This window comes from Pinus tabuliformis, chromosome 4_2 (assembly GCF_031772625.1).
Source record: "Pinus tabuliformis cultivar Carrire ecotype Pingquan chromosome 4_2, CPIR1, whole genome shotgun sequence".
Lineage (NCBI taxonomy): Eukaryota > Viridiplantae > Streptophyta > Pinopsida > Pinales > Pinaceae > Pinus > Pinus tabuliformis.
The window spans coordinates 808,943,216-809,015,304 of record NC_142304.1 but is presented as its reverse complement, the minus strand read 5'-3'; the positions used below and the strand labels follow the sequence as shown (position 1 = coordinate 809,015,304).

The 72,089-nt window shown below is 39.9% G+C and overlaps 1 protein-coding gene across 1 annotated transcript; it reads left to right on the top strand.

Moving 5' to 3' along the window:
- The first annotated feature begins 35,484 nt into the window (after window positions 1-35,484).
- On the top strand, window positions 35,485-41,079 carry LOC149172154 (uncharacterized). The gene is made up of 2 exons (XM_089426221.1): window positions 35,485-36,131; window positions 37,149-41,079. Exons 1-2 carry the CDS (start codon window positions 35,485-35,487, stop codon window positions 41,077-41,079), a joined length of 4,578 nt encoding a protein of 1,525 aa, XP_089282347.1.
- Window positions 41,080-72,089: the final 31,010 nt, after the last annotated feature.

Below are 72,089 nucleotides of genomic sequence, written 5' to 3'. Positions count from 1 at the left end.
CAACACATCACCTGTCACATTTGCTTCATGATTGTTCTCTATTTGTCCATCTCCTTCTTTTCCTTTCCGAGATTTACAGCCTTTCTTTAGGTGTCCTTTCTTCCCACATTTCCAACACACTATCTATTTGGATCTTCCTTTTCTTAACTTACTGTGATTTCCCGGGCTCCTTCCTCTTTCCATTTTTCTTCCCCTAGTATCTGTATTCAAAGAATTTCCTGATGTCTCACCAGTGATTTTCCATCACATTTCCTCGCTAAGGTTGGCACCAACAACATCATCAAAATTTCAAGTACTAGATACAGAGATAGAGTTACTAATAACCATAACTAATCCATTCCATCTTTCTGGAAATGAATAGAGAAATAATAGATCCCTATCTTCATCATCAAAATTTACCCCTATAGAACTTAACTGACTCGTAATCATGTTAAATTCATTTAAATGATTAACAACAAATCCTCCTTCTGAAATCTTCATATTAAATAGACATTTCATAAGAAATACCTTATTTTAGGTCAAGGTTTTTTCATATAGTTTGGAAAATTCTGTCATTAAACCTTTCGTTTTCATTTCCTTTGAAATTTTGAATGCCACCGACACTGCCAGACATAACCATATTGTTCCTAGTGATTTTCTGTCAAGAATCTCCCATTCTACATTCGGCATACTTGTCAGATTCTTTTCAATGGTAGGTACATATCTTTTTGAGACAAATAATATTCTATCTGCATCTTCCATAGTTGGTAGTTTTGGTTGTTAAATTTCTTGACCCTAAACCTACCATCTTCCACCACTGCTCCCACTTGAACCAAGAACCCTTCTGTCCTTCGAGTTTATCAACCAAATAAACCTTCGGCTCTAACACCAGTTTTTAGAAAATTATATATTACAGAGCAATGGAACACATAAAATATTGCAGAAACACAAATACATAAACACATAAAATAAGAGGGACACAAATATACTTGGTTCACCCAATTTGTGTTATGCCCACAGAGAAATAGTTATTCCTTTCTTTTATATTATCCAAAAAAATGAAGAGATACAACCTATAACAGATCCACTGTAATTTCCTCTTCACTCTCACACAACCTCCTCTCTCTCTCTCTCTCTCTCTCAATATAATCATACACAAACATAATACAATTCCCTCATATAAACTGAGGGTTTTCTTCTAAGGAAAAAACCCCTAAATTAACATAACTTCTACCGTGAAATCATTTTCCTAATGAACAACCCAGATTGACTATGAAATTACAATATTTTACAAGGGAAATTTTCATCTATTTTTAGCTTCGGGACACTGTCCCTGAACCCCCACCCAGGGGGGGGGGGGGCTCTTTAAAAGTAGTTGTTGCCCCCCCTAGACCCCCTTGGCGGATATCATATGGGTGGCGTTGGCGCCCTATTCAAGAATTGGGATCCAATGTGGTTGAGATCTATGAATCAAGAAGATAATCAATCTCCACACCCAACACTAAGTTAAATGTCGTTTTCGTCATAAAATCCTTCTCTCTACATGGTTTCACTCGATGTAAATCCCTTCTTGAAATATTTTTGCATTGTGGATATAATCTTTTAAACTTTCAAGATTCAATTTTTGATCGGATTCAAGATTTTATTTCAGTTGATTCATCTCCATGCAAAGCTCTTGCCCTTAACTCGGATTTGGACTATGAAGTCTATTATTTCAAAGCCTATCTTTGGCTGAAGGAATCGTATCTATCAAATGTATTTCAGAATAGTCAACTCCTATTTTTTCTTGTGAATATTATATTTCTAATATTTTTCTTCATTGCACCTGAAATCCTCTTGAGCACTTGTGAATGCATGGGATATTTGATGAATCAAATTCTTCTTCACTCATTTTACCCTCACTAGTTTCATGTGTTTGCTATACTAGCATTCCCTTTCACTTCTTTCAATCGTTACAATGCTAGTGCAGTGTGTTTCCAGTTACAAGGAAATTGTTTGTTATATTTATCATGCAAGGAACAAGATTCATCTATTCAAGGCATTCGCAAATACGTTCAAACTGATCTATTTTTGTTATCTTCTATCCGAGAATCTACTGCCAAAAACGGTCCATATGATCATAATATTAACTGTCATTGGTTTTATCATTTTCCCTCCAATATATCTGATGGCAGTTGTTTTGCATCAAATAATCTTTATGGTTTTCCTCACTATTCATATATTTGTCAAGCAAATGAGGCACTTCAACCTCTGCTGATGGTTATGTTAGGCCTTCACTATCTTGGCATGCTTACCAAATATGATTAGATCCATTTTCCCTTAGTAGATTCTCATCTTGACCCTGTGCTTCTAATTGAAAATTCATCCTAAAAGATTGTGGGTTTTCAAGAGGATTGCTTCAAATTTCATGATCCAATCTATAATTTCCTAGACACATCCTACTTCGCAAACCCTTTTGATAATCAAATTTTTATGTATTTTCTTATGCTTACTAAGAAGGATGAAACAAATGAAGGTACATTCACAATACGATTTTTAGGTTTGTCTATTTATAATTTTCATCTAGAAAGTAAGATCACAAGTTGGGTAGAACTAGTGATTATGACACATTTTTTGGCTAACAGGAAACACCTTCAATTTTTTGTGCAAGTTGTTCAAGCTGTTATCTCTTCCTTTGTACATTGTTTTATATTTGTTATTCAAGTTTGGTGTTATGTTTTTGTTCAACGGAGAAGGAGTGAAGGGAATTATTTTTATGCACTCGGTAAGTGGGGAAGCAAGGTAATCTGAACGATGAATCAATAATTCCTAAAGAACTAGACCCTGCACAAATATTTTGTCAAGGCGGAGAAGTTGGAGTTCTACCAGTGTGTCCCCAAGTGTTCTCACTGCGAAAAATACCCTCCAAAATTTCACCTACACTTCAATTTTGGAGCCTACTGAGGATCTTGTGATCCATCCTTCCATAGTCACTACTTGGTCGACTGATGCCTTGTTAAGTCTTTGAGCTCCCTCTTGGATTACAAGTGTTAAAGTCACTTACTCGTACAAGCTCAATCTGCATCAAGTTCATGCGTGCATTATTATATGCAAGCTTGTGCAGGAAAACATAGTCCATCAAGATTGTGTTTGCATGATGATCAACCCATGTCGACAGTCAGTGCGTGCTTCCATTGATAGTCTCTCACTTTTTGTTGTGATTGTACTTTTGTTTTGATGAGTTTTCCAAACTTTCGCTTTTGTGTGCCTTCACTTTTGCAAGTGTCACTTTCATCTTTTCAACTATTTCCTTCACTTTATTTCATCTTAATTAGTGCTATTTTCATGTTATCTTGGCTCTAGAATGTTTTATTTTCACCGTTATTCGTATATCGCGAGTGCTATTCACACTTTTCTATTTATATAGTAAATTTCATCTTTTGGCATGGGAAGTGTTGCTTATCATGTAAAGTGGATTTTTGGCTTATTTCAAAGGGTAGCTTTGGTGTTGATGAGTCCTGCTAGCCATGTCGACATGTTTTACACTCATTCCCAAAGTTTCATGCATTTTCGCACAAGTGTTGTCACTTTCATTGTAAAGTGTATCTTTTGTGTCACACTTGAAGAGGTATGTTGCATTATTGTCACATTGAGGACATCATGTTGTTATTTTTTTTAGTAATCAATGTTGTGTCATTGAATTTTCTGAGTGTGTAATCATGATCTAGTTTCATCTCTGCTTACTTAAGCCTCACTGATCACACACTTAGCCTTATATGAAAAATTTCATTCTCGGGAAACTTGACTTCACTCAGCTTTCCAGAACTACGCATTGCACCGTCTTAACCCTCAAGCCCTAAACTATCCTCTTGGAATTGTTCACTATGTAGTGTCAATTCTCAGTCCCAATATTTGAGCTCCATAACTGTGCAATTCGTGCCTCTAGCCAGACTTCTCGGCACACTACACAGTCTCAAGAATCAAGCCTCAACCTTGAGCTCTTGAACTGTACAATTGTGCAATCACTTGTCCTCTCTCCCTCCAAAGTTGTGCATTGGGAAACTAGGTTGATGCCTTGAACCCCTGAATTGTGCAATCTCCCAACCTCTTCTCTTGTCTAAACTATGCATTGGGAAAATTCAAGCCTCAAGCTTGACCTCTTGAGTTCCTCAACTACACAGTCACTCAACCTAGGCCTTCAGAACTGCACAATGCACAATCTTAAGCCTCAAGCCTACAGTTTGATCCCTTGAGTCCCGTAACTGTGCAGTCCCTCTTCCCAGGCCTCCAGAACTATGAATTGTGTAGTCTCAAGGCTCAAGCCTATAGCCTGAGTCCTTAAGTCCCTCAACTGGGAAATCCTTTGACCATGGCCATCTTGAACTGCACATTACGCAGTCTCAAGCCTTAGTCTCGAACATTGGCCTATGGAATTATGCAATCCCTAAGTTAGTCACTCAACTAGTCACCAGTTCCAGCCCTAACAAGTGATTTCATGAAGCATATTAGGTTAGGTTTTATTGAACTGATGTCATCTTGTCATGAGTGGATTTCAGTCGGAAGTATTCTATTATGTGATGCTAGGATGATGATGAAGGAGATGGAGAAGGAGACCATGCTAGAAGAAACCTAAGGATCTGAGGAGATAAGATGATCATTAGGAATGAAGAAGAAGGAACATTAGATTACAACAAAAGACCAAAGATCAGGACCACATGAAGACTCCATACTGATTTATATCTCTTTGGAGGGTGGATATAGAAAACAAAGAATATCTCTTATGAAGAAGAAGACCATGTTACACCTCTCATGAAGACACAAAGAAAGTAACAAAAAAAAGTGGTTGGACATTTCCATGTCATCAATGTCATGTCATGAGTCATCATGTGCCACAACATTTTGTGGATTATGTAAATTCTATAATGGAGAAATGTAATGCAAATTGAAAGTCCAAGGGACATGTATGGAGTGCCAAAAGTCACATAGGAGTCGAAAATTCATAGAGAAGTCAAACAGTCATAAGGGTAGTCCACGAGTTATACAAGAGGTGAATGGTCACCCCATTTTTTACATATACACCCTCATAGCTCATGCAAAAGGAATTTTGACCTTGGCTTCTCCCCTAAGGAATAAGAGAGACATTATCCCCTAAGGAATAAGAGAGACATAGTTAGGTTTGGTTTTTGTCTCTTAGGTTTGAATCATGACCCCTAGGCCCTGAATCCATGATTGAGTAAGACCAAAGTCCTCTTAAGCCTTGCCTCTTCTCCATTGCAATTCACCTATGCAATTTGGGTTAGTGGAAAAATTTATGAATTGGATAGCACAATGATGATTTTCTTGATTGCCACATCTAATGAATTCTATCAATGGATCTAAACTATTTGGAATGTAGTGATTGATTACATGTTCTTTCCTTCATTCAAGTTAGATTAGTTTTCTTTCTTTATTCTTAAGCTATGGCTTCTATTTCAAGCATTGTTATTTCCATTCCATATACTAGGTTTCCTTTCAATGCAACATTTACATTTTGCTAGCTTAATGTTTACATTTTTTCAAGTAGTATAGTCTTTACATTTCTGCAATTAGGATTAACGTTTACATTTGAGCAAGAATAATTTCCATTTCTTGAAAATAGAGTAACATTTCCATTTCTACAATTAGTTTAGGGTTTGATTTTATGACATTCACTTCATTGCATCAGATCAATGAAAGGACACATTGCATGCTACACATATAGTGTCAACACCTCTTAAGTTTGTACAAAACTCGAGTTGATAGTTTAAGTCGATAGCCTTGAGAATTGCAACAGTCTTATTGCAATACTGGGTATCATCAGATATAAAGAACAAATCATATCACTTATGAATAAGAAGATGATTTTCCACCTCTCATGAAGACACAAAGAAAGAAACAAAAAAAAAGTGGCATGACATTTCCATGTCATCAGTGTCATGTCATGTCATCTCATGAGTCATCATGTGCCAAATCATTTTTTGGATTATGTAAATTCTATAATGGAGAAATGTAATGTAAAGTGGAAGTCCAAGGGACATATATGGAATGTGAAAAGTCACATAGGAGTCGAAAGGTCGTAGAGAAGTCAAACAGTCATGAGGGTAGTCCAAGAGTCACAAGGGAGGTGAATGATCACCCCATTTATTATATATACACCCTCATAGCTCATGCAAAAGGACTTTTCACCTTGGTTTCTCCCCTAAGGAATAAGAGAGACAGAGTTAGTACTTTTGGGGGAGCAAGTAGTGGTTCCAATGCTCCACTATTGGAGCTAGTGATGTTTATTGTATTCATGTATCTTGGAACTTTTACTTAATACTTGAAGCCTAATAGTCAACACGTTTTCATGCATGGATTGTGGATATTTGTAATATTTTTTTGTAAATGTTTATGATTCAAGTTTTCTTTCACCTATACTAAAGTAGTTGAACTATTTTAGTTATTTTAGTGCTTATGACATTGATAATGTGTTGTAATGGTTATAACAATCATTGCATTTGTGTGGATTATTCCTCTTGATGTTAGACGAGTCTTTCCTGTTTGTGTGTGTCTCTACAAGGGTGGTACTATTACCTCTCTTATAGGCTCACTTTACTTTTCCCCTATAGTAGGAGAACCTTGGTACACTTGCAACCGAACATTCACCAGACACATTTAGTTTCTTTTTTAAAGGAACATATTCACTTCTCCCTCTTGCTGATAGCTAAATCCAAGGAAAATTTATAAGAATATATGGTAGTTAGGCTGATACTCCAAATGGGGCTCCTATTCCAAATGGTCTGAGGTGTAATTGGGACTTCGCATCGGGGAGACCCCCTTGGTTGATGAATTTCTAGAACCGTCAATAGGTTGACAAAACAAAGTTGCTCCATGCTTCCTTATACTCCTTAATACAAAACCTTCAGACCTAAAAGAGATGGGAATTTTTGAGTTGAATTATTTTCTTCATAAATAGAGTATACCTCTATTACATTTAGTGGGAACTCATTTTCAGGGTGCCTCTTGGTTCACCTAGGGAAAAATATAGCTAGTTCCCTTTCTTCCTCCTCTTGTTTCTTCTTAATCTACATGGTGTCCATTTGTAAGGAAAAAGTATGTGATATTTTTCTCTTAAAATCCTCTAACATGCTTCATATTTCATGTTTGATAGTTGAGGTAGAGAGTGAAGAATTTACCAAACCTTGACTAGATATACCTCTTTTCCTTATAGCCTTAGAGTGATTCTTGAATACTATCTTCATGTCATCATAATTAAGCTAGTAAATGTCTCCACCAGACAACATGTTGAGGGTTTCCATTGACTCATCTCTGACCCTTCAGAGTAGTACTAGCTTTACTAACTAAGGGTCAAAGGGGAAGTTAGCTCTTCTATAGCTAAGTTGGAACCTTTCTTCATATTCCTCTAAGGACGCATATAGTCCCTAAGTCATGCTATATATTTCTTCTTTAGTGTCCCTGGATATACTATAATATTTTTATTTTTGATTGAAGGCTTGCTGCATTTGAGCCCAAGTGTTGAATAATTGAGGGTCGAAGGAAACAAATTTAGTTGCTACTCATTAGAAGTGAAATCATAGGTTTCGCAAACCAAAACAAATTCAAACATGAATATCAGTGTCCTCAAAGGCTAGGCCATGGAAATGTGGGAGAGCAGTGGGATTGACGTTCTTCATTCTAGCCTCCCCATTGGTTTATCTAATATGAAAGAGCTTAGGCTGCCTGTTTCTAGCCATCTCTTGGATAGGTGATGTAGGTTCTTCCTCCCCTATAAGATCCTTAAAATATCTAGTTTCTCACCTAAAAGGTTCTCCAAATCCTCGATGGTTAGAATAGGAGGTTCATAGTTACCAAGAAGTGTAGGTTGACTATTTGTAGGAATGGAGGTTTTAGGAAAATATTTCCGTAAGTTGTCCTTAACCCTATGAGGCATGGAATACATGCTTTTTTTAAAGATATTTATATATAGACAGAAAAATGATGCAAAAGAATTTGTTTGTTTTTTTTAAGAAATGAAATGAAAAGAGAAAGCAACCCAGAGCATAAATAAAACATACTTTGACACCTCCCCGACAACAATGCCAAAAATCGATGAGCTTAATTTGGTATTACAAAAAGAGTGTTGCAACTCCTAGGGTTGCCAACTTTAATTTATCAATGCAGAGTCCATACAAACTTTATAGGTGGTAATGCTATATCCACAGTAAGCAAGGTCCTACCTAAGATTCTTTGAGGCAATGGATCAAACTAAGAAGTAAAAAGACCATTTTCAAGCTCAAAGAAGGTAATTATTGAATTTAACTTTACAAGAAAGAAAGAAAAATTGTTTGTTCTACTGCATAAGAGAAAATATGATCTATTTGAGAGGAAATGAATGCTTGAAACCCTAGTCTATTGTAGAAAAATAAATGATAGGAAAGATAAACCTAACCTAGTTGCATGAAGTAAATACAATGAAATAAAACCTAAAATATTGTATTAAAAGTATACAACTCAATTGGTAATCCGAGATATGTGAAATTATTGAAACTCATGAGATCTGGGTTCAAATCCCCCTGTTTGCGGCCTACTTTACGGAGAGGAGGACATGTTGTAGACTCCCCGAGGTTTACTTGTAGTTACGTGTCAGAAGGGATGCTTGGTTCCTTTGGGCCATTAAAAGAAAAGTACACCCTATTCTAATTACAAAATCGACAAAATAATTCAAGAAATATCAATGTAAACTACTCATGTGCTATTGAATTCATGATCAAAAAAACTAACCGTAATTGCATAAATAAATCACAATGATGAAAAAAATATTTCTAAGAGGTCTTTGATCTTCCTCAATCTTGATTCTAAGGCCTAGAATAGGTTGTGGAGGGGCAAGAAGAAAAAATTAGGCTTCAGGAGCAATTATGGTAAAGTTCTGGTGGATTTTGTGAAGTGCTACAAGATTTTTATAGGATAATACAAGATGCCCTGTATTGCTACAGGATTGCATATGAAATCATTCCAAGGGTTCTAAAGAGGGTATGAAGGTGGGGTAAGATGGTAGAAGGTTGTATAAGTGTATGGGAGACATTTCCAAGCTCATTTCTCCTTGGAATCCCATCTCGCATAAGGGAAAAATGCCAGATAATAGTCTCTAGTGAATATGTAATGAAATCTCTCTACACGGACAATTTGGAGAAATGGATGACAATGGAAGGAGGGTGATAAGGGAGATGGTGGGTATGCAAATGAAAATGATTTTTCTTTCCCCTATAAGCTAGTGGGTATCACATATGCACAAGAAGGTTATTCAACTAGAAAAACAACAAGATCTAAAGGATTCCAATAATACTAATAGAAAAAAATTAATTTGTAAAGGAAATGATGAGTTGAATTTAAACCAAGATCTAATTATTGCATCAAGAGAAAAACTATATTTTTTTTCTTTCCATTACAAATCCTACAACCACACTTTTCAAGAGAAATGACTGATAAATCTATAAAGGAAAAGGTTTTTCATATAAATAAATATTGTAAAAAGGGACACAACCAAGCTAAGTGCAGAGAAGAAAATGCATAACAAAAATGTACAAGATAGAGAGACTGGAGTGCTTGGGTTTGTACCTAACCCAAGGGGACTCAGTCCTCTTAAAATACACTTAGAATGAAAGAAACAAAATTATTTACATTGATATCAGAAAGTGTTCAAATACATGACATGGAAATGGAAATGACTGTTGAAAACAATGTTAATACTGAGAGGGGTGGGGCGGATGAATTAATACTAAGACTAGTTTAACCTTTATTATAATTTATATCTTCACATTCAAACTTGAAATCCATTATGTGATCAACCATTAAAAAATAATAACAACAACCATATGAATCAACACAAGCGCATACATCATGAGCAACACACACATGGGATAGAAATGTTTAAGGTGAAAACCCTTTTGGGAGAAAAAACCACCGAAGCTTGTTTGTTATTTGATGTAAATATGAACTCCTACTTTATTACATCAATTTTGTTTGTGAGCCACCAATCACTGAAAGTACCAAATCTCTTTGATTGTTTTCTAGCGCCCATTAGCAGGAAGAACCAACTCCCTTCTTTTATAGACACCTGATCATCTTACCAGAAACATCAACTAAAGCACAAACTTTGTTATCACCAAAAAATTGATCATCTAGCCTAATTTACTAGATGGATTGAAGTACATCATGTAAAGCCATTTTTACCATAGTAAAATTGCTTTCACTATGAGAAATTACCTAATAAACCACCTTTATTAAGTAATGTATAGTTAAACCCATGAAGAATAATTAAATAAATCACTATTTGTTTAATTTTCTTCTAGGAATAATTAATTAAATCATTTTTGTATTATTATTCCTTGTTAAATTTGACCCAATCATGAAAAATAAACAGATAAATAATTATTTATCTTATTTTTTGCTAATAATAACTAATTAATCATTAATTAATTACTATTCTTTGTTAAATTTCACTAAATCCCTTAGGAATAATTAAATAAATCATTATTTGTTTATTATTCCTTAACTAATCCCTTGAGATAATAAATAAATCATTTATTTATTTATTATTTCTAAATAAAAGTTTAAATACCTTTTCCCTCCTAAACAAATATAATAAAATATTCCAAGTGGCAATTCCAAGAATGGGATCAATAATATTTTATTATTGCTCATTATTCAAGGATAACTCAATATTTTGTTATAAATAGGAGCATTTTCCATTCATTATTCACTTTTGATTATTTTCATTGCTGCGCTCAATGTTGTAACTCTGATTATTTTCATTGGTGCACACCATACTTTTGTTGGGTTTATGCATTATAGAGGAGAGAGACTCTACAGAAGCTGAAAACGTTTGAGGATAGCCAAGAACCCATCCCATAGAGGGGGACTGGTAACATTTATTTGTTCTCTTCACAATTGTTATTATAAAATTATTCTTTACATATCGGGTTTCCATTGGATGTTTGGGGTTATTACTCTTTATTTCACTATTTAACTATGATCGTAGCATAGATCAAAATTTTGGAAGGTTTTGTTTCTATCAATAGTTGTAGATCTACAATGTGTAGCAGTCATTTCTATTATTGAGATGTTTGTCATCCACAATCTTAAGTGGGTTCCTTTTGTACATCATTGAGAAGAAAACACTACAACAAATTGGCGACTTCGCTCGGTTTTATACTTCAGATCCAGAAACCTAGGTGACATTTGGTTTTCAGCTTAGGGTTTCTTCTTTTTTCAATTCTCTTAATGTTTCCTAGTGTTTTAACCCTAGATCTGATAAATTTTTGACTTTCGTAAAATTTTTGGTCATTTTTGCAGGTCACAGGAACTAGTCATGGCAAAGGCGACATTTTTTTTTCCGAAATTTGCAGACCAAGATTCTCAGCACAAAAATCATAGTTTTCAACCCAAAAGGTGTGATGTGGGCTCCAAAGTGTAGATTTCAGCCCAAAAGGTGTGATCTGGGCTCCAAAATGCAGATTTCAGCCCAAAAGGTGCAATTTGGGCTCCAAAACGCAGATTTTAGCCCAAAAAGTGCAATTTCATCAAAAAACAGGTCAGAACATGCGATTTTTGGGTTTAGGGTTTTTCTCATATTTGTTTCTGGGCTTTGCTAAGAGCTATATGCTGGGTTTCTGACCTTTTTCTCATCCTGCTTAGGCTTTGATCCATTCTATTTTACTCGTCGAAGTCGAATTTAGCCTCCCCTAGGACTTCTAGTACACTTCCACCTTTCTAGGAGGAGTTTAGCTGAGTGAGAAGTCTGAGTTTCTGAAGAACTTTCAGCCACATTTTCTAGATCTATAACCTTTTTTTTCAGATCTGATAAGATAGGTTGCTACCATCCATAGTTTGACATTCAAACTTGTTTGGTAATTCCCTTAGGGTCCCATCGGTTTCCCTAGATGTTTCGCCCATCTCCCTATCTTTTTGCAACGATCTTCCCCTCTGTTTTTTTGTTGTTTCTGCACTACTTTCCAATAGCTTAGAGTCACTTGATCCCAATCACACCAACATTTAGATCTCTTGACAGTTTCAGTGTGCTTTCCATTGGTTTAGCCACCAAGAAGTACAGTGTTTGCAAACCCATTTTGGGTGGGGTTTAGTTAATCCTTTTGCTTTTTATTTTATGTTATTTATTTTAGTTTATTTGCAGCAATTTTTTTTTCTTTTTTACAAACATGATATGGGCTTAATCAATTAACACACTTGCACACACAATCACACCTTAAGTGAAGGGTACTTGGTTTACACCGCCAAGCCAAGACTTAACATAATAAATTTATCTCACTGCATCAGAGACATAGGATATATTGTTGATCTCCCTTCATGATTTTCGTGTTCTATGTGTCCTTCCATCATTGCGCCACCAAGGCATGTGTCACAGAGACTATTAGGCATTCACCCCTAGTTTCCACTTGGGCGTATTACCCCTCCTCATCGGGTTCGAGTTCATAGCCCTCTAAGTCCCCATATTGACTCTTCTCTTGGTCCTTTTGATTCCTCATCTAATTACGAGCCTCCTTCACCACATATCATAACCATGTCTAGACCCACATTTGGTGCAGGAACCCAAAATAGTGGTGGCTCCGGTGCTATACCGATGGTCACATTAGGTGGAACAGTCTTAGGAACCATTATGGCAACCCCCATGCTCCCCTTTATGGTTGGGTTAAGTATACCGGATCTTAACCAGTTAGTAAACGACCCCATACACCATGATTTTGGTTGGCCCTGTATGTCAACTAAGCTTCCCTCAGACATCCCAAAGTTTGAGGGTATTGCTAGAGAGTATCCTACCAACCATGTTCGATCCTTCCACATGTGGTGTTCATCCAACTCCATAACCGATGACTCCATTCGTCTTCGGCTCTTCCAACGCATTCTCCAGTCTGCTTTGGGATATGATCTAATTTATGCTCAATTCGGTTATGTCTATACTGTCATTCCAGATATCCCTCATCCTGGAAGTTCCGATGCACTGGGGGCATCTCACACTGTCGATGGTATTGTTGGATCCCTTTCACACTCTTCGCCATATGCTTAGCAGAGTTATGGCTATCCGCAGGGGGGCACTAGTTCCTCCAACATTTATGCCCCTCTTTCTAGCAACGTGTTTCCAGGTCCCCGACCCGTCTATCAAACTGTTGCTCCTTCTTATGCATAGTCAAGTGCTCCAACCCCTCAAGAATTAGTGTTGCAGCCTCCCATGCATCCTAAGCCCTAGTAGCCACCACCCCCTCAAGGTAAGGTGTTTTCTCAGCAGAGTGCTACCAATCCCCCAAATTCGAAGAAAAAGAATAAGGGAAAAGGTAACAAGGGTAACCAGGGTAACCAAGGTAACCAGCCTAGAACTTAGGGGAACTAGCCTAACACTAACAACCAGCAACAGGGCGGCCAACCCAAGCATAACAAGGATATTTGTACGAACAAGCCTTGTGCATGTTGTGGTGTACATGGCCACTATACACATGAGCGTCCTCTTTTACCCCAAATGCGCCAAATGTGGAAAGCCCAAGCAGCTTCTCGAGGTCAACAATCGCCTCAGATTCCTGCGCCACCTCAATTGGCCATGCTCACAGATCCTTTCTCTCAGCAAGGATTTGTTGTTGCTCAACCCCATCCAGGTCAACCAGCCCACCTCCCCCAACCTTTTGGTCCCGGTGACTACCAGATCCTTATGATGAACTTTGAAGAGGTTAACCCCTCCCATATCAACCTACAAACTCAGTCGCTTCAATATGACAAGCCCTCAACTTCGTTAGTTGCCGAGTCCAAAACCAAAGTGTCTGCTGAGCCTCTTATGGCCAAAATGGTCCTTTACAAATTCCTCAACCCAAATTTGATGCCATTCCCAAGATCCCAAAGGGACCATTATGCCATAATGTGACTTCTAACCGAGCTGCCCATACATACAATATAGTAGACAACTTGGCACAATCACCTACCGCCATGTCGACATTGGAAGTCCTCCAGTCCTGCCCTTCCCAAAAGAAGGCTCTACTAACTACCTTGGGTGCAGTGCATCCTTTCAACAATTGTTTGATTGTATTCTCGGTTGATACATCAGAGCACACCCCATTACCTTCATCTGTTGCTTTCCAGATACCAGTTAAAGTCCATAATGCCATCATCTCCAGACACATTATTGACGAAGGTGAATCCACCTATGTGATGTCCATTGCTATTTTGAAACAACTCAAGTAACCTGAGTTGTCTACCTCCACCATAACCTTTCGTGATTGGGATGGACACTTCTCCCAGCCCCTTGGCATGTACCGCAACTGTTCAGTGACCCTTGCAGGCAAGACTGTCCATGTTGATATCGAAGTCATTGATGCCACTTTGGATTACAACATCCTATTAGGTTGTAGTTACACTTATGCCATGTTAGTTGTCGCTTATGAGGTGTTCAACAAGATGTGCTTCCCCCATGAATGGAAGATCGTTACAATTGATCGGTTGACTTACTACGAGCTGACATTCATGACCTCCCCCGAGTCCATCATTTTGTCGATGTTTGACAACCAGTCTTCAAATCCTTGCACCAGTGTCTCGCCCGAAGTCTATAAGGATTCCTCATTATTGGGTGCCTTCCTTGGTCCTCCCCCTCCCATTTCTAAACCTACTTCCATGAGTGTTTGCACGTTACAAGCGTCACGGGCTACGCTTAAGCACTCCAGTACACCTGATCAATGACCAACTACTTAGTATCATGTTGTTGCTCTTCCAGTTGAACCCTCTGGACCCACTCCCTGAGGACCTCCTCCATTTGTGGGTGCCTCTCCTATGTTCCCTCTAGAAACTGTTCCTCCAGGTCTTAACCATCAAGGAGCTTTTTCGCCGAGACATTATCCTGCTAGCCACATACCTTTATTATTCCCCCCTCTGGGAATTTTTTCTGTACCTATCATGGCTTCGCTGGTCCTTCCTAACATGATTCTCGGGATCCCAATATGGTACATTGATCCCCCTGCAAACACTATGTCTGGTCAGGCAAGACCATATCATGCTTTGACCCCGGTTCAATATGTCCCCTGACCCGTGCCACTGCTTCAGTTCCATCACAACCTCAATAGGAACCAACTCCTATTGTGAAAGCATCTGGCCAGGGGGACAAAGCCAAAATGAAAGATTTGAAGGACAAGGCTCCCCAAGATCCTCTAACCCTTAAGGCTCCGAAGCTGACACCCCCATGCGCTTTGTGTGAAGTCGTTGGGCATGCTACCAAAAATTGTCCTGAACTTCCTCAACTTAAACCTTTGGTTCATGAAGCGTTCCCTGAGTTGAATATTCTGGAAGTCCATGTTAACATACTGGTCCCACCTAAGAAACTCAAAATGCTTTGCACAAACCACCCTTGTGCCCTGTGTGATATTCATGGTCACTATTCCCATTGTTTCCCTCGTCTCAATGAGTTTCACGATTTCCTTGGGGCAATTCGTGAATACGAGGCCACTCGTAGTAGAGCCTATACTCCTCTACCTATGGATTCTGGTACCACCAATCAACCAGAATAGGGAAACTCTAGCCCCACTATTGTGATCCCTCCCCCCGATGTCAAGATGACAGACACCACAGGCCCCATGATTTACCTGTCGTCATCCTTGAGTTCCTCATCGGAAAACCTTATTGAGGTTGTTGCATGCATTTCTATCGACCCTCCTTTGACAAAACCCTAGGTCTCAACATCAGTAAACCCTCCATCTACCAGTCCTTCGTCTACCATTCAAGACGATGCGTATGTGAACCTTCTCTCTCAAGTTGACACACCAAGTAATACCGCCACATCATGTAGCCAGTCTTCCTCCCGTCTGCCCATCTCCTAGCCTGATGAGGACACCATGGAAGATATTTCTACCCCTGATTACCCCTACCCTTAAGTAAGGGGGAATTTCTTTAGAGGATTTTGAAGGCCATTTCCTTCTTAATTCTCCTAATGTGCTCTACCTCAAGAAATGTTTCTCACAACACATCCCTTTGATTTTTGTGTCTTTATTTATTCCATGTAGTTTAGGGAGATCGCATCATCTCATTCGTTGTCTTTTGCACCTTTCAGATGAATCCATCATTCACACCGTATATCAGTCATGCCAATGGTGCAAGTCACTTCTCCTGGAATCTAGCCTCGGTAGCCTAGGCCATTTTTACCCCCTTGCATACATTAGTCCTTTCAAACGGTGTGTGCATTGGATCTACCACCAATAATCAAGCCGAATATGATGTAGTGATAGGCTTGTTAGTCGATGCTCTCGCTCATCGCATCCTTTATCTTCATCTTCGTTTAGATTCCTTGAGGACTTCATGAATGAAAGTAATGGTTTCAAATTCACATACCAATAGCTTCACTCATGGCTTCACTCATAGATAACCAAGTCCTATTTAGAAAATATCTATGAGTGAAGCTATCGGTATGTGAATTTGAAACCATTACTTTCATTCATGTTCCTAGAGCCCAAAATCACTATGTAGATACCATTGCAAACAACATTCTAGATTGTCATTTATCACATGTATACCAAAGAAGACAACCATAAACAAAACAAATGGCGAACCATCATCGTCATATAAAATGCATAATCGTATTATGTATCATAAAAGTGTTTGGATCCATAGCCCTAAATACAACTGACATGCCCATAGCATGTTACAAAAATCACAATCAAAGGGACCCACATGTCCCTACATCTAGTCACTTCCTAATGGATCCCGCACCAAAGGTTCTACACCACCTGCACGTAGATCACGTACTGCTTGACCTGCCATCGCCACGCGCCACACTGCACGATACGTCTCCACTCTAAGGGAAGACTGATACACTCATCTATGTCTCGGTCCTCTAAGTCGTGCCATCCACGCTCTGAAACCCCAGTCAAAAGTACATCAAACCTACGATGCAAGTCAACAAGCAACACAATATCCTCTAGACCCTGCTGTGATGATGATGTCCCCCGATCTGCAGCCCCAGGCACTGCGACTCGACCCGCGTATCATGTTGGCTTCACCGGTGCTATGTTTGCATACAACATATTTCACACTTAGTACCATATACATGTGACATAAATATAAAATGCACCATAAAACATGGAAACTTAACACTTACCGTCTGGTCCCCATGCTCGCCTAGGTGGAAGTGGCAAGTCAGGATGCCCCTCATAGTTCATCTCATTATAAGGGTAGTTGTCAATGTAAAGGGGCATCTGGTCCCAGTGTGGGAAAAACTCGAGTCAGAACACCCATATGACTCCCCCTCCTCCTCCTCTTTGTAGTATCTTCCCCCAGCAGTGCATCCTGGGCTCCTGTGGGCCCCCATATTGGATTTGTACATGAGGACGGATAGTGGGTATCTTCTCAAAGAAGAACACACACAATACTATACCAAACGTGCAATCACGATTAACTTGTCTCTTACAAAGGCTCAACTGTCATTTCATCAACGACAACATAATCTAGGTCCACCCATAGTAGGTCCCAGCCAAAACACTCTCAACTAACATCATCTTCCCTCGAGTGATGTGGTGGAACACTTGGCTGCCCAAGACCCATAGCACAACTGTGGTAACAACCTGCGTCTCTAGCCTCTCTAGATCCATAAGCGGGATAGTCGTGCCCTTGACACGAACACCTTGTCAACAATGGCGCTCCATGAACTCAACAATGTTCCTCCCACGAGGTAACACCAGATGAATATCCCCCACCACTCCGAGGGGAGGCAGTCCGGTAAAAAGGTAAATATCCTGTAATGTGAGCTTGATCTTGTGTCCTTACACGGAAAAGACCTCCTGGTCTGGATCCAAATAGCTCACAATTCTCGATAGCAAGGGATCACATGCCCTCATCAATGGGTTCTCTACCAACTTGAGAACCCCATAAAGAGCTAATGCCCCCCAAATTGCCTGATCCCCCTAGATCTCAGATCAAAGAGTATCCAAATCCCATTCACGCCAGTTGGTTTTTAGCTCTGCCATTTCTTCAAAACACCACATGTCTTGTCAGTTTAGAAAAGAAAACAACCGGCTACACTAATCAACCGGCATCCCCCAACAGGCCAGCAGACCAACCCTTCCTCCAGCCACAAATGGCAGTTCTTTGCCCAGAAAGTGAGAGCGTGCAGGTTTCTAGTTATTTCCTGTGAGCCAGATCACACTTCTGGACCCAAAAAGTGTGATGCAATCGTGAGCAAGGGTTAGGGTCTCTCAGGGAGCTGCTAGGTGCCAAAAATTAGTAAATAAGCCATTGAAATTGAAGAGATGAGTAAGGCCACCTTGTTGAAAGTTGCAGATCCTGATTTCGATGGCCGGTTTGTTTGCTACAATCTCCACAAGATTTAGGGCCTTTTCCTCCTCTCCAAGTTCACCACAACTCACTCAGCAAATGAATCCAAATTGGAAGGAAAACGTCCTTTCGTAGAAAAATCCCTAATTTTTCTATTGCCCATTGCGAATAGATCGTATCTCAGTTTGACGAAATGTCAGTACCGTTGGATAGCTCTCACCGAGTTCTAAAATGTGTCTTCCTCATTTTTTTGATGATTTGACACTTCACCTGGAAACCATATTTCCAAGAAGGTCACTTCGTCGTCTCTCAAAATCGAATTTCGTCATAAAGAGACACTTGTAATTTTAGGTGCACATCCTCTTAATACTTGTCATACCATATGTCGATTTTCCTCCTGAGTAACCATCATTTAATCATGTTTTCATGGTCCCCATCGGGCCTCATCTGTGTGGCAGCATCATCGAGTCACCCTTGTTCAGAGCATCCATAGTGAGTCACCCTTGCATTCTTCGAGTCTATTTCATGTCCCATCATATCATGTCAAAATATTCCATCCATATTTGCATACCTTTCATCCTATGTTTCCCATTTTGGCCTCAAGTCATACTGTCCCCATCCCCTTTGGAGTTGAGTGAGTTGTTTCCAGGTCAACCATGCACTTTATGCTCTGACAAGGGAAGTCGTCTGTTTGTCCCTCAGGCCCATTTCTCCATTATCCCTGGTGTCAATCCATCGGTCACATTACTATTTTCCCTCATGCTTTAGTTGAGGATCCTCATTGCCTCATCTATCGTGGTCCCTATTCTATCGACATCAGCTCATTCATTCCAGAAGAATGGCCTAGAGGGCAGTGTATCTTGGTTCCAGCTTCCATTCTTGTTCAGTGCCATGGATCAAGCAGAGGGTCCCATTATTTCCCTTTGACTTGATTGTTTTATGTTCGTGATCCATACACTTGATGGTCTAGTGATGTAGCAGACTATACCAGTGATTCCCGGTTGTGTGTGAGATGTTTTCAGACTTCATGACGGGGTGGCCCTTCAGGTAACCCCCCACATGCCTGGATGCATACCTCCTATGTTATAGCCTCAAATGCAGCTCCACACATTTGATGGGTTCGGATCCTAACGATCATAGTGTCCATAGCATGCATGTCCCCTTTAGATGATCTGTTCAGTATTGCAGAGCCCTTCCCTATTCAGCAGAGCTTCTCCAGTTGTTCTACCCTCCCTCCCACCTATTTCTTGAGGGAAGGGGCTTTGTATCTCATGTACTTAGATATTATTATATTCAGTCCTGGCTCATGTTTTTACCAAGCTCCTCCCAGGGCCCACTTAGTAAAATAATCAACCGCAAGGATGATATACGCATGCCCCCCCGGCCGAGTGAGGGTTACATGTTATAAAATCGATACCCCATTTAGCAAAAGGACCAACGTCAATTATAGGGTGGAGAGGAGCAGGTGGTGCGCGCATCTTGCGATCAAACACTTGACAGTTGTGGCATTTCCGGACCGCAATGATACAATCCTTAAACATAGACGGCCAGAAATAGCCAGCACGCAACACCTTCTGAGCTGTGGCATACCCAGACATACGACCGCCACATGCTCCAGAATGACAGTCATTCAGAAGCCTTTCTGCCTCTTCATGAGTTAAGCAACGACGAAAAACCAAGTCCGTCCCACGACGATAAAGAGTGTCTCCAATAATTCTGTACTGTTGGGACTGGAATCGAATTTTCTGGCGTTTCGACTTTGAAGCTTCGGGCCGAAAGGATTGGGTGTGGAGATAGACGATTATATCCCCATACCACGGATCTAAAGCGATGATAAGAAACAAAGATTCGTCTGCAATGGGTTCCTCTGCCACAGTTTCTGTGTCAGCACGTGGGAAGTCACACATCAATTCCGCAAAAACTAAGGATTTCTTAGACTTGGACTTCTCGAACTCCAAATTGAACTCCTGCAGGATAACAATCCATTTGGAGTACTTGCCCCCTAGCAATTGTTTAGTCAAAATATAGATCATAGGGTTGCAATCCGAAATCACTGTAGTTTTACGGAGAAGAATGTAATGACGAAAACGCTGGACATCCTGAACAGCTGCCAGGGCCAATTTCTCCACATGCGAATATTTTAGCTCAGTGGGATTTAACGTCCTACTAAGATAATATATCACATGTTCCGTTCTGAATTCGTCTTCCTGAACTAAGACCATTCCAATGGTGGAGTGGGAGGCGACGAGATACAAAAAGTAGTCCTGGTTGTAGTTGGGAGGATGCAGCAACGGTGCATGGGTCAACGCGTGCTTAAGTGCATCAAAAGATTTCTAAGCTATCTCATCCCAAGAAAATTGAGTGTTTTGTTTCAACAACCGGGTGAAACCCTTTGTAACCTCGGCGTAGTTAGGAATGAATCGACGTAAAAAGTTTGCTTTCCCCTGCAAAATTTGGAGTTGGCGCAAACTCGAAGGAGGAGGAAATTTGATGATGGCTTCGACCTTCGAGGGATCGACGCGGATACCGGTTTTTGAAACGACAAATCCTAGCAATCGTCCCACTTCTATGCAGAAGACACATTTGTGTGGGTTCAACCGAATTCGATAATGCCGACACCTCATAAAAATAGCGCGTAAGTGGACAAGGTGATCAGCTCGATGTAAAGAATGAGCAGGCAAATCATCGAGATACGGTTGCACAATGTGCTTGATGTCGTGAAACGCGTAAGACATTGCCCGTTGGAAAGTGGCTCCGTCATTCTTATGTCCAAAAGGTAATTTGCAGTAAGCAAATGTCCCCCAAGGACAAATGAAAGCCGTTTTTGGTTGTTCGGCAGGTAGAATATTGATTTGGTTGTAACCGGAAAAACCGTCCATAAAGGAAAATATTTCACTGTCGGAAAAATCATCAATTATTTGATTGATATAGGGCGTGGGATAGGTTTCTTTTGGACAAGCACGATTTATATCCCTATAGTCGATACATATTCTTATTGTTCCTTGTTTCTTGTTGACCGGAACAATATTCGATACCCAATCCGTTAACGGGATCGGATAAATGAAACCTGCTTTCAACAACTTCTCGACTTCTGCTTTAATCGCAGCCGCTTTCCTAGGGTGTATCTGACGCAGACGTTGCCGAACGGGTTTAGCGTCCGGGTAAGTCTTGATTTCATGAAAAACAATGGAGGGATCAATTCCTGGCATTTCCTCATAGGACCAGGCAAACACGTCGCGGAATTCTTGAAATAGGACCTTGTATGTTTGAATTTCGTTATCTGTACACGAGGCACCTATATGAATGTTTTCAATAACTCCAGTTTTGACTGAAATGTCAATGGCAATAGTTTGGGAAATGTTTCCCAAATTCAACTCTGAATCAGGATGTTTCGTGGGATTCTGAGCGTCCTTGACATATTCAGCTGTAAAAATTGATGAAAAATCATTTTCAAAGTCATCACTCTCAGGTAAAAACGAAGATCTATGATGAAGATCTTCCCATGGTAGATCGTCTACACTTAGGATTTCGCGAAGTTGTTCGTCAGATGACACGACTTCAAGAAACGTTATCCGTTCTGAGGTTGATGTGAAAAGTGATTCCTCACGGACCACATTCATTTGGTCAAATTGGGTTGAACTGGAGTCGGAAAAAGACTGCACGGCCTCATAAGCAATTTCATATGGACTCAAAGGCATTGCATTACCGAATGAGTCTATCTCAGATTCAGATGGGACAATCCAAGGATCATCGTAAATAATAGTGTCTGAAGTAATCATATGAATGGATGCGAATGAAGGGTCTGCATTGATCGAAGGAAAAGGAAAAGTTCCCAGTAAACCGGAATCTTTAACTAATCCTACACCAACATCCTTGTAAGGGATAGTCGTTTTACCGACATGCCGTATACTCTTTGAAGAAGCTGGGACGGATGAAAAGTAAGCCAGCTAGTCTATCGTCACGATCTTACCATTATGTGGAAACTTTATAACTCTGAAGACCGATGACACGACCGCTATCATAGCGTAAGACCAACTGCGACCCAAAACAAGGTTGTAGTCTAGAGGGGCATCAACCACCTCCACATCCAGACTAACGGTTTTGCCTTCAACCCCTATAGGCAAATCCTGTAGAATGCCAAACGAATGGAACCCACGGCCATCAAAGGTCTTAAGAATCGTCGGGGATTGGTTCAGTGAAGGAGAACCAAGCGATCTCCAACACTGAATCGACATAATACACGTAGAAGCTCCTTCATCAATTACAGTCCGATGAATAGGTCTGTTTTTGACTATCACTGGAATCTACAAAGCCATCTGATGAGGGAGACGCGGTGTACTATTTTCTAGATCAAAGATTATCAGGTTCGGGTCCTGAATATCAACAGCTCCTATAGCCGACAAGAGTAATTTCTGTTGTGCTGGGCATGATTGCAGCACTTCCAAAGCCGACATTGCTGAGGGTGAAATAGCTAAATCCTCAACAATGTTATAATTCTGAGCTGCTCTCGCATGTGGATTGAAAGCAGACTTTCGAAGTATACCCTTGGCGGGTGGTTTGATTACCAATTCTGGGTTCGGTTTCTCGATCTGTAGTGGATTGGAACCGGGAGCTGAGGTTGATGGATTAGAATGAGAAGATTATGCTTCTTTGCCATCAACAGGATTCTTACTACCATAATCTTGCGATCGAGTCGCAATCCGTACATGAGACATCATCAATATGGGTTCTTCACTGGCATTCGAGGAAGAACCTATCATTTTACTCTCCTTCTTCGGAAATGGATCTTTCAAAACAACAGGAGTTGGGGAACCTTTAACGATTTTCACAACCTCTGCCCGATGAGGGCAATCTCTTCTGAAATGATCTTCTTCACAAATCAAACAAGGATAGCGAGGTTTGCGCTTTTCGTCGTTAGATTCTGACTTCTCTTTTTTCTCCTTTGGAGCCTTGTCTGCTTTATCCTTCTTCTTGCCTTTCTTCTTACCACCGTTTTTTGATTTAGCCGTAGATGACTCTACAACGTGAATGTCGGCGGTAATTTCAGGAGAAGACTCTCCTGTCAGGGAGTCTGGTAAGTTTATTATTGGAGAAGAATTCTTCGAGGATTTCTTCTTACTTTTAGTATTCACCATACCAATCATGCCATCAGCAGCATGAGACCCCGAAGGAGCAGCGACGATTTGATTCGACTTAGGAAGATCTGGGATCTTCTCGTGCAACGTACCCGACTGAGTGTAAACTAAGTCAAGGTACTGGGCTTGAGCAATGACTTGCTCCTCAGTAACTACTCCGGCCTTAGCCACATCTTCAGTAATCTTCGGTAATAATGATTTTACAAACCATTCAGCTAGGATTTGGTCCGGGATAAAAACTTTCACTAAACGTCTTCGACGTCTCCATTCATGAATATGATCGGAAATATAAGTGGAGGTCGACTGTTTTAATGAAGTTAATAGCTCAGTACCATTATCGTATCTGCCGGAAACTGGAAATGAGTTAGGAACGAGGTAGCTAACTAGCTAAAATTGTAAAAAGAGGCCCGTGGTAACTCAATGTACCACTTGGCCGCGAGACCAATGAGCGTACGCTGGAAAAGACGTAAGCGGATCAAATCATCCGAGATAGAATTTGAAGCACACCAGAGGTGGTAAGTCATCACGTGATTGGACGGATACTCTCTAGACTTACCTTCGAACTTGGGTATATCACTGGGCAACTTATTTGGCATTGGCGGCCTTTACGAAAGATATTGAATTGGATCGTTCGTTAGGCGCGTCAAGTCGGGTAAATCCAAAGTTGCGATAAACGGTAATTGCCGGTTAGGATCTCTAAAACTCTGGGTCACAATACCAGTTCCAGGACGAGGATATCCAGGATAACTAGAAACAGGAATCGCATTTGGGATATTATATCCTGGAAAACCAGGATGAACTGGACCGTACTGGGGTTGCAGAGGTTGTTGATAAGTATACCCAGGATACGATTGATACTGGTAAACCAGTTGTTGGACAGCAGGACCGAATTGGTACTGTCCCTGGTACTGTTGATAGGTAAATTGAGGTTGACTTGTTACAACAGTACTTAAACCAGGCTGCCCTACAGGCATCTGGACCGTGGTTTGAATCGTAGATCCGGACAACGGTAAAGATGTCTGAGGAGTGGTTGCAGAGACAGTAGAAACCGGAGTTGTTGATACTCCAGAAGTAAGGGCGGTAGATGTTGCGGTAGTTGCAGCAGCCGTTTGAGATGGAGTACTAGGTGCAATTGGCGGCTGAGTAACTACCGAAGTTACAGAAGTTTGAACATTTGACTAGACGGGTTGCGGTTGCTGGAGTGAACCAGAAACTACGGGTTGTCCAGTTTGAGGTAACAACTGTATACTTGGCTGCAACACCTGTTGACCTTGTGATGGATCCCACACTATCATTCCGGGGTATTGACCCGTAACAGGTTGAGGATAGGATTGATAACTGAAAGGTACAGTTCCCATACCTTGAACATATGATTGACCTTGAGGTGGTTGATAACCTTGACTCGAGTATTGACCTTGAGGTTGATAACCTTGGGGTAAATACTGATACTGGGGTTGACCTTGACCTTGAGGTTGATACCCTTGAGGTTGATACCCTTGGGGTTGATACCCTTGAGGTAAATATTGATACTGAGGTTGACCCTGGGGTACATATTGAGGCTGGGGTTGACCTTGAGGCATGTATTGTACTATGGGTACATACTGGCCTTGAGGTTTCCCCCAAGACACAATTTGCATACCTTGAGGTTGTCCCCCAGGCGTTAATTGAGGCTGCCCCCCGGGCGGTAATTGACCACCTTGAGGTTGAGAAACGGGAACTGAACCTGACATCATGTAAATGTCCCCTACACCCAACGGTTTATTACCATTGTTTCCAGCTAATAACCCATGATCAATGGGTTGAGGAGATGCCCCCGCAAAGGTACCAGAAAGTGACTGATACCCGGTAGGAACAGAAGGACCGCCGTGTAAAAAATATTCAGGAGATTGAGTGAACACGGACGACTGACCAGACATATTTACAGGAGTATAAATACCTCCAGGTGGAAAAGGAGTACGAGGTGGAGAAAAACCTACCCCTGAGTTGTCTAAATAATTGGTTAACGAAAGGTACCAAGTAGTACTTCTAGGAGGACTGTAAAAGATAGATTCACGCTCCCTTAGATCAATAGTAGGTTGATCTTCAAGGATAGATACGCCTAATTCTTCCTCTGGAGAAAGTTCTTCAATAGCTATCAAACTAGTAGGAAGATTTTCGGTGATGACTCTTTCTACCCTAGGTGAATCTGGTACACTAGAAGTTGGAGTAACAGGTTCAGATATTTCAGGTTCTTCGCCTATATCACTAGTAGATGAAAAACTACCAGCAAGCTCAGAAACTGCAACAGCTTCAGGATTATAACCTGTTTCTAGACTTTGGTAATCTTGATGGACTACCAACGAAGACTCTCCTTCTTCAGGTGAACCTACTCTACTGCCAATAGGAGGAGTTATAAGGACCTTTAAACCTTCGTAATGACTCAGAACGTCTTGAGGAGGTTCACCCCGAAGTCTACAGGATTTCCTCAACAATTCGGCCACAGAAACAACCTCAGGAGACTTGCCCCGAAGTCTACGGGACTGTCTCGGTAATTCCGCCACAGTTGAAAACTTTTAACTACTGCACACGCAAACAAAGTAAAATCTCAAAGAAAACCACCTAAAGTCTCTAAAGAACCAAACAAATTTGAATCACACGCCTAAAGAATCTAGGGCGTCAAACCAAGCACAAACAGTAACCTTTCAGACCAAAAACGCTAGTTGGAGATGAAACCCAACATCGCCGGATTTAGTACAGAAGTGGCGGGTGGAACAGTTACCCTGGCAACCTGCTTAATGAATAGACAGGCACAAGTTCCTCCACTTTAGCCGTCTCGAGTGAAGTGAACCCCCCAGAAAATCCAAGTGAGTCTAGCCGACGTCTGCTCCAGGTATAGTGGGATCTTCCCTCCACCGTCACCTCGGTAGAATCCTAAAAATAATGGTCACTAAGGTTACCAATCGCAACAAATGCACCTGGGGGAACAGTCTACACTCCGACAGCATGCAAGGGCAGAGTATCAAGCTCAATCCCCTTGCCGGCTCCTTGACAATAATCCAAGGTTTACCGACAAGTGACCCCTGGCTCCTCGACAATGGTTAATCCGAGGTTTACCGTTTGTAATACGTGCGTGTCTGGCGTCGTTCCCAACGAGGGAGGATTGATCCCCTCACTGGTTCGGACATGAGATCGTGCTTCTCCTTTAAGAGGAGCTTTCCTAGAGTACAAATGAAACAATTGGATTTATTCTGTCACAAGATAAGCTACTTGTTTGGTTTTGTTGTCTTGGAGAGTTAATTACTCTCCTACTCCAAGACACTAGCCTGATCTAAATTGGTGTTTCAGAGCCCTAGTAAATAAAAGTTACTAAGTTGATTTTACTTTAAGCGTTAATTTTATGGTTTTTCTTAAAGACAAAAGGTAGTGGAGATGAAACTGGTGGTGTGTGACTCGACTCGCAACCACTACAAAGATGCACCTAAGATGATTTACACTACTTTTCTTTTTCAATGAATCTCCTAACTAAGAGAGTTGGAAAATGCAAATTTTATAGAAAACAACTTTCTTAGCAAAGACAATCAAAGAAACAATTCTCTTTATCTTTTCAAAACACAAAACTCATGACCACTAATTACTCTACGAAATTTCCTTTTTCTCCCAAAAGTCTACAAATTCTACCAAAGCAAACTTTTTCCAAAAGAATTTTTGTGTTTTTTCTATATTAATAAAGCATGTAAAAACTATTTATCAAATGAAATTTAACAAATCTAAGACAATCAAATCAAATTCACTCAAAAGCAAATCAAAAGTAAATTTACCTAAAAGCAAAAAATAATGAGGACAAAAGCCTACAAGGATAATTCCCGGATGTTTTACTTAGTCAAAATGCAACTAAGGATCAGTTCATGCAGAATCATAAACTAACCAAAAAACAAAATCGAAATCTTTTTGTTCTTTTTTCTCAAGAATGGAATTCAAGGCTTTAACAAACAAACTTTTCGAGATTCGCAAAGAGAAGACACAAAGGTAGGTCTCTCACAAGGGTGACTTCTACGATAGGCCCGACTCCTAAGAGGACTGAACAAAACCAAGGAGATCCAAAGTTTGACAACCTCTAATGCCAAAGTCACTACAGGACCAGTTAAAAAATCAAACCCTAAGGCAAAATCCCTATGAATTCCACCAAAACCCTCGACACTAACGGGACAAGTTCAGGTGAAGATCTCTGACAGTAAACTAATGGATCTGGGCAATAAAAACAAAGTAAGAACAAAATCTAAAGAGCAAAAAGAGAAGAAATGATTTTTTCTCAAATTTGACAGGGGTACGCAGGTGATCTGTTGACACAGGCGCGAGTACGCCCTGTGCACAAAGACGCAGTGCGTACAAGTACGCACTGTGTCAAACTCAGAGACTGCGTACTGCTGGCAAAGCTAAGAAAAATAAAAATCTAAATTGACTCTAAGCTAACCCACCCAAATACACAGTTAGACAGCCAAAAATCAGAAAACAAGCGATTTTTCTCAGACCAAAATATCAAATCAAAAAGAGCTCAAACACATTCATGGAGTCCCCAGGTGTTGTGCAAGCTCCTCCCAGGGTCCACAAGAGTTCTCCCTTACTCTGATCAGCTCACCCACCTCCCAATGGAAACAAGCAAAGATGGTAATCTCTCCTCACAAGCTTCTACAAGGAAGTCCTAATTCCAGCAGCATCTACCCTTAGGAATGTTCAGCTTTCAACCTCCCCTCCCTTTGGCCCAATGCCTGTATTTATAGTGCTCTAGAGGAAGTTATTCAGGTCCACCATCAATGGGATAAGCCCCTCTTTGGATGGGATAGCTCCCCTCTTGATGGGATAAGTTCCTCTTTGGTAGGGATACATGAACCATCTGGAGGCGGTTCATACACGTCAAACAAGCTTCTAGAAGAGTCTAGAAATGACCACAAGTAACTTTTTTGGAGTGAAACTTGCGCCTTTTGACCTTTACAGGAGTACGCACCCACCCCTTTACATACAGAGCATACAAGCACACAGGTATTGTGAACTTGGGTTGCGTACACGCAGGTAAGGCTGAGAGAAACTGCGTACCCAGAGATATATAGATTTTTAATGACTTTCTCTCTTTCTTGAAGTTTGACATGAAGAGCAGAGGCATAAGACTTGCCAAGGAGGATAGTATGACAGTGGATGGAGCCATACTAATTGAAAATAGTCATGGTGACATTTTTTAGTGTAACACACCTATTTCTTGAGGGAAGGGGCTTTGTATCTCATGTACTTAGATATTATTATATTCAGTCCTGGCTCATGTTTTTACCAGGAGCATTATGTATATGGAACACATTGTATTATTTTATGGCTCTATTATGCCAGCATGTCATGTACCATTTAGCATGTACTTTATTGCTCAGTTTCATATTTCTCGATGAACCATTGTTTTTGTATTAAGTTATCTCGGCGGGTATGGGTATGAATCCCCCACCTCATTGAGGTCCCATACCACAACATAAAAACATACTTGCATTAGTCTCACCCCCCTTTTCACTATCCTCTCTTAGATTCAACTTCATTATACTCTCTCTCTCTCTCTCTCCTTGACTCCCCTATGTTGTCTAAGTGATTGTGTCTTTACAACGTACTTTGGTCATATGTTTTGGTCCTAACACTCATACGTTGGGGGCAATCTATTATCACCAAAAAATTGATCATATAGCCTAATTTACTAGATGGGTCGAATTACACCATGTAAAGCCAGTTTTACCATAGTAAAATTACTTTCACTTTGAGGAATTACCTAATAAACCACCTTTATTAAGTAATTTATAGTTAAACCCATCAAGAGTAATTAAATAAATCACTATTTATTTGATTTTCTTCTAGGAATAATTAATTAAATCATTGTTGTATTATTAGTCCTTGTTAAATTTGACCCAATCATGAAAAATAAACAGATAAATCATTATTTATCTCATTTTTCGCTAATAATAACTAATTAATCATTAATTAATTACTATTATTGTTAAATTTGACTAAATCCCTTAGGAATAATTAAATAAATCATTATTTGTTTATTATTTCTAAACTAATCCCTTGAGATAATGAATAAATCATTTATTTATTAATTATTTTTAAATAAAAGTTTAAATACTTTTTCCCTCCTAAACAAATATAATAAAATATTGCAAGTGGTAATTCCAAGAATGAGATCAATAATATTTTATTATTGCTCATTATTCGAGGATAACTCAATATTTTGTTATAAATAGGAGGGTTTTCCATTCATTATTCACTTTTGATTATTTTCATTGTTGCACTCACTGTTGTAACTCTGATTATTTTCATTGTCGCACACCATATTTTTGTTGGGTTTATGCATTATAGAGGAGAGAGACATTACAAAAGCTAAAAATGTTTGAGGATAGCCAAGAACCCATCCCATAGAGGGGGATTGGTAACATTTATATGTTCTCTTCACAGGTGTTATTATAAAATTATTCTTTACATATATGGTTTCCATTGGATATTTGGGGTTATTACTCTTTATTTCATTGTTTAACTATGATCATAGCATAGATCATAATTTTGGCAGGTTTTGTTTCTATCAATAGTTGCATATCTACAATGTTTAGCAGTCATTTCTATTGTTGAGATTGTTTGTCATCCACAATCTTAAGTGGGTTCTTTTCGTAGATCATTGAGAAGAAAACACTACAACAAACTTCATGGATTTGTTGCAAGCACCAATTTGCAACTCCTTGGATTTGTGCTAGCACTAACTTGTAGGAGGAACCAACCCATATGCTCTACTTAGAAATCCATTGAGATGGAAGCACCAACTCCCTACATATAGGATCCAACCCACACTCAATAAGGAACTAATGTTCTATGTAATTGGAATCCACTCTGCTTGATTTTAGCTCTTTATTCTTCTTTGCATTCTCCTCTCTACTCAAACCACACAACATTTTGGTTTATGCTCACTCTAGAACAACATACACCTCATGGCCCTATTCTCTCAGCGACATATACTCAACTATTGGTACCTTCTTTCCACAAGTGTTCTCAAACTCTCACAGTAGCACATGCACACTCTTGGCCTCTCTTTGTAGCGTAAGCACATTCTTAGTCTCTTTTTGCTGCATAGGCACTCTCAGCCTCTCACAACAACACCCACCCACAGATCTCTCCACTCAGCTCTCTAAAAAATGTTGCATTCATCCAACTTGCTCAATGGAAATCCTAGGTTATGTTCCTCTGCTACATAGGGAATGATGTGGTCTCTACTAACATCCGCACTGCCCAAGGGCATGCACCATTACGGCTACCCATGCTGCATAGGAAAATTCTCCCCGTTTAATCTTACAACTACAACACGGCTCTCCATTTTGTTGATCCATCAAATTGCTTGGCCACAACAACTTAATTGATCTCTGAGAATGGGATTCATTTAGTCAACCACTACAACCAAATTAAATCACAGAATGGGCACCTAAGAATTTATCCTTGCTAAGAATAAATTATTAGTCAAAACTATATGCTTCAGCAAGGCTCTCCATACTCATTAATTTGATCATAGTGCTTGGATTGTACTTCAGGGATGTCTCTTCTAGTCTGTGATCAAAGATTTTGTATTCGATGTTAGAAAAATATTATATATGATAGAGAAATGAAAGACATATAATATGCGGAAAAACACAAACACATAAAACCAGAGAGATACAGATATACGTGGTTCACCCAGTTTGGGCTACGTACACCCCGAACAACCAGTCCTTCCTTTCTATTATCCAGCAAAATGAAGAGACACAACCTACAACAGATCTGCTGTAATATCCTCTGTTTTCTCTCATAGTCTCACCTCTCCGTTTCTCACTCGGAGAATACACATCTATTACATAGCCTCAATACAATGCCCTCATACAAAGAGAGGGGTTGCCTTCTAGGGCAAAAAACCCTAAACTAAACATAAGTTCTACTGTCAGATCATCCGCCTAAGGAACGGCCTAGATTGACTAGCAATTACTATACTTTTACAAGGCAATTTTACATTTGTTTTTAGCTTCGGGGGCGTTGCTCCCGAAACCCCAGCCGGGGGACCGCTGGCCCCTGGACCCCCTAGCTGGGGGGCATCAGCCCCCCCGAACCTCGGCGAGGGGGACTTGCGGCCCCCGGACCCCCCAGCCAGGGGGGATCGGCCTCCCCGAACCCCCGCGTGGGGGAAAAGTCCCCCCTGCACCCCCTCCGCGTGGAGGGGTGCACAAACTTTTTGGGGTATACATCTGGCTGAAACAAAGACCTCTAAATAATCATGCTCCACACCCAACATTCGACCATCTCTTTCAGGCACATGGGAGTCAAGGGAAAACCTGCAGCACACCTATCAGATCCCATAAATGTAGCATGCCAATAGAGCTCATAATTTTGTTGGTATATTGTACCTGAGCCTTTGTTCTTCATTTAATTCTTCTTAGCATGCAAGTAAGAATAGAGATGGCCTACTTTTGCTCATGACATGCTCGATTAATTATTCTGCACAATCGTGGTCCTTGTTGTCTCCACCCAGAGATTCTTGGTAGTCCAACTCTGACTGGGCTTTGGATATTGCATAACTCCTAGTTATAGTGCATTTTGCTAGATAACTATCGACCCATTCAAGCCTTCTTCTCTAAGTTGTAGCAAACTCCAACTATGAAAGAAGTTTCAAACTTGGCCCATGATGCCAAAGAGCTTCCGACTCATCCATCCCTTGAACCTTATGCCTGTGGTGCCATTTATTTTTTTATTAACACACGACCCATGGTCACCAAAACACACAAAATTACTACTTAAAATTTCAATGGACCCCACTCATAACATATGCCGCTACCAAGTTGGAGCCCTGATGCCTAGATGCCTTGGTCTCTTTTTAATAACACTCCTTAAGATCTTACAGGATTGTGGGCTTCTGGCCTAGCCCACTTGTGTGTACCACTGACAATGCCAATTCCTCTTCCTTTAAGGTTTTATTGGAGGTTCTGAGATTGAACCACTCCATGAGCCTATTCTCTTTAAATGGTTCCACTTGTCAGTCTCTGCTACGCCACTCTGTACTCTACCTGCCGGCCCCACTATAATTCTTGGTTCTCAATTGCAATTACTTCCATGCTTTCAACCTTTTGGGAAATATCTATTATAGGCTCCGTCGATTGATGATCCATCAGTTGTTTTTCCATCCGTTGTTTGGGATTCCAGGATTCCAACCTTCCATACATTATTCCTACTAGCCCAAATTGAGACTACCTCGTGTCACTTATAAATAGAGTTATGGACTTCCCTACTTATGATTCGATGCTTTGTTAACGAACTCCCCTTATTAATACAATTCTAGGCTTTCAGGCTTCGAGGGATTGCTACTTTGACTTTGGAGATTTTGAATTTTATTTTCAATAAATTTCCATCCAGGAGGCCATTTATGGACTTCCACATATTATTGGAAATTTGTTTTTGAGAATAATACAACTATTCCATCTCCAGGAGAATTTGAGCTAACAACATGGGGCAAAATCTCTTCCAAAATCAGGGACTCCCAACCATCATAGTCATTAACATAGCCATCATGTTATGGCTTCTTCAATAAGCCTACTACGATGATGAGTCTCTACAAGATACTGAAGCAACCATGGGACCGCTTGCTGAGCTTGACACATCAAACACATCAATGCTAGCCCAGTTTCCATCATAGCTAGGTTAGTGGACATCAATGCTAACCTAGTTCACAACATTGCCAACACATCTGCTGCCACCAAATAGTTTGGGTGGCACCAATGTCAACACATTTTTTTGCACTATCCCTCAGTCAATGCCAGCTATTCAACACATATCCCCTATGGTTGTTGACATCAATGCCAACACACTCACTGCCACTAGCCACCACTGGCCATCCAGAAAATGTCAATTGTCCAACAATCTTCCCCCTTGGCACTGATGGTAACACCTCATCACTTCTCCACATTGATGGCGAACCCTCATGTTTCTCCCACACTTTTCCTAGCATGATTCACCAATGGATTTCTCTCCTCTGCATGGGCCATCATAACTTACTCTCTAATAATATTCTCTCCCCCTTTGACATAAATGGAAAAGGGCTACAAGTTGCTTCCTCTTCCCTTTGCAATCACTAAATGTCAATGATAGAGGGTTTGACTACTGATGTGAATTCTTCTTTGCAGACTTCTCTTTTAAGGAGTTGATATATCTAATGAGGCCCTTGAAATATGAAATCCAATATCAGTTGCACCCCTCATGGGCAAAGAGACCTACAAAGCTAAACATAGAAAAACAAGTCTTGGTGCCTTTCTTGTAGCTGTTGTTGCTCTATAAACTAGACATATGTGATATGCTCCCCCTGAACATATACTGCCTCTTCTTTGAATTTCTCAAGTTCTTAATTATTTATGCTACTGGTTGAATCCTCTCTCTGCCAATGCATCTTTTGTACCAAATAATCAGAAAATGGTACCAATTAAAATTGCTCATGGTATTGTTGTTGCATGCAAATAACAACCAATAGTGATGCATTTCGTCTTGCTCTTCACCGATGTCGTTGTTGCTGCTGAGACTTCACTCTGATACCATGAGACTGCGCTCACTTTACTTGAGCATACTAACAATTAATGCTTATCCCCCTAAGATCATACCTCTACAAAAACAGACTGCTTCTTAAATAATACCAATTGCACCAAGAAATTGATATAAATTGGATATTATAACAAGCAAACTTCCAACATGTCCATTCACATGAAAGTCTATTCCATCTGAAACTAAGACTGCCAATTGACATAGCAATACCAATTGACTACTAAGGGACATGTAAAGCTTGCACCAATTGTGTTTATGAACATAAGAGTGCTAGGAATAATCAAATTCACAATTTAGATGAAATAAGGGTTTTTCATCCAAGATGAAAACCTTTCATTCGGTCAACAATCTTTCTTTCTGAGGCTGAGAATTGTTTCTTGCTACTGCTTCCTAAAGCAACTCCCCCTGAGTTAATTCTCTCTCTATTCTGATCACTTCTCATTTGCTTCCTTGCTTCTCCGTAGGGATTAATCCTGTGGACCTAACTTAACTGTGGGCCTCTTGTCATTCCACAGCTCTACTACAACTCATGCTCTTCTCACAAAACAAATTTTTATTGTGTACTCCCCTTGAAACCAAGATGATCGCATTCTCCTCTCTCTCTCTCAATGCTGATACATTTGAAATATACAAATTCATTATTGTAATCAGCAAGGGGACTCGACCATACCTTAAAAATTATGATGCACTTTTGATTATTCTTTTCTCAATGCTTTCATTTGACATTCTACCCCACTTTAGTAGAATTTCCTCCTTCTTCTTGCATTCCTTCAATGGAAGAGTCCTGATAGAGGTATTACCTTTTGGATTCTTCTTTACCCAGGTTTGGGCTTTGTCTTGGTTGTGCATGAATGGAGGGAACTCCTCCTTTTCTTTTTTCTTTACCCAAAGCGTCTTGCAGCCTCTCAACTTTATTTGCAAGGATGGATTAACTGGGCTATTGCTACTTTTTCTTTCGAGAAGCCCACACTCATTGTAACTAGTACTCGTAAGGGGTTCAACCACTGGAATATGAGAATCATCCCTTTTAGTCTTAATTTTTCTCTGGTTCTTCTTCAAAGAAAAAAAAGCTCCTCAATGATTTCTTCCTCCATTTTCTAGCATGCCCCCTCTGCACAAAGCACTGAAGACATACTTGCAATCCTCTTCGCTTCTATTCCTTCTCATCCTTAATGGCCGACTTGCTTCATTTTGCTGCATCATCTAAGAAGCAAGCTCTGTTATATTATATCCGTAGTTCATATCCTTGTGCCCAACTTTTCCATAGTTGTAACAATCGACATGGTATAGGAGTGGGACAAAAAGATTGCTATACTTGGAAGCATTCTGTTGTGTAAAATAACAACCCCCCATTTTTTACATTATTATCTTCATAATAATAATGGGGGACCCTCTGTTAGGAGTCGGACTCTAAAAAACGCTCTGCGGTGAAACCTAGCACGCGCAGCCTGCCGCCTTCGGCCTTCTGGTCTACGCTCACCCCCTGATGGCTTCTCCGGAGACTCCGCCGGAGGAGTCCACCCAACAACAGGCCTTCTCAGCTCTTGTCAGCTCTCTGCCGCCTCAACGAGATCGCCCATCACTCTCCAAATTTGTTAAAAAATTAGAAGGACTTCAGGAGGTTTCCCTTCCTCCTTCTGTGCCCAGATTGGCTGCTCTAGCTCTGGACGAGAAAGGTTTGATCGGACAATTCACTGGTCTTTGGCCCTCACCTCAAACTGTTCAGAGGTGGGTGGAAAGAAACTGGTTGGACAAAACACAAGGAAAAATTGCCATTAGATTCTGCGGGAAAGGCTACTTTACCTTTCACTTCAAGACAAAGAATGACAAGGATCTGATATTTCGCAACGGACCTTATTTTATGGACTCCAGAGGTCTGTACCTAAACAAGTGGACTCCAGACTTCGACCCAGAGCTCGACATTCCTAATGCAGTTCCTGTTTGGGTTCGTCTCCCACATCTCCCATTACACTGCTGGGGAGATGACTCTGTAAGAGCCATTGGAAACGCAGTCGGAAAATATATTGACAGAAGCGAACCAAGAGACAACATGCAAGCCTGCGCTCGTATCTGCGTCGAGGTCGATCTGGGCAAAGGACTTCCAGAAGCTATCAAGATCAAAGTCGATGAATGGTCACACATACAACAGCTCGACTATGAACAGATCCCCTTCAAATGTAAGGTATGTCATGAGTATGGTCATTTTGCCAATCGCTGCACTAAGATTATTAATGTGGATAATAATACTCAAGATCAGCAATGGGAAGTGGTAAAAAAAAAAAAAATCTGCCCCTAGCCCCTCTTTACCCAATGAACCTGGTCCCTCATCTCTTAAAACCTCTGCCCATATCCAGTCTCCTCCGCCTCCCCCTCCTCATCTATCTCACTCCCCCGTTCTTGAAAATCCCCTTCATTCTCCTCCATCCACCAACCCTTTCCATGTTCTTTCCCTCCCTGAAGATGACCCTTCCCCCTCGATCCCTTTCCCCTCGATCCCCTCTGCCCAACCCTCCTCCCCTCCTGAACAGTCCTCCTCCCCTCATATGCGTGCCCACCCCCCTCTCTTAACTGACCCTCTCCCTCCTAGAATTACCCGTAGCAACTCTAAGGATCAGGGTTCCTCCTTTGATGGACAAAAGAAGCCGGGAAGAAAGACTACAAAGCAGCACAGGGATGAAAACGTGCAAAAAGACATAGCACTTGGCCTGCAGCATCCAATAGAATCCTACATTCAGGCCACAAAAGATCAAGAAGTAGCCAGCAAAGACAAGGGAGGCAGAGCACCTTCTCGAAACATTGGTTTGAAATGATCAAAATACTCTCATGGAACAGCAGGGGACTTGGGCACCCCGCTAAAATCAATGCTCTAACAGACCTTATAGTGCAGGAGAAACCATCCATCATTTTACTTCAGGAAACGAAACAAAGAGAAACAGAAATCAGCAAAATCATTGGAAAGTATAAAAATTACAGAGGAAGCATATGTGAAGCGCGAGGAGCTTCGGGAGGAATTACTACAATATGGAATCAGAATGACTGGCAATGTGAATCTGAGATAGTCGATCAGCATTGGATAAAATCAGTCCTGAGAAACAATAACAGCCATCAGTAGATTGTCATCTTCAACGTATATGTCCCCAATCACTACAGGGATAAAGGAAATTGCTGGGAAACTCTTAGCAATCACATTCTGGAAGGAGACAGCAACAATACCATCGTAGGCGGTGACTTCAACTTAATCCTCCATGCAAATGAAAAGCGAGGGGGGAACTTTCTGCCAGACCCATTCAGGAACCAAATGGAAAATGTAATGCACATTGGTGACCTGATAGACATAACTCCAAAAAATCGCAAGTTCACATGGAACAATCGAAGACTGGGCAGTCACAATATCATGGAGAGATTGGATAGATTCTTGGTGAACATTTCTCTTTTGTCAACCTTTTCATCTGTCAATTCCGCCATTTTGCCTTTCGCTGCCTCAGACCACTATCCAATTACCCTCGATTTGATCACTCACTGCGCCCTTGGTCCGCTGCCTTTTAAATTTAATCAGATTTGGAGCGATCAACAAGCTGCCCGAAATATCATTCAGCTCACCTGGAGGCAGCATATTGAAGGATCCCCAGGCTACATATGGGAGAGCAAACTGAAGAACGTGCAAAGAGCGCTTAGACAATGGGCCAAATCGTATTACAAGGAGCCAGAACAGGAAAAGCATGAGCTAAAGTTACAAATCGCTGAACTCCAGAGCACAATTGAGCAAAATGATTACTGCCACAGTAAAAAACTTCAAGAAGAAGAGCTGTACAATAAACTGAGCAAAATTAAAAGGCAGGAGGAGGAAAAATGGCGCACCAAATCAAGACAAGTATGGTTGGAAAGCGGGGATAAGAACACTTCATTCTTCCATAAGCAAGCCACCGCTAGACAAGTCAGAAATACCATCACTGCTATCTCGGACAGCGCAGGGACACACCATGTGGAACAAGTAGATATTAAAGAAGCAGCTACAGAGCACTTCAAGGACCTGTTAACTGAGGTGCCAGAGGAAGAAACTTATGAAGACTTACTACAGCATTTGCATCCTAAAGTCACAGATGATCTAAACAAAATGTTGACAGCTGAAATAAAAGAGGAAGAAATCGTTGAAGCAATCTGGACCCTTCATCCCAACAAGGCACCTGGTCCAGATGGGTTCCCTATTAGCTTTTATAGGGATTACTGGGAGCTGATAAAGAAAGACCTCATAAAATACATCAAGTGGATTCAAAAAAAAGGTAAAATAGGTGGATACACAAATGCTACCCATTTGGCCCTTATTCCGAAGGAGAACCGGCCATCCAATTTTTCTCGCTTCAGGCCCATATCCTTATGCAACTCATCATATAAAATCTTCACTAAAATCATAGCCTCTCGGCTTAAACCTCTTCTACCGATGCTGATCTCAGACAACCAAGGAGGCTTTATAGCAAATAGACAAATTTCAGATTCTATTCTTTTAGTTCAAGAGGCCATACATTCAAGTCATGCAAGGAATGAGAAAGGCTTCATTCTAAAACTAGACCTAGCCAATGCCTTTGACAGGGTAAGGCATTCTTTTTTATTTGCAGTACTCCAAAGGATGGGTTTCTCATCTCTCCTTATTAATGTCATCAGATGCTGTATCTCTGGGCCTTGGATCGCCCCCCTCATTAACGGAAGACCTGGTCCTTCCTTCCAATCCTCAAGAGGATTAAGGCAAGGTTGCCCCTTATCCCCTTATCTCTTCATCCTTATGGCAGAATCATTTAGCAGTGCCCTTGATCAAAAGAGGCAGTCAGGCCTCATTACGGGCATCAAGTTTGAAGATGGCATCAAAAATATAAATCATTCTCAATTTGCAGATGATACCCTATTGCTAGGGGGGGCGACCACCATCATTGCAAGAAGATTTAAGTCCCTGCTTGACAAGTTCATGAGATATTCAGGAGGTAAAATAAATTACCTTAAGAGATGCGTTTATGGTTGGAATGTCTCGGCCCAAATGATACATAATATCGCTAACACTTTTGGTGTCCCTTGCAAGTTAGATTGGGATAGCTTCAGTTATTTGGGAATGCCGGTAACCATAGGGAAAGCAAAGACTGGAGTCTGGGATTTAACGCTGGATAAAATGAAAAGGAAACTTCAGAGATGGGGAACTCAGTGGCTCAATCCAGCTGGGCGACAGGTTCTCCTAAAATCATGGCTCTCTTCCCTCCCTTTATACCAGTTCTCTCTTGCCCATGCTCCAGCTTCATTCCATCGAAAAATGGATAGCATTCTCAGATTCTTTCTCTGGCAAGGAGGCAAGAATGAAAAGAAAAAGTTCAACTTAGTAAACTGGAAACAGATTATACAAAGTCCTGAGAATGGATGTCTGGGCATCAGGTCCCCATCTCTTATGAATTTAGCATTCGGTGGGAAGTTGATCTGGAGACTTATGGACAATCAATCAGCATGGTGGAAAAATGTCCTAGAATCAAAATATCTCAGCCAGCTAAGATCGCAAATCCTCAATGCTGAAATCCCTAATAGACACTGTACAAAGATATGGAAATTCTGCAAAAAAGCCATAGTCTTCATGGCGCAAAATGTCTCTAAAGTGCCAAAAGGAGGTGAAACGGTGAATATAGGTTCGGACAAAATCATGGGGAACCCTCCCATAAATAGCCTCCCAGATACCGATCCTATTCTTCATTATCTTCATAGCAAAGGCATATCCAAACTGAGTCAAACCTCCCAATGGGATGATTCAGCTAATGCCTGGGTTCAATGGGAATTCCCACCCATACCCCATCATCTCAAAGACAGTTTTGGCTCTCTCTGTAGCAGCTTACACAGTATAGCTCCCACCATCAAAGGCGCAAAGGACGAGTTTCGCTGGGATCCTTCAGGAACAAATTACTCCATCAAAGCAGGTTACAGCTACCTGAGCAGCAAGGAATTTTCCACCGCAGTCTGGGCTCAGAGGAAGATTCTAAAAAGAGCTGAAGCAATTCCAAAGATCAAATTCTTTATGTGGACTCTTCTCCATGGAAAAATCTTAACTGTTGAGAACCTCAGGAAGAGAGGCATCTTCGGTCCCTCCAGGTGCCCCAACTGTCAATCAGCGGAGGAATCCCTACAACATTTGTTTATATCTTGTCCCTTTGCTGCCTATTGCTGGAACAATATCGCTCCTCCCGCCCCCTCCATTTGGAACCCCCATCACTCTATTGTTGACATCTTAAAAAACTGGAGAAGAAGCTATCCCTGGCACACAGCGAACCAAAAACCAGCTAGAAGAGTGTGGAACGCCATCCCGTTTGCTCTTCTGTGGCGCATCTGGATCGCCCGGAACAGCTTGATCTTCCGAGACAAAGCCACCACAACTAGACACGTAATTCTTAAAGCCACCAGTCTAGCATCGGAAACAATCGCAGTCAAGCTAACTCAGAGAATCGATCCCAACAGTTTATGGACAGAGGAGAGGAACTTTATTTCGAATTTGATAGACAGGTCCAGCATCATACCAGCAACAAAGATGCGTAAATTCATTGGCAAATCTGACAATCTAGAATGGAAAATCCGCCTTACAAAAGATGAGTTCGGTAAATGGCTTCATTCAAAGAATACTCATTCATTATTTTTTGACGGAGCTTCCAAATCAAATCCGGGAGCCGCGGGCGCAGGGGGCATCATTCTGGATCCTTCAGGTGTAATGGTGTCCTCTTTTGAATGGGGTCTGGGAAGATTGAGTAACAATCGAGCTGAAGCTCTGGGACTGTTTCAAGGCCTCTTGCAGCTTCAGAACCAAGGGATCAATAAAGCCCTTGTCTTCGGCGACTCGGCTATAATAGTCAGCTTAATGAACAGCAACAGACAAGCATCCAATCTCTTCCTCCATCAAATCATAAGCCGCTGTAAAAATATGCTGTCTCAGAATTTGAAGTGCCAATTTTTTCATGTCCTTCGATCCAGCAACCAGGAAGCGGACAAGAGAGCTAGCCATGCCTGTTCACGGGAAAAAGGAAGCCTCTTATGCAATCAAGCGAGCCTGATCCAATTCATCCCTTGATCCACATGACAGCGCCAAAAGCCAAGGAGTCTTCTATCCATATGACTGTGATTCTAATATCAAGGAGTTTGATCAAACCTCTTTCTTGCAGCAATTCCTATCTAAATGTACTTTTCAGCAGAACTTGTGATTCTTACAGCCAACCAGAGGCCTCAGCTGACTGACTAATCAGATCTAACATTATTATCTAAATGTACAACAAAACTAGTCTTCTATTGTCCCAATTTATAAGAATCTATACTTGCTCTAGGACCTTACAAGCAAGTAGTAAAGGTACTCATGTGTACTGCTACAATGAAATCCAGAAACAAGTTACTTCTGTAACTCCATCTACTGTAAAATCGGAGCTTAGACTCCTCCATCTTTTTTGAATATAACAAGCATCCGATTTTGTAAAAAAAAATAAAATAATAATAATGGGGGACCCTCTATGTAAATTTTAGTCATATCACTCTTTTAATGCTCTGGTTTGGTTAACTTTGAGGGATTTTTACTTTCTTTTGATTTGTGTTCTCATTATTTCATTGAGTGTGGTTTATCGTCAACTTCCCAAAAACTCTGATTTTGCTAAGTTTAGACTTACAGTTTGCAAATAGCATTTATTCAAAGTTTCAACGATTTTCATTGCCTAAACTTAAAAATGTATAAAATGTATTTTACTTTATAAATATAATTAATTTTATAATTTGTAATTATTATTACTTATTTAACATTAATTAATTAAATCAATTGAAATTTATTTAATTATTTTGTAAATATTAACTTTTAATTATTTAATTAAATTTTAAATTAATTACTAATTAATTATTTACTTAATTTAATTATTGTTTAATTTCTCTACAAAAACCACAAGACTTGTTTATAAATAAAAAATATAATTAAAATATACATGCTCGAAGCCTCAACTTAAATTCCAATTTCTATTTCTTCGGTTACAGGGCTTCTGGGCTTCCATAATTAACTGTAGTTTTTTTATAATATAATATAGGAAGAAGGTTCCACTCCCACGTGGACCTCCCCTCCTCTCCTCACCATGTAGGGTTCCCATTTTAATTTCCTTACAGACTCACCTCCCTTCCGGGCTCCTCCCGCGATGTGGGTCCTCCCATCTCCCCCCCCCCTCCTTGTAACTCCATTCCCTCTTACTTTATTAACTTTACGAAAAAGTCAAGGCTCATTAATGAAGGCCAACGAAAAAGTCACTTTTGTTTTTTTGTTTATTCAAAATGTTTTTTTTTTTACTTATTTTAATTAAATGTATATTTTAATTTTATGTAATTGAATTAATTTATATTTTTAATTGAATTAATTTATTTTCTTTTGTAAATATTAATAATTTTATTAATAATTAGTTTTATTAAAATAGTTTAAAATTAGAATTTTATTTAATGTTATATTAATAATTTGTACATATTAATAAAAAAATGTTTAAATTTTGCTCAGCTTGTATTTTCTAGTAAATCAAGAGTTTTGACACTTTTACTCTGGAGAGGTCTATCTTGAATTTTAGTTGGCCAAATGAGGCTTATGACAGCTAGTTAGAAAACTTAAAACAATGGAGAATATTTTGGGAGTGGTTGCATGACTAGATTTGGACATTAACTGTGCCTAAAAATTAGCAGAAAATGGAGCTCTAAATTTGCACCAAAAACCAATTTATAAATTTGTTTTGGAAAATTTGGTTGGTTGAAACTTTTGTTGTTGCAAATTCATTTGAAGGCAACCTTCTTGGGCTATAGAATTCTTTACAAAGATCAATAGGAAGTTCATTTTTTTTTTGTTAATTGCATTTTAGTTGGAGAGTTTATTTTCCCAATTTTTGGCACTTTGATTTTCATGTGAAAAATTAATTCATTTTATTTTAATTTTGATTGGTTTTTGCAAGAAATCTATTAAAGAGGATGAAGCTAAAGCATCTTGGAGCAATTAGATTGATCCAACAAAGGAGAAGGAGAGGAATTGCAACACAAAATTTGATGGATCTAAACTACCTTCAACAACTCTCCATTTTTGGATTTCTTTTGTAAATTATAAATAATGTTTTGAGGAATGAGGAAAGGGTTCCAGATCTAAAACTATAGGGATAATTCTCTATAAAAAGAAGGTTTTTTTTGCACTATTGTAGAAGGCATAATTTTATAGAGGATTAGACATTCTTGGACCAATTGTAAGGAAATTTACAGAGACGTATTTCAACTCAGAAAATTTCATGCTATCATGAAATTTTTCTGAGAAATATTGTACTCAAAGGGCTTGAATCAGATCTATGATTTTTGTACACTTTTGTCAGAAATAGAGGTTGATTGATGGTCTGCATTTAATTGAAGTTTGATGCAATTTTGATCCAGATAAGTATGTGGTTTTTGGGTTCTGCACTACTGTGAATTTTTAATTACATGCTTATTTAATCAATGGAAATCTATCTTTTCTTGTTGGATCTTATTGCTATCAAATTGAATAATGAATCCAAATAGATTTGCTTGTCCTTACTGTTAACTATTTAGCAAATCGATTACAAGTATGTCTTTGTTTTAAATCATGATTGTTTTATGAGAACTATTTCTTTAATGTAGTCATGTCATTGATTTTGGATTCATTTCATTTGAATTTGGATGTATGTGCTCAACAATATGATGAATATTCATCAGACAACTGACTCTATGTATTAGTTTGAATTAGCATTGGGTCTTGGAACTATTTCCTTGGCTCATTGACTTCATTTTTATTCTAAATTCAAAAAGTTGGCCCAAATTTAATTACTTTGCTCTCGGTTGGGAATATATCTATATCTTCCTAATCAAGATAGATTTAGTATTTATTTTATGTTGCTTTCATCCTAGAATAGATTTGTATTTGGATTTAATAAATGCATTTTCAAAAGTCCTCTTATGCAGGGGAAAAACTCTAGTGTGGTTTGGTCGAGCCTCAGTTTAAGCTTGAGGATTGCTTTCTTGCAAGTGCATTGCAAGAGGGTTAATCTAATTTCTCTCTTCATGTTGATTGTCAACTAAAAACATCATAAGTCATTAGAGAGAGAGAGGGAGAGGGGGTAACTTGACCCAATAGAACCAGTCAGAGCCATCATTTAAATGGATAAGAGTATGAATTGGGACACTGACCAGATGGCCTTCCCAAATGTTTATCATTTTTGGCCATCAACACATTCTTATCAAGGCCTCTGCTACTGCCAACATGCTTTCTCTTGTTGCTACTCCACAAACTATTTTCTTGCATGCCATCTACAATCCATGGCTTTATGTCCAAAATTATTGCAAGAAAAACAATAACCATGAAAAGGCTTTAGATAACAGAAAATACATTTTCTTTGAGGGAGTTGACCTTGAGGGGGAAAGGACCTCTGCTAGTTCTTCATGTGCCTTCCATGGTTGTTTGAATTTCTACCTCGAGAAATTTTTTGTTGTTGCTACCCCTTATGGGTGTTCATCCTTTCTTCGTGATGTTGCTACTCAATATCATGTTGTTGCTCCTTCTCTTGTTGTTGTTGATGCTTTCCATTCTATTGTTGTTTTTTCTTATCTTGTTGTTGCTTCTTTCCTTTCTATTATTGTTGTCCAACAACTTCTTTTCCTTTGTTGTTATTGGAATCTCCAACTTCCATTACATGGGTGGTTGACCCTTCAGCCTTTGCCTTTTTGGGGCTTGGTTCTTCTTTGAAACCCAAACTAGTGTTGATGAGAGGGGATCTCTGTTTAACAAACATCTCATTCAAAGCCTTTCTACTCTCCTCAAGCTTCTGATACTGAGACGACTCTTTAGTTTTCCTTTCTAGTTCATGTCTCAATGAGACTACTCCAACTTGTAGTCTCTCACAAAGAGATTTTATATCATTTTGTTGACTGGTCAACATACCATTCATTTTGCTAGCCTCTTCTTGTTGAGCATTTGAATCTACAATTGTTTTTCTCAAATTATCATTCTTAAGCTCATACTTGAGATTTTCTTCTGAAAGCTCCTTGACCTCTTTTAGGGTAGAGATCAACTTTCTTTTTAAATAGATATTTTCATCTATATCCTTTTCTTTGCTATCAATGATGCTAGCTGAGCCACCACAAATATCTAAATTCCTCTATGTTCCCATGGAATATTCCAGAGGCTTGAGGAGTATTCCTTCTTCATTGCTGTTAGGGATATTCTTATATTCTCTTAGGGATGAGCACACATGGGATCTCTCTTCTTCCTCTGAGGATCCCTCATTTTCTGTTGCTACTAAATTACGTCTATATACCACACTATTAGATACATTAAATATGCTTCCATTCTAGCTTTCTAGAGTACATACTCTGTTCCATTTAAAAAAGGGACTCCTTCTTGTGTAATCTAGGTTTGAATAGTCATTCTTTCCTTTTGATCACCTTCAACTGGTTAAGTTGTTCTTGAAGGGAACTTGCTCTGATGCCAATTTTGGAAACAATGTTAATACTAAGAGGGGGGTGGGTGAATCAGTATTAAGGTTAATTTAAATTTTATGACAATTTATCACTTCACATTCAAACATGGCATTCATCATGTGAGAAACCATTACAAATCGTAACAACAACCATATGGATCAACACAAGCACACACATCATGAGCATCACACACATGAGACACGTAGGTTTAATGTGGAAACCCTTTTGGGAGGAAAACTACCAAGGTTTGTTTGTTATTTGATGTAAATATGATGTCCTACTATATTACATCAATTTTGTTTGTCAGCCACCATTCACAGGAAGCATCAACTCCTTTTGATTGTTTGCTAGCACCCATTAGCAGGAAGCAACAACTCCCTTATTTTCTAGACACCTGATCAACTTACCCGAAGCACCAATTGAAGCACAAACTTCATGGATTTGTTGCAAGTTGTTGGGCACATCCTAACTTGGTCCAAGTTTTGGGTCAAAGACTCCACATTTTGAGGAGCGGAGCGCATGGAGCTGATGAAGTTATATTCATCACGCGGTTTTTTAGGGGCTTTATGGCGGGTCAAAGCCCCTTATTTTGTAACAGGTTTTGGGTATTAGTCATTGTTTTGTTGGATCCATGGTATGTGGACCATGGTTTTTGTCATGATGTAATGTATATAAGGAGATGTAATAATTTGTAATCGAATCATGTCATCATAAGTGAATTGAATCTCTGTATTTGCATCTGTAGTCTATAGTTTTGGGGAAGGCTCCACAGCTGAGTGTATGGAGGCCTGGAAGAGTCTGCAAACTGAGTGCGTAGACCACATGTAGTTGGGTGCACGGGTTAAGAAATAGCATGTATTGAAGATCATTATCAATAAAGAAGAAGTTTTGGCGAAGTATTGTGTATCTTTCTGTGTTCATTCTTTGTTTTTATTATCGTTTTGCATTCTTTTTACTGAATTGCGTGAAAGAATACATGTTATACCGATTTTTGTTATTTGATGTGATAAGGGTAATTCTGTAAAGATAATCATCAACGTGAAGTTATTTATGTATGCAAAGTTGTAGGAAGGTAGAAAACATAAGAAAGTACATAGACACAACAACAGGCATATCCATGTGGTTGTGGAAACCTAGTTTTGCAGCCTCCCATAACTGCTTCTGGTAAGACTGCGATCTGCTTGCAGTTCGTTACCGAAAGGGCCAGTGGTTGAGGGTTTTGTTGGTTTGAAACACACTTTGAAACTAGGTCAAGCCCCCTCAAACCAACAAATGGTTCCATTGCCGAGACCGACATCTTCTTAAGGGATATGTTTTGGCGCCTGTTGAAGAAAGAAATCTAGGAGTGGGTTGAACAGAAAGAAAGATAATTTGTGGAAAAAGAGAATAGAAACCCTTGATTATCAACTGAAGACTGGTTACAAAAGTATATTGTTGAAGAGAAATATGTGATATTATTTGGTTCATTCCACATTGAATTGTACGAGTGGGTATCTAAGTTGGTCGAGCATAATACTTGTTTCAAGAACAACGAACTTAAGGAGTGGAATCCTAAATTAATATGACACCCTAAGAACATCAGTAAATGTATCTATAGGGTTGTTGATTTTTGGATTGACAAAATTTTGGGAGGATTTATCACTGAGTTTGTGATATGCACGATCGTTTCCTATAGTAAAGTTGGATGAAGATTTTTCAAAGGACCATGAGGTAAGTTATTAAGATCTTATAATCTTTGGATTAAGATGTTATTGTGCAAAAAAGGGATTTGGCGAATGAAATTAGATTAATGTTTGAGAGAAGAGGAAATAAACCTGAACCAGGTCTACGCAATGTGGAAAATGATACAAAACATATTTGAATAATTTACTGAAACTGACTATAGTCCCCTATTAGGAGGATCTAAGAGTGAAGAAGAAAGAAGTAACCCTACAACCCTGTGATATTCCCCCACCCATCCTGAAGGCACATCGAAGTCAAGAGGTTAGAAGAATCAGGGCATCTTTTGGATTCCCCATCCATCCACCCCCCCTCACATCCCATCCCCCTCCCTAATTCCCCTACACCTCGACCCCCTCCCCCTCCACCTAGCCCCCCGAAAAGAAACATGGTTGACAGCATTAAGTTGCCTATTTTTAAAGAATTGGGATTAGAGGACCTTGATCAATTTTGGTTTGTAGCTGATGCAATATGGAGAGAAAGATAGATCACTAATGATGGTGTAAAGAAAGAGCAACTCGTCATGTCATTGCGAGAAAGAGTGTTGAACTAGTATGTGAAATACTCTGTGACTAACCTGACTACTTCATTGGATGAAATTAAGAAAGAATTGGTGTCATAATTCAAGAAGCCAAAATCAGAATCATAGTGCATCACAAAGCTAAGAGAAATCAAACAGACAATGACTGAATCTCTTTGGTACTTGGACCAGTGATTCAAGGTGTTGATGGGTCAAGTAGGCTTTGAAATACCCCCACAACAACACAAATAATGGTTCATAGTCACACTATTGCCACATATTAGGTTTCCATTAACACAACAGAAGATCGCGACTCAAGATGAAGCATTGGAGATTGCGATGAAGCTAGAAGCTTTGCCGATTGGGGATACTCATGTGGGAGTACAACAGATATAGAGTCAGCGAGCCAATATGACCTTGGAATTGTAGGACCTCAAGAAAGGTAAGGAGACTATATCAGAAGTATGGTGCACAAAATGCAAGGTAGAGGGTCATTATAAGGATCAATTCCCAATGTTTAGAGATTATATTGCAAGTGGAGCTCATAATCTAGTAAATCCAGGTCTGTGCTACAAGATTTGTAGAATAAGAGGCCAACGTCACTCTGAAGACTACTACTTGTTACATAAGTATGCACAGACCCCAAAGAACTTGTTTTGTAATTTATGTAGATCAGTAGGCCATGAGGAGAAAAATTTCTGAAGTTATGACTTAATGATGGAGCACATTGCTAATAGTTATAGACTGCAAGTTGAAGGACATACACACGAGGAGCAACAACAACACCCTGGGTGAGGAGGATTTCAAGGAAGAAGAGAAGGAGCTGGTCGGGGACATGGTAGGTCGGACACTTCGCAAGAGTATATCAAAACCTAACGACAACCTACAGTTACTGTAAGTCTTTTGATCATGTGATATAAGAATTCCCCATCCTTATTGGAAATATGCAGGAGAAAATAAACTAGCACCCTACAAAAAATATCCAAATGATGATATCTGAGCCAAGGGAAGATCAACCATGCATCGGTATTGTAATAAGAAGCAAAGCTACAACTTGAAATGATAAAGCCAATGAGAAAAAGGAAGTTGAACCGACATGGGTAAGAAAAACTACTGAAAAATCTCTAGCATTTGATATTATGAAGGAAAAGAAAGTATTCATGGAGGCAAGATGAAGCTTTATGAATGATAGAGCCCCAAACTCTAACACGTATCCGACTTAGAAAGATAGCTGTGAGATAATGCTGGTTGCGGCACAAGATGTGGATCAGAATATTTTGAAGTCTTTTCTATAGACTTGCATGAAGTTATTAAGAAATCAGAAGGCTGTAGAGGGATTGCAGGAATTGATAGATTCTTGTGCTCCTAAAGAGGTACCATAGAGTGAGATGCACACAGTGAATAATCAACATAGACACAAGAAGTTGGTGGGAAATGAAATGAGGCTTACAATGCAGATTGGGGAACACGACATGGATCAGGTTATCTTGGATCTAGATCTGATGCCAATGTCTTGCCGAAGAAAACTTGGGAATTGATGGGTAAGCCGAAGTTGCAATGGTCAACTATCCAGCTGAAGATGGCGAATCAATAGAAGATCACCCCTCTAGGAATATTGTCAAGAATCACAGTAGACATTGATGGAGTGTGCACTACCACTGACTTCGAAGTGATTGAGATTGTGGATGATAGTAAACCCTACACCACATTTCTTGGATTGGATTGGGCATTTGATAACATGGATATAATTAAATTGAAGAAAAGGCAAATGATATTTGAAAGCAATAATATGAGAGTTATTGTGCCATTAGATCCATCAGAGGGAGTGAGATATACTGAACCTGTTATAGAAGAATATAGCACAGATGAAATCAACAACATTTATCAGATAAAACAAAATAAGAAGAATGGATCAACCCTACCACGGATGGAAAACTGACTTGGGAGCAAGATAGTTCCTGCACTTTAGATTCAAAAGAGGAATTGGAAAATTGGCAGAACATGTTGCATGAAGTGTCTACAAGGCGATGTGCAAGGATCACTAAAGTAGTGCGTTGTATGACAGATGATGTACGTGACTTACCTTTATATGATTGTTTGGGTGATGTAAATACTTTATTTATAGATAATGAAAGACCAGTACCAAAATGTCAGAGACTGTTAGCTCTGGATCAAACATTGAGGGCTACTCCTGCTAGATGGTGGGGTACTCATAAGAAGAATATAGGAGATTCGAAAAAATGTAGGAGGTTGATGTGGGTAGGATATAAAAAAATAGAAATAGATCTCACAGATAAGTATGATGGCCAAAATGATCCTAGAGCCCACATACAACACTGTATGACATCTTGGGGAGAAATTTTGTGAGAAGAATAGGTGCATGGCTTCATCCATACCTTGGAGACAATCCCTCAAAATTGGTATCTATAAATTAAGCTTCGACATGGTGCTGCTAGCTAGACATAGATGGTTGATGGATTCATAATGACATTCAAATTTGATGATGACTGTCCACATATAGTTGCAGCCTTGAATATAGTTAAGAAGAATATTTTTTAAAATGAAGTTTGAGTTTTCTAGCAACCTAATTGGGCTGTGTAGATCCGTAATGTAATGGAATGCTATAATCTCATAGCAAAAGAGGATGAAGATCCTCGCAACATTGACATTAAAGAGCCAGAAGGTCATCACAAAGTAAATGGACCTGAGATAGAGATGCTTGATATAATGAATCCATTGAAGATGAGGAAGGTGAATATAGGATCAGAGACTGAACCAAAGTACGCAACAATAGGATATTACTGGGATGAAGACATAGTCAACAAGATAATAGATCTCTTGCATGAATATCAATATTTGTTCCCTTCTAAGTTTTCAAATATGAAAGGCATATTAGGAGATTTGGGAGTCATGAGGATTCCTCCGAAGCTGGATGCGAAGCTTGTCAAGCATATACCTTATAGACTGAATCCACAATAGAAGGAGAGGGTGAAAGAAGAATTAGACAAAATGTTAAAAGTTGGGATAATTGAACCTGTTGAGTAGTCTGAATGGGTAAGTCCCATGGCGGTTTAGGAAAAGAAGGCAAAAGGGAAAATCAGAATTTGTGTCGACTTAAGGAAAATTAAATCATGCATGTCTACATGAAACCTTCCCTACACCATTTACATATGAAGTATTGGACAATGTAGGAGGATAGGAGGCTTATTCTTTCACATATGGCTTTTCAGGATACCATAAGATCAGAATTGTACTAGAGGATAGACATAAAATGACTTTTGCGATAGAGTGGGGCTCTTATCAGTACACGGTGATGCCTTTTGGATTAAATAATGTGCTTGCTATATTTTCCATAGTTGGAATTGTGGCTTTCAAATAATATAAACACAAGTTTTTGGAAGTATACTTCAACGATTGGACAGTCTTCGGTCTATTAAAGAAGCATGTGGCAAGCTTAAGGTTGATGTTGGATACATGTAGGCAACACCAGATCTCATTGAACTTGAAGAAGTGCATCTTTTGTGCACCATTTGGTATATTGTTGGGACATGTAGTCTATAAACAAGGATTAATGATGGATGCTATGAATATTTTAGTTATTGTGAACTTGCCAGCACCAAAAATAGTAAGACAACTACGCAATACATTGGGACATACTGGCTACTACATGAAGTTTATAAAGGGGTATGGGCAGTACTTGCACCGATGGAGAAATTTCTGAAGAAATATGTGACTTTTCAATGGAGCAAAGAATGCTAGAAGGGCTTGGATGTACTGAAAGAGAATATGGTAACTACGCCTATTCTAGTTTTCCTGGACTCGAAAAAGGAGTTCCGTGTACATGTTGATTCATCTTGCATTCCATTGGTTGTAGTGCTAGCGTAGCCAGGAGCAGGGGGAATTTAACATCCTATAGCATTTGCAAGCAGGAAGTTGTCAAACATGGAAAAGAACTATAGCATGATAGAAAGAGAGGGATTAGCTATGGTGTATGCATTACAAAAGTTCAAGAACTACTTGTTGGGAGTGCATTTCAAAATGTTCACTGATCACTCCTGTTGGGAATGAGTCCCCTGGAGTCAATTTTGGGGTTAAAAACCCAAGTTTTGGGGCTAAAGGCCTAAGTTTTGTATAAAGAATGTAAAGTCTTCACATTTTGTGGTCACGAAGTGCAAAGATGTAAACAGTCAAAAAGGGTTTCTGCCCTTAGTTTAAATAGTTTGTGTCGGCTTAATGAGATCCGTCTTTGGTCCGCGGGCCATGGGAATGTATAAAAAGGGAGTCTTAGAAGAGTCTAAGGAAGTTACGGGCAGAGTTCTAAGTAAGTTTAGGGGTCTGTGAGAGATAAGAGTGAAGAGTCTTAGCGTAGGTAGAGGCTCTTCAGCTGAGTGTGTAGAGGCCTAGGTTAGAAGTTGTAGCTGAGTGCGCGGACCCCTGTAGCTGTTTGCACAGGGCAGTTAGAGTATGTACTGGAGATCTGAACCATCAATAAAGAGAGTTATTTTGGAGAAATCTATGTATGGACCATTTTACTTCCATTATGAATGTTTACGATTATGTTATGTTGAATAATGGATTTATGATTTAATGTTATATTGATGCGCGGTTCAATGTATTTTACTTTGTCATATGAACGCAAGTAAGAATATTTGTTTATGTGAAGATAATCATAGTACAACTTGAAGTTAACTAATACTTAAGTTAATCTGGGTAGACACAAAAGTAAGGGTAATTACAGAGGCGCGTAAGTGTTTGAATTAACTAGTTAGGGTCTGCGAAGGATGATTGGAGGCTTTGCCGAAGGTTTTAAATCCAGATAAGAGAAGTATTTTGATAAGCCCTAAAGGGCTTATAGGTCTGCACGAAGGAAGGGTTAGGGTATAAAACCAATATCACAAACATCTCAGGGTGCAAAAACGTGGTTCCTGCATTCCCCATACTGCTTCGGGTGAGACTTCAGTTCACGCTCCACAGATTGATGCCGAAAGGGCTAGTAGTGTAGGGATTTTCTTGGCTAACTTAACACTTAACCTGGGTTAGGGCCCATTAAGCCAACAACTGTTTCTGTTAACAAGACCAGGATCTACATGAGATATGTGTGATGTCGCATCATTGGAATCCAACTAAGAAAGAGATTGAAGAGTGATTGGATAGAAATATCCATGAATTCGCGGCACAGGAAACAGGAATCCGCAATTGATGAAAGAACAGTGGTTGGACAGATATCTGTACACAAAGATACACAAAATCTTCTTATGTTCCTTCCTAGTTGAATTATACAAGTAGATCACAAAGTTGGTAGACGACTAAGGGAGGTGGAGGCTTGACGGTTCGCTTGTCTGCGCCTAGGAGTTAGTGCGGAGATTGGAAGCCTCCAAAGATAAAATCACGCGCCCTGTTGATCATTGGCTCGATCGTATCATAGGAGGATTTTTGACAGAGTTCGCGGTCGATACTTCTGTTAGTTACAATGAAGTAGAGTGGCACTTCTTCAAAGGACTGCGAGGTAAGTATCAAAGGTCTTTAAATACTTGGATTAAGATGTTATTGTTTGAAAAGTGGGTTATGCAGTTACCTTGATGTTTGGGGCTACACGAAGTGGAAGGACTTTCAGGAATAGACGAAAAAAAGGCCCTGAATATAACTCACTAATTGAACCTCCTCTGAGTGACGACGAGGGAGCCACAAAGTGTTATTCAATTAATAAGATAGGGGTTCCCGCGAATACCTCACCCACCTACACCACCTCCATCTTCACCTCCACAGCATACGCCTTCACCTACACCACCGGCACCTCCACCACAATTCAATATGGCGAACTCTGTAAAGCTACCTGTGTTCAAGGGCGTGGGAAATGAAGATCCAGACTAGTTTTGGTTCATCGTGAAGGTTGTATGGGAAGCTTAGGGTATCACAGATGATCAAATGAAGAAAGAAACGTTGGTTAGTACTTTGCAGGACGCGCAGTAACGTGGTACATCAATCACTGCACGGATAACCTGATGTCCGCGTTGGAAGATATCCAAACTGCGTTGAATAAGGAATTCAGTAGACCTAAGTTTGAAGCGCAATCAATTGTGGGATTCAAAGAGATCATGTTGAAGCTTGGTGAGGCACCCTAGGATTTGAATCAGAGATTGAAGTGTACGATCCACGAGGCTAACATGAATCTGACTGATGGGCAGCACCGCGAATGGTTTGTGGCTTCACTCCTGCCTCATCTAAGGGTTGCGCTATTACAACAGAAGATTGGGACCCAAGCGGAAGCTTTGGAAATCGCAATGAGATTGCATGAGACGCCAATGCAAGATGCTAATATGGAGGTTCATCAAATTCATGCGTAGTTGTAGAAACTTTTCCTTGAAATGCAAAGTCTGAAGAAAGATAGAATAGCTCAACCCGAGGCGCTCGAAGAAGTTTGGTGCCTAAAGTGCAAAAGCCAAGGGCATGACAAAGATCACTATCCAGTTTTCACAAATTATGTTGCAGTAGGGGGACCAATGCCTCTGAGGCCAGAAGCTGTAGCAGGGCCAAGTACAGGGCCCACACTATGGTGTGTTATTTGTCAGGTAGCTGGGAAACATGCCAAAGAAAATTGCCATTTGTTGCAGAAATTCATACAGACACTACAACAACTCTCAGTGGGTCATGATGAGCACAATTTCTAGAGTCACGAACTAATGATGGATAGGACACCTGCATATAGGGTGCATGTAGAAATGTAGCCTTTGGACCAAGGTGTTGGAGAAGCGCGAGGCAAGTATCAGGGGCGCGAACGAGATTGAGGTGGAGGAGGACCTAGTAGAGGTTGAGGGAATGCTATTTGTTACAATTGCGGGGGACTAGGACACTACGCGCGAGACTGCCTAAATTCGACACATCTATCATGCCACTATTGTACTTAGTTTGACCATGCAACGAAGGATTGCCTAATATTGTTGGCTAAGATACACGAAAAGGGGGCACAACCTCAGCAACCAACTCAGAACCTGCGGATGATGATGGATGAGCCTTGTGAGGAAGATCCTAAGGTAAATATTGTGCTGCGGAGTGGGGCAATGATTGATGAAGATAAGGGGAAGAAACCTAAAGAAGGTAGCTCCGCAAAGTTCCAGAAAAGGAGATCGGGTTTGATCTAGAACTCACAAAAGAAACATTTATGGAAGAAAATAAAAGTTTCATTGAGGCCTCTACCTCAGGGAGTCAGGAGAAGCCAGCTGAAGAAATGGACCCACCCATGATTACCACATTTATGGAGACATGCATGAAACTGCTATGTGATAGAAAGGCTGTGAAGGGACTGTAGGCACTGATCAATAGGTGCGCTGGGAAGGAAACGCTACTGACAGACCGTGCGTAGTCAGAAAGATTGGCAGGTATAAGATGAGAATGGGGCGTAAGATGAGGCTTACTGCGTAGATAGGTGAATATGAGATGGATCAAGCTATTTTAGATTTGGGGTCGAACGTGAAGGTTTTGTCGAAACAAACATGAGAGAGAATGGGGAGACCTATGCTACAATGGTCTCCGATTCAGTTAAGGATGGTGAACCAGCAAAAGATCATCCCCATGGGATGACTGCAAGGAGTAACAATGGATATTGAAGGCGCGAGCGCGTTGGCTGAATTTGAAGTGATAGAGATTGTGGATGACAACAACCCCTACCCTGCACTCCTTGGGATTGATTGGGCTACTCACATGAATGGGGTGATTAATCTGAAGAAGTGAAAGATGATATTTGAGAAGAAATTGCTCCAGGTAGTAGTGCCCTTGGACCCTGAAAAAGGACCGCCCTATACTCAACCAGTTCGTGATTATGAAAGTGATGACTATTTGGACTAGATTTACAAGATACGACGTGAGATCAGGATTGGGTGAATCTGATAGCAGATGGACGTATTGCATGGGACTGCGAAAGTTCTTGAACATCAAATTTGGTTGAAGAATTGGAGCACTAGTAGAACCAATTACATGAAGTCTCTATGCTGCGTTGTAATATGATGACCAAATCGCTACGTTGTGTATCTTCAGAGGTGAGAAGTCTACCATATTATGATGAGTTGATTGATGTTGATGCATTTTTCGATGCCTTTGAAAGGGAAGTGCCAGATAAGTATCGCTTCTAGGCCTTGGATTGTGCTACGCCCACAAGATGGTGGGGTACGGACAAAGATAGATTTGATGATTGGCGCGAATATAGGAGAATGATGAGAGTACGCTTTGGACATTTGAAGGTGTGATTAACAGAAAAATATGATGGGAGGAACAATCCGCGCAATCACTTGGCCAAATGAACTAAAGTTTATGGAGCAAAGCCCCAACCTGAATTGGTGCATCTATTCTGCCATACTTTAGATGTGATACTGATGAATTGGTACTTGGAGATGGAGCTCCGCCATGGCACTGAAGGATGGGATGTTTTGTGCCAGGGGTTCTTAATGACGTTCATATTTGAGGATGGATTTGAATGTATTGATGAAGCGCTAGAGGAGGTCAAAATAGTGATCTTTAGGATACCACAGGATCCTTTAGATCTGATTCAACCTGATTGTAACACTCAGCTGAGCCACATGCTGGAGTGCTATAATATGACTGCCGAAGAAGAATATGAGGATTCGAGGAAGATTAATATCCCATAGACTGAAGGTCACTGGGAAGTTGAAGGACCACAACTAGAGAACCCATACATAATTGAGTTGCTCAAAACTAGACAGGTGAACATTGGCACGGAGGAAGAGCCGAAGTTTGCAAAGATTGGGGACTACTGGGATGACGTGACAGTCGATAAGGTCGCTGAACTACTCCACAAATATCAGGATCTGTTCCCCATGAATTTTTTGGATTTGAAAGGGATAATAGGTGACTTGGGTGTCATGAAGATCACTCTAAAACTGGACGCAAATCTAGTTAAGAAAATAACTTACTGCGTCAATCCGAAGTATAAAGAAAGGGCCCGGTTGGAGTTGGATAAAATGATTGCAACAAGTATCATTGAACCAGTCGAGGAGTCTGATTGGGCAAGCCCAATGGTAGTTCAGGACAAGAAACAAAAGGATGAGATACATATATTTGTAGATCTTAGGAAGTTGAATGATGCATGTGTGCATGATCCCTTCCCAACTTCATTCACCAATGAGGTGCTGGATAATGTTGGTGGCCAAGAAGCATATTTGTTTATTGATGGGTTCTTAGGGTACCATTAGATCAAGATCGTGCCAGAGTATAGAAGTAATACGACCTTCGAGACTGAATGGGGGTGCTTCCAGTATACTCTGATGCCTTTTGGGCTGAAAAACACGTCAACAATCTTCTCGCGCGTTGTCATCGCAGCATTCAAATATTTCATTCACAAATTTCTGGAGGTATACTTTGACGATTGGAAAATGTTTGGATTAGTAAAGTGCCATGTAGCAAGTCTTCACTTGATTCTAGATATATGCTAGAGGTACCAGATCGCACTGAATCTGAAGAAATGTTTGTTTTGCATCCCTTTTCGGATCTTGTTGGGTCATGTGGTATGTAGGCAAGGCTTGATGGTAGACCTCACGAAGATCATGTTTAATAAAATATTGGAGAGCGAGCTAACAAAGGTTTGCAATGCTCAAAGAGATGACTGGGATGTGCACATACCCGTGGTGCTATGGGCTTATAGAACGACTTGCAAGAAGTTGACTGGACAAATGCCGTTCAGGCTAGTTTATGGTGTGGAAGTTGTAATGCCGATGGAGTACATTGTACCTAGTCTGCACATAGCGACATTCATAGGAGTGGGGGATCATGGAGCCCTAGAGTAGAGGCATGTGCAACTAACAGAGCTTGACTGAGATAGATTTCTAGATGGACTCCATCAATAAGTTCAAAAGGAGCGCGAAAAGGCATGGCATGATCAGCACATCAAACTGCGCATCTTCAAGGTAAATGATTTAGTTTTATTATATGACAACAAGTTTGATAAATTTCTAGGAAAATTTAGGATGCATTGGCTGGGGCCATATGTAATCAAGGAGATTACCGATGGTGGAGCAATTTAGTTGGTAAAATTAAATGGAGAATCCTTACTAGGAAAGGTGAATGGCAGATGATTGACGCCATACATACGCGATCCAGCTAGATGAATACATGATGTAAGCACAATCTTCATGCTCCAGGAAACTAAAAGGAGACGTGGGACTATAAACTACACTACCTAGGTTGTGGAGCTACGTGATTGGGCAACTGCGCAGAATGAAAGAATGTCATAGTGTTAGCAGAAACGCGTGGGGAGATGTGCTATTGACAAAGGGACTACGCAGGACAGCTTGAAAGTGACCGTTATGGTCACTGTTCATGATTTGAAGATGAAGGAAAACTGGCTAGTTTGCAAGCAACATAGTAGAAAATCCAAGTAGAAAGTGCGAGGCCAGTGACGGAGTAATTGGTCGAGCAGGTGAAGCAGGCAACAACACAGTGCACTGCTGAAGTCACAGTGGTATAGGTGGAGCTGGAAGGTCTTCGTGACAAGATCTCTGTGCCAGCAGAGTGACTTGAGGGTGATTCACCAGATTTGTGTTGGGGGTTATTGAGAACGGGTCCCCTGAGGTCAATTTTGGGGTTAAAAGCCTAAGTTTTGGGGTTCAAGGCCTAAGTTTTGTATAAAGAATGTAAAGTCTCTGCATTTTGTGTTCATGGAGTACGAATATGTAAACAGTCAAAAAGGGTTTATGCCCTTAGTTTAGATAGTTTGTGTTGGATTGATGAGATCCACCCTTGGTTTGTGGGCCATGGGAATGTATAAAAAGGGAGTCTTAGAAGAGTCTGAGGAAGTTAGGGGTAGAGTTCTAAGTAAGTTTTGGGGGTCTGTGAGAACTAAGAGTGAAGAGTCTTAGCATAGATAGAGGCTCTGTAGCTGAGTGCATAGAGGCCTGGGGTAGAAGTCCGTAGTTGAGTGCACGGACCCCTACAGCTGTGTGCATAGGGCAGTTAGAGTCTGTACTGGAGATCTAAACCATCAATAAAGAGAGTTATTCTAGAGAAATCTGTGCATGGACCATTTTACTTTTGTTATGAATGTTTACGATTATGTTATGTTGCATACTGGATTTATGATTTAATGCTATATTGATGCGCGATTATATGTATTTTACTTTTTCATATGAACACAAGTAAGAATATCTATTTACGCGAAGATAATCATAGTAAAAGTTGAAGTTAACTAATACTTAAGTTAATCTAGGTAGCCACAGAAATAAGGGTAATTACAGAGGCATGTAAACATCTGAATTGACTACTTAGGGTCCGCGAAGGAAAATCAGAGGCTTTTGCGAAGGTTTTAAAGCCGAATAAGAGAAGTACTTTGATAAGCCTTAAAGGGATCATAGGTCTGCATGAAGGAAGGGTTAGGGTATAAAACCGACTTACAACCATCTCAGGGTGTGGAAAGTTGGTTCCTACATAACCCCATACTGCTTCGAGTGAGACTTCATTCCGCGCTCACGGATTAACGCCGAAAGGGCCAGTAGTGTAGGGATTTTCTTGGCTAACTTAACACTGAGCCTGGGTTAGGGCCCATAAAGCCAACAACTCCGCACTAAAATATTTGGTGAATAAGCCTATTTTAGGAGGAAATATCTATCGATAATTTTTATTATTCCAGGAGTATGACTTCAAAGTTATAGTAAATCCAAGGAAATTGAATGTTAGACTCGATCATCTATCAAGAATAGAGAGAGGAGAAGAACCCACAAATATCGAAGATGACTTTCCTGATGCACAACTATTTGAAATTAGAGTAAGAGATGATCACTTTACAAATATTATTCAGTTTTTGACCATAGTAATCGCACCCGTAGAGTACTCTATGAAGCAAAAGGAGGAGTTAGTCGTTTAAGCAACTAATTTCTCATTGATTACTGGACACTTGTAAAAAATGGGACTAGATGAAGTACTACGTAGATACATCCCTGAACATGAACTATAGAGTATTCTAATAGAAGCTCGTGGAGGAGTCATAGGAGGGCACTATGCAGGAAAATCCACTACATCGAAAATCTTGAGAATTGGGCTATGATGGCCCATAGTGCATAAGGATGCAAAAGAATTCTTTCAAGCATGCGATGTATGTCAAAGAACTTGAAAGCCATTTAGAAGATACGAGATGCCACTAGTGCCATAGGTAACTTTGCAGCCTTTTGACAAATGCGCGATTGACTTTGTTGGACCTATCAGTCTGCCAAGGAAGAAGACCAGTGTTAGGTATATAATCGTTGCAACTTATTATCTGACAATATGGGATGAGGCACAATCAGTGAAGGATTGCAATGTAGAAACTGTTGTGAAGTTCATCTTTGAATATATATTGTCCATTTTTGGTTGCCCGAAGATCTTGACGACTGACCAAGGCACACATTTCTTGAACAAGACTATTGAAGCATTAACTAAGGAATTCTAGGTTTATCACTAGAAGAGAGCTCCTTATCATCCTCAGGAAAATGGAATAGTGGAAGCTTTCGATAAGATTCTGGAGAATGAATTGACCAAGGTATGCAATGTGAACAAATATGACTAGGATTTGAGAATTCTAGTAGTGTTGTGGGCATATAGAACAACATGCAAGAAATTGATGGGGCAGACACCGTTTAGGTTGGTATATGGACAAGAGGTATTTATGTCTATGGAATACATTGTGCCAAGTTTGAGAATTGTAGTTGCCACAGATATGGAAGATACTGACATTATGAAGGGAGAGAATGTCACAGATACTAGCTCTAGAAGAAGACAAGCTCGTAGCAGGGTTCCATAAGCAAGTACAGATAGCAATGGAGAAATCCTGGCATGGCAGGCATACCAAGAAGAAGACATTCAAAGAAGGAATTCTGGTATTATTATATGACAACAAATTCATGAATTTCCCAAGAAAATTTAAAACACATTGGTTAGGACCATATGTCATCAAGAACATCTCTGATGGTGGTGCAGTTCAACTCACGAAGTTGAATGACCAACTGATTCTGGGATGAGTGAATGGTAGTAGATTGAAGATATACAAGGCGATGTTATCCTTGGAACTTTGCACTAAAAATTGAAAGGAAGGAAGTCTTATGGACATCTACAATTTAAAGTGGGCACGGGAATATAAACTACTTTGTAGAAAGGGACTTTGTTGAAGGGATATTACTGCACGATATTCAAGAATATGACGAAGCTTGGAGGAACTGCGACAAAGAAAAAGCGATTATGCCACAAGGAAGGGTTTGTCAAAGTTGACCGGAAATATGACTATTGGAAGGCAAAAGTTACCATTAAAAGGGAAATTGTCATCAAGGGATGCAAGAAAAGAGAATTTATGAAGCACAACTGGTTGTATCTAGCCCCATACCTACATTAAATGAGAAAATATTGAATAAATCATGAGGATGGAATTCAAGTTTGTTATAAAACCACATCCTGTGCCACACTTGACACTTTGATGTCTGCAGATATTAATAAATTTCATAGAAGAGAGCTATTGTATGCCTGAGAGGCGTTTTGAAGAACTTGTGGAATATTTGTAAAGAAAGGATTAGCAGGTATTATGGAGGCACAAGGAGTGAAGGTACCTGTGTCCCCAATATGCCAGAGGTTCCCAAGAAAGTAGGTGCTCACAAAACCATAGCCATAGAAGAAGCAGGAGAAGAGACCAGTTGAGGTCTCTGGGGTGGAACTCACAACATCCCCAACGAATAAAACATAGACAGAAGTCTCCACAAAGAACAAAGAAGGTAAGGGGAATAATACGATGCAAAAAGGGAAGAAGTCAATACAACATAAGGTGCCTCAGCAGATCAAAAATAGCTAAAAGAAGGTCAAGTTTCAGCACATGCAAACAGAGGACAAAGAGATTCCAACTATGCTCCCACTGTACATGCCACCAAGAAAACCAAACGCCAAGCCAGTTAGGGATCCCAAGGATGGAAAGTTGGATGTTTTCACTCCTTTGTTGTTGGAGGAAGTGTCGTTTGAGGGAGAAGTGTTAGGGAGGATCCCCCAGCTAAAAATGGAATACTGGGACTTCAACGATCAAAGAAGGTACCCTCAATTTTAACCGAGTAGATATCTGAAGTAGGTTCGGTACCTAGATAGTGGAGTCACGAGGCCGGAACCATTTTAGTAGGCTGCAGGATTGCAGAGAGCGGGCCTCCTGAACATGCTAAATGTGCCACACTTCGCTTGAAGAACAACTAGTACAATTTGTGTGCAGAATCTCCTCACACTAGTACACGATGGATGCATTTGGCTAGGGACGAGGATCCCCATTGATCAGATTATAATCATAAAAATCACATCATTTCCTCATCAGGGAAAGGACCCCGTAGAAAAATTTGTGGGAAAGAATAAGGATAAGGAGATGGCACAAATGATGAAGGAAAATTTTGGCTTAGTGAAGAAGTCGTGGGGATATGACATTAACTCCATTGATGACCAAGGAGTGTGTTTTGTTGTGCACATCTTGGAAGGAAAGATAATGAGGAAGTGAAGGACCAATGAGGTGCCTGCGGTGGTAGTATCTTTGGCTGCGCAGTGCAGAACAAAAGTTTAGTTTAACTAGGTTGCCTATATGCGTAAAGAATTTTTGATAGACTGCAGAGAAGCACGGGAAGAAGGGAAGTCATTCCACTATGCTTGGATGTTAATATCCATCGTGCTAATAGTGTGGAAAGAACCAAAAGACTCACAGTTTCCTTCAATCGAGGCAGATTTTTGTGAGGCAACGAGGTATGCCCCCCTCTGGTTTACTAAGGAGCCGATGCATGCAATAGAAAATAGGATTTTCTTTGTGGTGATGGTAATGACTCTACACATGGTGGTGAATTAACATCCAAGTTTGTCACCTAGTTTGTATAAGAAGTATTGTCACATTGTAAATTTCAAAGAAGAATTCCACAGTGCTTATGTGAAAGCGACGAAGGACCCAATTGAGACATGGCACCCAATGGAAAATTTTAGGGGCTAATGTTCGCCTAGTGGGCTAATTTTCCATGATTTTCCACAAAAAAGATTTGCCAATTTCCAATTTTTATAAAATATGATTTGCCCAAATTTTAGAATATAAAATTATTTTACCTTAAAAATCACCAACATTATATAGAGACTATATATAAAATCATTATAAATTTGAATAATTCTACAAATATATCAATAAACATTGTATAGTTTGCATATTATGGAATAGTGAGATTTGCCAATGTTTTTAAACTTCAAGAAAATTTTCCATCCTTAAAATTTTCCTTGGACTGCCACCCATTGCCATATTTGGTGATTGAAGACGATTTTCTCATCGTAGTACAATAGTGGTCGGAAGAATGGATGACTCCATTGTGTGGATCAAATGGAATAGAGAAGGGTACCTCGAAGGATGTAGGTACAAGCGGAAAGGATGCGTAGGTGGAAATAGAGGAAACTGAGCAGGAGAATGAGGAGCCCCTTAGTGATGCAAGAGTATCATAGGATTTTCCTTTCATTGTCAAAAGGTGAGACACAACTACGACAGTTAAGAGGAAAAAGAAAAAGATAGTTAAGTCTAAGGGCATAAAATTTTTTGTCCTCACTGATGGGGACATGGACGAGATCAAAGAAAAGGTGCAAGAGATCACGACGAAGACCTAGGACAAAATTGATGATCGATATAGAATGATCTTGACTGAGGTACAAAAAGGCATCACAAAGCTGAAGGAATTTTTGCAAGTAGAAAAACAACCAGAACAAAGAGCTCAATCATGCAAGGAGAGGAAAGAATAGAAATGCAATTCAGAGTTAGAATTGTGTAGATGCCAGCTGGGACACTTCACTGGTATTCACCGAAGGACAAAGAGAGATTTAAAGTATGGACTAACGTGAACATAAATATTGTCACGCTGTCAATTCAGATACTGCAAGAAATCCACCAAAGTTTAACAACTAATCTAAAGGAGCGGGAGCAACGAACCTCGACCATGACAATGTAGACAAAAATGGAGAAAGTTGCACTAAAGAAGAAGCTGGAGGAGATGGTTAAGAACATAGATGATGCAATTTAGTGACAAGATCAGTTGGAAAATACATCCAAGGGAGCTATAGCACAATCACAGATGTGAAGATCAGTGACAATGAACCACCAGCAGAAAAGGTTGCGAAGCTGACCCTCGCAATTAAGGAATCAAAGAAAACATTGACAAAGCTCAAATTTGATTATGAAGTGTAGATATCATAGCTGAAAATAAAGTTGCAGCCAGCCATGCCACCAGAAGTATGGGAGTAGAGACAAAAAGGTTTAAAGGAAGCTTTGAAAGGCATCTCTAACATAGTGGTGGACTGTGTGAAGCTATTGGTTGACACGTTTCAAATTTGGACCTCATTACAGGAAGATCCAAACATTCAGAAAAGTGAGGAAGAATTATAGGTGAAGCAGAAGTAACGTGATGAGATTCTGACAGTTGTAAATACGCTACCAGTCTTACAGAGACTCACTAATATTACTGAAGAGAAGAGCCTCCAAAATCAGATAGATGAGCTTCAGAGGAAGGAGAAGATGTTACAAGCAAGGACTCATCCATGGTAGGATGAGGCACTCAAATTGTCTCAGGCAATGGACGGTAGGCTCAAAGAATTAAAGAAAAGGGAGGCAGAGATATTGCAAAAGGTTGCTGGCCTAACCATAAAGGAATTGCTAGAAAAGACATACAAACATCAGAAATAGATGGCAGAGACAGTCTAGTAGTATAATGCAGTATACAATGGAATTTGAAGACCAAGGAAACCGAATCTGAGTGAATCGGGAAAAGTCACGGGTTAGTGTTGGGGGCCTCTTGGGTGTAGCCCAACTTGGTCCAAATTTTGGGTCAAAGACCCCACATTTTTGAGAAGTAGAGCAGGCGGAGACAAAAAAGTTATATTCATTGTACGATGTTTTAGGATATTTAGGGTGGGTTAAAGCCTCTCATTTTGTAATAGGATTCAGGTATTAGTCATTGTTTTGTTGGAACCATGGTTTTTGTCATGATTTAATGTATATAAGGAGATGTAATACTTTGTAATCAAATCATGTCATCATAAGTGAATTGAATCTCTATATTCACTTCTGTAGTTTGTAGTTTTGAGGAAGGCTCTCGAGTTGAGTATGTGGAGGCCTAGAAGAGTTTGCAGCTAAGTGCACAAACCACTTGCATCTGGGTGTGCAGGTTAGGAAAGAGCATGTATTGAAGATCAATATCAATAAAAAATACGTTTTGGGAAAGTATTGTGTATCTTTCTGTGTTCATTCTTTGTTGTTGTTATTATCGGTATGCATTATTTTTACTAAATTGTGTGAAAGAATACATGTTATACTACTTTTTGTTATTTGATGCAATAAGGGTAATTCTATAAAAGATAATCATCATTGTGAAGTTAGTTATGTACACGAAGTTGTAGGAAGGTAGAAAACATAAGTAAGTACATGGATGTAACATCACAAGTATCCCTTTGGTTGCGAAAACTTGGTTCTTGAGCCTCCCATAACTTCTTGGGGTTAGACTACGATATGCTTTCAGGTCGTTGCCGAAAGGGCTAGTGGTTGAGGGTTTTGTTGGTGTGCAACACACTCTGAACCTAGGTCAAGCCTCCTCAAACAAACATAAGAACCAACTTGCAACTCGGATTTATGCAAGCACCAACTTGCAGGAGGCACCAACCCCCAAGCTCTACTTAGACATCCACTGAGATGAAAGCGCCAATTCCTTGTATGTATGATCCAACCCACACTCAATTAGGAACTAATCTTCTTTGTAATTGGTAGCCACTCTTCCTAATTTCAACTCTTTATTCTTCTCTACATCCTCGTCTCTACTCAACCCTTGCAACATTATGGTTTCTACTCACTCTGCATCAACATACATCCAGATCACAACCCTTCTCTGTCAGTAGCATACACTTGGATCTTGTTCCCTTCTTTCCATAGGATCTCTAAGGCTATCATAGTAGAACCAAAACAGTCTTGGGGTATCTTTGTATCACATGCACACTTAACCTCTTTCTGTAGCATAGGTACTCTTGGCCTCTCACAATGGTGCACACCCATAGAGCTCTCCACCCAAGTCTCTCAACAATGTTGTGTTACCCCAACTTTCTCAATGGAAATCATGGGTTTTGTTCCTCTACTGCATAGGGAACAATGTGGTCTCTTCTAACATTAACATTTCCCAAGGGTGTGCACCATCATGGCTAACCATGCTGCATAGGACATGTCTACCTATTTATTCTTATAACTGCAACAAGGCTCTCCATTTTGTCGTTCCATCAAATGGCTTGGAAACTACAACTTAATTGATCTTTGAGAATGATATTCATTCACTCAACCACTATATCTACATTAACTCACATAATGGGAACATGAGCATTTCTCCTTGCTGAGAATAAATTCTCAGTCAAAATTGTGTGCTTCAATGAGGCTCTCCATACTCATTAATTTGATCACAGTGTTAATTTTATAATTCAGGCATGGCTCTTTTGTTTTGTGATCATAACTTATTTATTTGGAAATCTCTTTTAGGCACATAATATTTAAGTGAAAACCTACAACATGCCTATCAGAGCCCGTAACTATAACACACCATAAGAGCTCATAAATTTGTTGGTATGATGTCCCTGAGCCTCTGTTCTTCATTTAATTCTTCTTCTCATGCAAGTAAGAACATAGATGGCCTTATTTTTCTCATGAAAGGCTCCAATAAGTATTCTACACAATCATGGTCCTTACTATCTCCACCTAGATTTTCTTAGCAGTCCAACTCTGGTTGTCCTCCGGGTATGGCATAACACCAACTTGTAGTGTAATCTGCTAGATAGTTGCCAACCCATTCAAGTCTTCTTCTCCAAGCTATAGCAAACTGAAAATATGGAAAAAGAACTACAATTTGCCCCTGATGCCAAAGAGATGATGACTGATCCATCCATTTAACCTTATGCCCATGATGCCATTTTTAATATTATTAGCACACGACCCTTGGTCACCAAAACATGTGAAACTGTCACTTAAACGTTCAATGGGCCCCACTTATATACATGTAATGCGACCATGTTAGATCCCTTATGCTCATATTCCTTGGTCTCTTGTAAATAAAACTCCTTGAGATCTTATGGGCTTGTGGCCTTCCAGCTTAGCCCACCTATGTGCACCATTGACAATGCCCACACCTCTTCCTTTAAGGTGTTATTGGAGGTTTGAGGACTGGCCCACTCCACGAGCTTGTGCTATTTAAATGGTTCCACTTTTCAATCTCTTCTATACCACTTTGTACTCTACCCATCGGCTCATCAATTGATTGAAAATCCATGAGTTGTTGTTTCCTGCTAGCCCAACCCAAAACTATCTCGTGCCATTTATGAATAAAGTTCCAAGCTTTTGGGTTTCTAACATTCCGGGCATTATTCCCACTAAATTGACTCGAGACTACCTCGTGTCACTCGTAAATATATTTACAGGTTTCTAGGCTTCCGAGCTAGTTCTTTGTTAGTGACCTCCCCTTATAATAAAGTTGTGGACTTCCAGGCTTTTGGGCACTGCTACTTTGGCTTTGGAGATCCTGAATTCGATTGTCAATAACTTTCGATCTAGGAGGCCATTTTGGACTTCCACATACTATTGGGAAGCCCTTTCTGAGAACAATCAAACTATGCCTTCTCTAGGAGCATATGAGATAAACAAATTAGGTAGAATCTCCTCCAAAGTATGAGACTCCCAACCCTGATAGTTATCATCATAGTCATCATGTTATGCATTATTTAATAAGCTTTATACTTTGATGATTCTCTATAAGGGACTTCAACAACCATTTGAAAACCCATGAGCTTGAAACACCAAACACATCAATGCTATCCTAGTTGCCATCACAGCTAGGCTAGTGGACATCAATGCTAACTTGATTCACGTCAATGCCATCACATCTGCTACCACCAACTAGTCTGGTTGACATCAATTCCCACACACTTGTTGTCACTAGCCCTTAGACAATGCCAAATTTCCAACACATATCCGCTATGGTTGTTGACATCAATGCCATCACACTTTCTACCACTAGTCATCCAGGAAATGCCAACTATACAACAATGATAAGTAACAAGCTCTAGCTCTAGCATTCATTATTTTCCTCTAAAAATTTAAATCCTTTTGAGTTCTTGGGCTGCTTTATTTATACAAAAATGAGTTAGGGGGAAACATCCTTGGAAGGACGGTTGCTTCCCTCCAAAATCCCTATAATAGTGGATCTAGTCTCCTAATATCCTTGCAGCCATTGAATGTAGTAATTGCCAAATAGCCAACCGAGTTGTTTTTGAGTTAATTCAGGGAATGAGACTCCTACATTTCCTCCATCTAGTCTTCATTGTACTTATGCACAATAAATGCTCCTTTTCCTGCATATTCAACATGTTAGGCTATAGGATATGACAAATATTCCTTAACCTCCCTAATGAATAAATTATAGTCTAAAAATATTTTATCAAATGCAAAGGGAGAGGTAATATTATGTTGAAGGATGGCCAAATGGGCCTTGATTTGTACCTATTTAGGAGGCCCAGCTGTTCAATTGGACAATTGAGTGGAAAGTTAGGTACTAGAAATCCAAGACTTGATTCAGTCCTGTTATACTCCTATAGTTATAGGTGTCATATTTCATGATTGACTGGTTGAGCTCTGTAATATGTTCTACCTTTCCTTGCTGTAAAGGTTTCCATATTATCAAAAAAATAAAAAAAATTAAAAAATGTAAAGAAGGTATACCCTAAAAGAAAAATCAGAGGGTGAAAAAAATAAATGGTCAAAAAAAAAATGAAAAGAAATGAACCCCAAATAAAAAAGACCAGGAAAGTGTGCAAGTCCAAATGCCACTACTTTTTCATTTTCTGTAAATAAAGCATCATGTACAGCTTGTTGAAACTTTTTGTCACAATTGATGAATGGCCAAACAACTTAATCTTGGCCAGTTCATGTTTTAGAGATAGAGAATAAAAATCTGTCCAAACTGTTTAATCTTGGCAGATAAGTAGATAGGTAGAGAAACAAAGGAGCTCAATAGTTTAATCTAAGCCCTTGGAAGAAATAAGTGCAGACTTAGGTAGGCTTACCATGAAAAGAAAAGAAAAGTTGAAAAGGGTTTGCTAGTCTAAGTGCACCCAAGTAAAAGAAGAAAAAATGTTAGGCAAAGTAGGCTGGGTAAGTAGATTGCTATTGCAGAATGAGACTTGTGATAGGTTTTGTCTCTAAAAATGTGTTAAATTTTACTCATCAAAAGTGCCATGGCAGATATTTTTTGATGCAGCTCAAGCGAGGCATGACGAACTCCCCTTCTTATTTTCCCGAAATCATTTACTAATTCCCCCCCCCCCCCCCCCCCCAAAGATATTAAGATATGCTTAATATCACTCATTAATCACTTATCTCATTTCATCAACATTTGCCTAAGTAAGAATCTGTTTTACTTATGGATTAGCCATATTTCTTGTATAAACCCTTTTTGCCCCTTTAGCTTAAGTTTTAATGTTTTAAACTTGGTGCTCTCATTGCAATTTCATATTAACTCTAACTTTATTATATAACTCCCTTGTAAATGTTGCCCTACCCATATTATGTAAATATAACAAAAACCCCCACATATTAATATTTCCCGCCCCCGGTCGATTACAACCATATCAATATTTAATTAGGGATTAATAAGTTCATTTGGAACTTATTAATAACCTCCTCCCTGCGCGCAAAACCTTGGGATTAATCACCATCAGGGTTGATTAATAACCTAACCAGACATCCCGTAGACCAATAAAACAAGCTCCGAAACCATTAAAAACATTTGATTTAATATATTGGGCCCACGCATTAAACCTTCGCGTTGTTCATAGAGCACTTGCCGTCTAATATGGATCCCATCCATCTGACGGCCGATATTCATATCGCAACCACCTACTCATCAAACGTTTACCTCCCAGCGTGTTTTTTAACTCCCCGCCATCTCCGCAGAGCACCCACCGTCGGATCTCGGTCCTCGCATTGGATGGTTGTTAATCATTTCGCGACCCCCCATCTGCCGCACGTTAATTCCCGGGGGATTGGCAGTTTTGGTCCCGTACCTTTGTCACGTGTCGCGTGCTCGACTTGTTCGCTACCCCTCTGCCCGAAACCGCCCAAGCCCAAAGGTGGTGCGGGGAAAACAACTTACCGCCCTCCCACCTGCTGACATCATCCGCTGACATCAGCTATCCTTTGCTGACGTCACCTTGCCACATCATCTTCTGCTGATGTCACCTCCACGTCACTGCCATGTCATCTGTCCCGTACCCCCCGCTAACGTCATGTTGACGTCATCCGTCCTTCGAACCAAAATTTCCCACCAAAATCATTTTTTTCAATAAAGGGTAAAAAAGTCAATTTTGTTATGTTTTCACTACAAAGGCGCTCCAGGCATTAAAATTGACCGATATTCACAGTTTATTCCAGACCAGTCTCCGACCAGAAATGCTCCATCAGCGAATTCTGCGGCCTGCCATTCAGACTACATGGAGCAATCTTCCTCTCTAAACACAGTTGAACCAGAAAAAAGAGGGATTTCTAAGCTCACAGAAAAGGGAAACAGGGATATACAGAGATACTTGTTGCAGCCAGCGTGAACCTGCCGAGACATGAATTTCCAGAGAAAGGTGGTGAGCAAGTGTCAGTTCAGCCTTAAAGAAGATGAAAACAAGTCAAAGAGTATTAGATCAGCCATAAAGTGTATCAGATCAGAATTGAATACTGTCAGATTAGCATTAAAGAAAGCAGATCAACATTAAAGACTATCAGATGCACACAGTTATTGCAGAAGACAGCTACAGGCCGAACCCTAAAGAGCTAGCCTCTAGCACTACATCAGTTATCTTCCTCGAGCCGCTTCTATGTTACTTGTAAATTACTTTATGTTAATCTTAGATATTATCTCACAGCTGTAAATGAGATATTTTTGTACATATTTTGTTGTATAAATACCCCCTTCATCAAAGTTTTGAAGGGGTTTGGTATGTGTAGATTTCCTTAGACTTTGCTGTAATATTAAACCTTTGGATTAAAAAGCTGTTGGGATCAAACTGTTGTTTGGCCTATTGGAAGAAGAATTGATGCAGAGGACTTGTCACAGAATTCTTGAATCAACCCATGGATCAATGAGTACTTTCTACCTTGTGTTTTACAGTTTCTTGTCTGTTATATCATCTCTGTTTCATGATCTAAATGGTAAAGAAAAAGGTTAATTCAGAATTTTCTTACTCTATTTTCAGTCTTTATTATTTTCTATGTTTTCTTCAGAATTAGAATAAATAGTGAATTCTTAATTGCTCCTGTTTCCTGATTCTCTCATGTTGAATATTTGCTAAGGAATTCTTAACTGCTCCTTATCAGTAATCACTCACTTTCCCTCTTTTCAATATGTTGAAGGATTCTTAACTTCCCTTCACCCATTTGAGTCCATTCCATTTGATTCCAGCCTTTAATTGTTCCATGTTTGACTACCTTGCTCTGTGATGCCATCCTCTATTGAGAAACCAAATCCAGAAAGCCATCCTTCTTTGACTCCATCATGCCCAATGGACTGAACTACTCTGTTTTACCTCACTGTTCTATTGAATCTCACCACCCAAACTCAAAACAAAACCCTTGTACTTCATAACTAGCTTAATACCTTAAGAAAGCAAGCTAAATCATAAAGAGAGAGCCCTATATGGATGCAGATTGGCTAGAATCTGTATCTAAAAGATTGGTCTGTGGTTACCTCGGTCTTATTCCCTTTCATAGAAGAGAGCTATTGTATGCCTCAGAGGCGTTTTGAAGAACTTGGTGGAATATTTGTAAAGAAAGGATTAACAGGTATTATGGAGGCACAAGGAGTGAAGGTACCCGTGTCCCCAATATGTCAGAGGTTGCCAAGAAATCAGGTGCCCACAAAACCATAGCCATAGAAGAAGCAGGAGAAGAGACCAGTTGAGGTCTCTGGGGTGGAACTCACAACATCCCCGACGAATAAAACATAGATAGAAGTCTCCAAAAAGAACAAAGAAGGTAAGGGGAATAAAACGATGCGAAAAGGGAAGAAGTCGATACAACATAAGGTGCCTCAACAGATCAAAAATAGCTAAGAGAAGGTCAAGTTTCAGCGCATGCAAATAGAGGACAAAGAGATTCCAACTATGCTCCCACTGTACATGCCACCAAGAAAACCAAACGCCAAGCTAGTTAGGGATCCAAAGGATGGAAAGTTGGATGCTTTCACTCCTTTGTTGTTGGAGGAAGTGTCGTTTGAGGGAGAAGTGTTAGGGAGGATCCCCCAGCTAAAAATGGAAGACTGGGACTTCAACGATCAAAGAAGGTACCC

Coding starts and splice junctions, on each gene's coding strand:
- LOC149172154 (XM_089426221.1), top strand. CDS start 35,485: ATGGCTTCTCCGGAGACTCCGCCGGAGGAGTCCACCCAACAACAGGCC. Junction 36,132..37,148: donor AAGATCAAAGTCGATGAATG/GTCACACATACA, acceptor CAATCACTACAG/GGATAAAGGAAATTGCTGGG.